At 42.1% G+C, this 72089-nt stretch overlaps 4 protein-coding genes and 1 long non-coding RNA gene across 6 annotated transcripts in view; 3 read left to right on the top strand and 2 right to left on the bottom strand.

Moving 5' to 3' along the window:
- wnt7aa (wingless-type MMTV integration site family, member 7Aa) overlaps positions 1 to 2982 on the bottom strand; it is a 13997-nt gene extending 11015 nt beyond the window's left edge. The window contains exons 1-2 of the mRNA XM_062394624.1: positions 2443 to 2982; positions 1990 to 2216 (exon numbers count right to left, since the gene is read on the bottom strand). Of these exons, the coding sequence (XP_062250608.1) occupies positions 1990 to 2216; positions 2443 to 2513 (298 nt within the window). The 5' untranslated portion in view covers positions 2514 to 2982. The remainder of the gene's footprint in view (positions 1 to 1989; positions 2217 to 2442) is intronic.
- Positions 2983 to 21847: 18865 nt separating this feature from the next.
- On the top strand, positions 21848 to 22531 carry LOC133974441 (gastrula zinc finger protein XlCGF8.2DB-like). The gene is given in 1 exon segment (XM_062412154.1): positions 21848 to 22531. A coding segment is annotated over 1 exon segment (684 nt).
- Positions 22532 to 27641: 5110 nt separating this feature from the next.
- Positions 27642 to 53500, bottom strand: ptpdc1a (protein tyrosine phosphatase domain containing 1a). 2 transcript variants are annotated; one of them, XM_062394622.1, is made up of 10 exons: positions 53323 to 53500; positions 39710 to 39805; positions 38094 to 38265; positions 37742 to 37822; positions 37445 to 37563; positions 35455 to 35592; positions 31001 to 32115; positions 29953 to 30138; positions 28373 to 28483; positions 27642 to 28049 (listed from the first exon to the last, which is right to left on the bottom strand). In XM_062394622.1, exons 2-10 carry the CDS (start codon positions 39792 to 39794, stop codon positions 27939 to 27941), a joined length of 2118 nt encoding a protein of 705 aa, XP_062250606.1. In that variant the 5' UTR covers positions 39795 to 39805; positions 53323 to 53500; the 3' UTR covers positions 27642 to 27938. The 2 variants fall into 2 exon arrangements, with proteins under 2 accessions (XP_062250606.1, XP_062250605.1); XM_062394621.1 differs by lacking the exons at positions 39710 to 39805; positions 53323 to 53500 and adding an exon at positions 38409 to 38865.
- On the top strand, positions 53136 to 63020 carry LOC133959795 (uncharacterized). Its single transcript, XR_009921903.1, has 2 exons — positions 53136 to 53358; positions 61838 to 63020. It is a non-coding gene; the product is annotated as an uncharacterized LOC133959795 (long non-coding RNA).
- Positions 63021 to 64110: 1090 nt separating this feature from the next.
- barx1 (BARX homeobox 1) lies at positions 64111 to 68049 on the top strand. Its single transcript, XM_062411933.1, has 4 exons — positions 64111 to 64860; positions 65950 to 66241; positions 67022 to 67106; positions 67589 to 68049. The coding sequence occupies exons 1-4, from the start codon at positions 64659 to 64661 to the stop codon at positions 67754 to 67756; spliced, it is 747 nt and encodes a 248-aa protein (XP_062267917.1). The 5' UTR covers positions 64111 to 64658; the 3' UTR covers positions 67757 to 68049.
- Positions 68050 to 72089: the final 4040 nt, after the last annotated feature.

Genomic DNA, 72089 nt, shown 5'->3' with positions numbered 1-72089 from the left:
AAAGGCATGGTAGAGAGAATATCAAACACAGCAGCACCTGAGCACAGCCATGAAACAGTTACCTGACGCTTAGTTGTTCAATCTTGAATTGCTTTGATTACCATGGTGAATTGGTTGGTACTGTAACAGCATTAGCTGCTAGTGCTCTGTATAAACCAAGCAACTGCTAGTTCCCACTGTCGTCAAATAGTCCTAATGTCCTCAGACAGTAAACAAAAATTTGCATTAATGAAACCAACAATAATACTGTTAACTAAAATGTTCACACTGTTTCATCTCTACCCGGCCATGACATTTGTAAACCAAATGTATCAACAGTTACATAATTTGCAGGACACACTCCTACAGTAATTAAAGAAGCATCCAGTCCGTGCCCACATGTGAGTAGCCAGCCTGGTGGATGGGGAGGACACTCCATCCTAATGTCCAAAATCTTGCACACTGCTGCAACACTGCCAACAACAGCCACAAATTTCTGTATTCTGTCAGCTATCAGTGTTCCAGTCTGCTGACACAAAACAATGGATTCAGACTGGAGGCTGGATGCGAGGCAGCTGGAGCCGAGCAGCGAACGAGCGAGGTGACCTGCTGCCTCCTAGATATCAACCTGATCTCTGCCGAAAATCTGAGCAGAATAAGGACTCATGCGGCAAGTTTTGTTTCACTCCACTGATGTGCAAGACAAAAGTGTAGTTGCTCCCCTAAAACATCCAGTTAAATATCCCCTGCCAAAGCTGCACGACCTGGAGGTAAATTTGTAAACCAAGAGGAAAGTGCTTGTCTGAACTTGAAGCTTCAAGAAGGGGGGTTGGGGGGTTATGAACACATACATGAAGGTTGTTCAGCTCAGAGTAGATAAAGAGCATGTAGGTCTGCATATTAGTGGCTATGTGTCCGTGATAAAAACACATTGAGATGATCAGACATAAGGTTCCATCCAATCAGAGCAGAGGTCACCTGAAGCTGAAGTTACACATCATTCACACATCAAACTACTTCATCTTGCCGCTTTTTCGTGTGCAGACCTTTACTGCACGCAACATTTGTGTCTGCTAATACCTCCATACCTGAAGATCATACAATATCATAAAAATATCAATGGGCAAAGCAGCTATCTGCATAAATTAAAGGCTTAAACGTGATGTGAGCCTTAATCCCTGATGACACTTCCAGTGAAAAACAACTCCCCAGCTCTGCATGTGTTTCTGCGAGATGACAGGGTGAACTTACAGGACAAGACAGTGGAACACCAGCGTGTTTAAATATGACACTCCACTTATTTCCACTGTCGAGTCTTTGGGAGCAAGCATGGCCTCGAGCCTTATTCCACATCCAGGATCAGATCTGGGGCTTATTTTCCCACCGAGAGCAGAAGCACTGAGCGTCTGAGCTTCCTGACATGGAGGAGGTTCACTAACTTCTCCTGGGGACTGTTTGGAGCAATTTATCTGTTTGGGTTTTAAGTGCACTTTTAGACTCATGTGCAGACGCTTCAAACAGTATTAAACAGACCACCTAGAACATAAACAAATAAATAAAAGCATGTTCTGTTGGCAGTGTGCATGCAACCCACAATTATGAATCAGCTGTTGTAACATTCTGCAGCAATTTAAAACAGCTGAAATACTAAGAAAAAAATAAGGTACTTTGCTAAAAAAAATACTGAACTTCACGTGAAATGTAGGTACATGTATTTATTTCTATTATTATTATTATTATGATCATTATTATTATTATTATTTATGTACTTCCTTGTTTTAACCATTTTTTTTGTTGTGCAGCACTTTACTTTGTGTTGGAAAGTGCACGATATATAAATGTATTTCTCTTATTATTATTATTATTATTATTATTATTACATATACGACAAAACTACTTAAAACACAATATTACAGAATCCCAGAGAATACAGTCCCTTTCTCAGACAGCGTGTTGCACAAAGTATCAATGACCTGAGAGGATGGTGAACAACATCAGGGTGCGACATACCCACTCTGAGCTCTTTGCCGAACACGGTCCTCTCTCCCAGGGCCGAGCAGTTCCATCGCCCGTGTCTGAACTGGAACTGACACTCGTTGATGCCCATCTGAACCCCCTCTCCGATCACGATGATGGCGTCGGGCCGGCTCTGACAGATAGTCCGCTGACGAGGGGCCAGGCCCGGGATCTTATTACAGATGATGCTCGCTCCCAGCGCCACCACCGAGGACAGACCCCTGCAGGCGGGGAAGGCGACAGGTTAACATGTGGCAGCAGGTGGAGCTCCTCCAGATGAGGGGACATGTGAGGGAAGAGACTCGGGCGCATGTGGAAACATCTGCACGCACTCTGAGGACATCTCTGCTTCCCTTCACGGGGAGCCACTCTAAACTCCCCTTCTCTAAACTCCTGCGTGTGTGTGTGTGAGTTTGAAAACAACCTGTGGAACACCCAATAACTCACCCGATCTTCAGGTACACTACTCCGAGGCACAGGAAAAAATTTAGGATCCAGCGCCGCGTCTTCCTGCTCATGGTGCCCGGGACCAGGCGCCGGATCGACGCTGTGAACCGCTGCAGGAAGCCGCCTTATCTTCGTGCGGAGCCCCGCAGGACCTCCAGGTGATCCGAGCAGCAGGCGCGGGTTGAAACGCTCCCGGGGAGGAGAAGACGTGTGCGGGGGGAAAGTCCTGGTCTCATTGGGTAGGTGTCCGGTGGAGCTGCGGGCCCGCGGAGGAGCATCGGGGCAGCGCTTGTTCTCTGCAGGTAAAGTGTGTGCGTCCACCTTCTCCTCTGGCAGGGCGTGTTCTGCTGCTCGAGCTGTGGCTGCAGCCTGCAGGTACACGCTCAGCTCATCTGTCCAGACACACACACACACACACACTGACACACACACGCACCGGGCTCCACACCTGCCTGGGCACAGCTGAGCACTTAAAGCCGCCAGGTCATGGCAGCTCACACGGACACTGGGTTTAAGTCCTGCCCGGGACACTGGATCAACCACACACTTCACCACTGCAGCCTCTGACACAGCAGCTCTCATACATCAGGTTTTATCTATTTGAGACCAGTAAGCGCCCCTCCCACTGACCACACACACAGACACACAAAAACACACGCACACAAACACACACCGACACACAGTCGTGTCTCCATGACTTCAGAGGACATGAAATTCATTCCTTGAAACTAACATTAACCATAGTTTCTACTTGCCTAACTCTAGCTCTTAACTTAACCATAAACTAAACCTGACCTTAAAACGTGTCTTCAGCTTTAAATCTAATGATTAAGACTATGGAAACCTGCTTTTTATCCCCATAAGAGATAACATAAGATGAGATGAGATGAGATGAGATGAGATGAGATCAGATGAGATCAGATGAGATCAGATCAGATCAGATCAGATCAGATCAGATCAGATAAGATAAGATAAGATAAGATAAGATAAGATAAGATAAGATAAGATAAGATAAGATAAGATAAGATAAGATAAGATAAGATAGCATAGGGTACCTCTGTAACTCGGTATATTGGTCGTACATGAATAATACCTGGAACACTTCATCTCCATCACAAAATACGGCAGCTGTACTACCGAGTATTCCGCCACTTACACATATATCTACCTCACTACACCATGTGACAAGTAAAATAAAATCTTTTTATTGATACACATGTTTTTGAATGCAGACATTTTATGTATGTTTCAACAGGCTGGTGTGAGGCTATCTGCCCAGCATTACCAGCTTCAGGAATTTAATGCACAACAGTTTTCTTCTAATGAAAGACAAAAATAAGAAGCAGTTTCAAATGTAAACACGTGAATAATATATCAGAGAAGTTAAACACAAGCATAACTTGAATCTGAGCCAATGTGTCTATTGTCGAGGTCTTTTAAATGCACACCAGTTAAGATATAACCTGTTGAAAAATGATTGCTTTATTTCCTCATTGTTTCTGACTAGTAACTTAGCAGTGATTCACATACTCCAGTGATGTCTCCTGTGTAGGACAAGATACGTTGTCAAAGGACTATAACACCATCTGCTGTCACATCTGTGGAACTACTATCATCAAGTGCAGAAGAACAGAGTCTCAAAAAAAATCTCTCACTGACTTGTACAGAGACCCATTAGGAACCAAGCAGCCCTTGTTTGCATGGATAGTATACTATAAAGTCGTTGGATTTTACTACAGTTAACAAGAACTATGATGGTGTTTTGACTCTGGGCCACAAGAAGAATACATAACACTTCATCGTGTCTGATGCCAAACTCTAATTTAAGAAGCAGCTGACATTATTTTGTTGATATGCTCTGCTACACATCACATGAACCGCACCTCTGTCCAGGGACCTATGAGGCTTGTGAGTATGGGCTACACAAATAACCTTTCTGAACTGTCTTTGTACTTTGTAGATTGAGACAAATTACACTTACAAATTATTCAATACCAATTTAAAGTGCTGGGTTACTTATTCCTTCCACACCGCACACACTCTGGTAGTGATCATGGTAAAAAACAGGCCATTTTCTTGAGAAAAGCTCAATTTGAGTAAACTCTAGTTACCTTTATTAATGTTTTAATATAATGCTTTTCATTGGTTAATTTGTTTATCTGCTGGGTTAAGCAAAAGCTACAGAACAATTTTCCAATAAACTTACTGGAGGGATGCGATTTAGAATCAGAATCAGAATCAGAATCCTTTTTATTGCTGTGTATATTTGCACATACAGGAAATTGCCTTGGTGTGGTTGGTGCACTTTACAAACAACAATATAAAAACAACAATATATACAGTAAAAGAGTTACGTGCAGTTTTAAGGTACAGAGATTGGTGATAGTGCCAGTAATATAGAGTTATAAATTATGTGTGAGGGTGGGTGGGGTTGGGGGGGGGGGTGTCAGCAGAGTCAGTTTGATGCAGAGTCAGTGTGATGCAGGGGGCTTGTTTGTGAGCCCCACTGCCATGGGGAAAAAACTGTTCAGGTGACGCAAGGTTTTAGTCCTGATGGCCCGGAACCTTTTTCCGGACGGGAGTCTCTGGAACAGGTGGTGAGCGGGATGGAAAGGATCAGCAATGATCTTGCCTGCTCTCTTACTGGTCCTTGAGTGGAACAGGTCTAGGACAGCCGGCAGGTCACAGCTGATGACCTTCTCAGCTGACCGGATGATCCGCTGCAGTCTGCCATTGTCCTTGGCAGTGGAGGCAGCGAACAAGATGGTGTTTGATGAGGTGAGGATGGACTCAATGATGGCTGTGTAGAACTCAACCATCACTTTCCGCGGCATGTTGAATTTCCTCAGTTGCCGCAGGAAGAACATCCTCTGCTGGGCCTTCTTGATGGTGGAGATGATGTTCTCCGTCCACCTCAGGCCCTGTGCAATGATCGTCCCCAGGAATCTGAAAGACTCCTCTGTTTTAACTGGGGATTTACTGACTTCCCAGGGAATAATTCATGGAGGCTTTTGGACCTTGACTGATTAATGTTCTCTATGGAGTCCCATTGTAACTGATTACTTTATTCATGACACATACTACCTGTGTTCTGGACACACTATTGTTTGCCTGAAGGCAATACTGACACATCTGTGACGCATCATTAAAACTCCAGGTTACACTGTAAAGTTAGTACTCTATTTCCATCATGATTAATACATTACATTGAACCTTCTAGGAATTTACAATGACCACCACTCAAGTTTCATAGTTACTTTGAAGATTTCACTGACAATTGTTCCACCTTAACTTCAAAATCCTGCTTTTAGATTATTGCATCAGTAACCTTATACTAAAAACAAACTTTGAATGCAGTTGTAATCGTGTAGTAAAACTATAAACTTTAAACTGGTAACTGTACTACAGTGTAAAGCTTGAAATGGACGTTAACATGGTGGTATTACTTGTAGTTTAAGAATTGAAACACTCATTTTCACATTCCTGGACATTTGTGATTCAGTATCAATCAGCCCACAACTGTTTTTCATGTGTCATGTTTTATAATAAACCTGCAGACAATACAAAAGGTTTATTGTGGGAACTATTGTTTCTCTAATTTTGTAAGATCTAGATCTTACCATGTAAAGTGCCTTGAGATAATGTATAATAGGCTTTGGATTTTTAATGTATAAATACAATTTTATTGAGTTTAAATGAATGTTTGAGGATTTTTTTTTTTCAGAAATACATTCATATGACTGCAAATCCCATATATTTAACACAATATATAACCTTAACTGTAAAATATTAAACATTGACACATTTAAACATAAAAGTTTAGATATATTGTACAGTACAGATGGCTCTGCAAGTCTGTGTGAAATAAATCAGGCATTAAAATAGTTTATAAGATTATAGGATACACATTTCATAAACCAGGAGAGATGCCACTCCTCAGGGAAGGCAATAAAATGTATAGTTATCTTCCAATAAGGGCAAAATCACTACCCTACAACTATACAATCTACTACCTCACACTGTGTGAGCAGCTGGAACAAACAAGCAAGTTCTGTTGTCCAAGAACTAGGGAGTCATATTCCATGCAGTGAAAACTGAGATGTGGGATTGTCACTTTGAGAAAGACAGTAGGTTGAATAGTTATCTCCCAGTGTGGGTGTGACCCTAAAACTATACAACCTACTACCTCAGCCCATAGTGAAACGATTCTGTGAGCTGCACAGGCCATGTGACGGTGAATCCAAACGCCCTGACGCAGATCATCAGCTGAGTCTGTGAACAGAGACAAACAGAGTGAGTGGATCATGGTTCTACATCAATAATATTCAATGTGTGAACAAAGAAGGATGACACATTTACTTCAGTCAGCTCCAATGCACCATAATGGACCTACTTTATGACTGCCAACGCATGTGGCCTTGAGTGAACAGATTAGTTTAAGAGATTTTGTTAGAAAAAAATATTTTCTCATTATAAAATCAGCTTTGGTCTGTAAGGGCTGATATAAACAGAGTTATCTTGTTTCTTGAAAAGATCTCCAATGGTTGATGAATTGTACTTGGTTAAATATAAGATTACAGATGGACACATATTGATCACTACTACCCCCACATTCAAAACCAGGGGGATAAAGAGGTTGATGTCCAAGTAGCTTTTGATGACAATGAATTAGATAAAAAGGATTCTGAAGCTAGAGCAGTAGGAACAACACTAAGTGCTTTGTTCCCCATGTTGGATGTGATGTGGTCGTCCTTTGAGCAGCTCTCCACACGACAGAGGGTGGACTGCAGTCTGCTTCATGGCACTTTCAGACACACACAGCATGACGGAGGCCAATCGGAAAAACAGTACAGCTCATGTGAAGATCAGTACCATGGACAGCAGCTGGTGACGTGGCGCTCCAGTGCTTCTCCTCGGCTGTCTGCACTGATTGTGACAAATACTAATTAAAACATGCAGCCACAGTTAAAGTTGTCAGTGGGTGGAGGCTGATGGATGTATAGTATTCTTACTAATAAAACTTTAAGGTTTGGCTGTTAGTGTTCTCAGACTGAAGCAGAGCAGTTTCAGCAGTATACTGGTGTTGCCCAAAGTAAATTCTACAGTTTTAAACATTCAGTGACAGGGAAAAAACACACAGTGCAAGCACATCAGAGTAATGGCGACAGGCTACATTAAACCTCTTTGACACCTAAATCAACAGGTATACACGGGTTACTTAGACACAGGGCAAAAAGGGCGATTGACTCTTTTTCTCGTTGCCAGTAGAGGAGTTTGTCGTCCTGTTTTCCCCCCGTTGCGTAATGTTCAATGTCGCATATACGCCGGAATCTGAGAAGCTCCTTCACCCTGTTGTCTTGATGAATTACCGCACCCCCCCCCCAGTTTCTTGTTCCATCCCTCCCATTAAGAGCCAAACCAATAAAATCCTGGGTCTACTGCAGTCATTAGACCTTGGGAATGAAAGATGAATGAATCCATTCCCATTGCAGACAAGGGCCAGATGTTACTGGATTTTTAGGGACTTTAGTGAGGTCATGGCTGTCCACCGAGATCTCATTGAGGACTACTGACATTCAGGTATCTACAACCAAGTCTACAGGCACTTTTTTCCACTCTTGTCTGATATTGGTGAAGTTAACCTTCATTTCCTCATTAAACTCCACCATCTGTCCAATTCATTGTTTTATTTCATGTATTGTTCACAGTTAATAAAAGGGGAATGAACTATGAAGTATATTTTGTAACATCATTTCTCAGATTTGTTAGTTTGCTGTTTTATCTGAGCACTATTTATCTGATCAGCTTATTTATGTAAGTGATTTACAGACAAGAAACATCCTGTCCCAACAAGATGGAATCAGAAATTTCAGAATCAAACATTCTGTTTTAGCTTATTGGTCTAGCTTCATGTAGTTAATCATTTAATATATCAAATGTCAGAAAATAGAGGACAAATATCCACCACTGCATCGAAAGGGCCACAGTGACACATTTAAATTGTTCAGACCCACAGTCCAACCACCCAGAGATATTCCATTTATAATGCCAACAGAAGGAGCAGGCAATATGTGTGTTTCATGGGCTCAACATAACACAACAAGCTTCACAGATAGATCACTTCTTAATTAGGGGGGAAAAGGAAAGATCAAACTCCTGTGCAGGCAATACTGAGCCAGAAAATATGAATCATATCATTCATACGGGGCTGCTGTTATGTTCCTAGTGTGATTGGACTATTTAGGTGCGTTAGACAGAAACCTCCCCTGTGTCTCCTACTACGACCTGAACCGGCTGCTGTAACATACAGTGGGAGCTAACATGCTAGCTGGTTCCAACATCAGCCAACGTGACTTAGCATTTAAGCAGCGCCGCATCTCATATCTACACTTTCAACATTGGCTGAGTCTCGCTTAATGTAGCAGGTCGACTCGTAACCAGAGGCTCAGCCCGGAGCGCCTCTCCCTGCCCGGGAAGCCAGAGAACCACTCCTTACTACATGCTAGCTAACCATACCGAGCTAGCATCTAGCTAGCAGCACGTTCCAGCATGGTTGAGCTGAAAAGCAAACATCGGTTCAAAGTGCAGCAGCCGCTTCTTCTTCTTCTACACAATAGCAGCCGATGTCATTGTAAACTCTTTTAAACTAATATACGTCCAAACATAAAGTTCTAATGTTTAAGAAACGTGTGATTAATCCAGGCTACCCACCTGTCAGCCATGTCAAAATGCTTCTCCACCCTCTGACTGCTGCTTCTTCATGGATAGTGGGCGTAGCGAGAGGCGCAGTACAGCCCCCTGCTGTTCGGGAGGATTCACTACAGCAGTCTCTGTCACCTACACACCGCAGTGATGACTACACGCTGTTCAAATGACTCCCACCTTTGACTCTGGTTTAACTTACATATATATTTATTCGTAACACTTACTTATCACATACACCTTATACTTTAAGTCAGTAAAGCCTTGTGTATATATTGAATATTTGTTTAATACATTGTTTAGTATTTCTATTTTCATTATTATGCTGCTCGGTCAATTGTGAATTTCCACTATTGAGGATCAATAAAGGTACATGTGAACATATCTTAACAGATCACAGGAGTAGAGGCTAGACATCCAGCCTGTGGTTTAGAGTCACCTGTACACAGTCTGTACACTGTCTGTATTTATATAGCACTTTTCTAATCTAGACCAACTCTCAGAGCTAATAACCCTTGTGTTGTTCTTAGGTCAAATTGACCCAGAGTGTGTGTGTGTGTGTGTGTGTGTGTGTGTGTGTTTGTGTGTGTGTGTGTGTGTGTGTGTCTGTCTGTGTACATGCGTGTGATCATCCGCAAGCCCTGGCTGTTCAGGTAGAGCAGTGGCGGTACTACATGTAATTGCACCCCGGGTGAGACTCCTTCCGAGCGATCAATTGCACAAATCCTTTAATATAACTTTTGAATAACACACTTATAGAATCAATGCACACAATTCTGCACAACACAGTATAAGTTGCAACATAAAAGTGGCGAAAATATATACAATCAGATATAGAAAAAAGTTAACAAGAGCAGAGCTATAGTACTATAAAAGATTAAGAATAATATACAAATACGAGCAGAGATACCATAATAAAAAAATATTAAGAATAATATACAAATACAATATAAAATAAACAAACACATGTAAAAACACACTAAAAAAAATCTAATTATTACACTATTGCACTAAGAACAGAAAACACAAACTAAAACTAAAACTAAAACTTAACCTCTCTGGCCTTCCATGATGCAAAATTATCAATAATGTCATCATATGAAATCTGCTCCCCTATTGAGTGATTGATACTGATGACGGCAAGGCCATTCAGCCGTTTCTGAGACATGGTTGGCCTAAGGTACGTCATGATCAACTTTAGTTTTGAAAAGCTCCTCTCTGCTTGAGCATCAGTACCTGGACCAGTAAGTGCAATCCTGAGAGCAGCTCATGGTTTTTGACGGCAGGTCAGGGAAGTTCAAAAACAAAAAAAAAGAGTCTTCTTAATTTGTTGGGTCTCATAGAGTTTTCAGACATAAATTCCACACTGGTCTCTCCTCATGTCCTACCACATTGACTGTGAACCCAAGCCACACACAGTTTGAGAACCATTGCTCAATGCAGTGGATCCCCCATTCCCCCCCTTGTCCGTTCCATTTGGGAGACCCAGATGTGAACTGTCACCCTGCAATGTGGGGTCAATCAGACCCACGACTGATTCCAATTGTAATCAAGAGGGGTATAAAATTTAGCCGGTGTCACATTCACCATGTGCCACCCTCCCTGACCATGCCACGATATCACGTCGTTATTCCGTTAAGAAGTCAACGACCGCCCGGATGGGAAACCGGTCATCGTCCTGGACTACAACCGCAGCAAAGATGGCGTGGACAGCCTAAACAAGGTGATCGGAACATACAGCTGCAGGAGGATGACAAGGAGCTGGCCCCTGGTTGTCTTTCACAACATTATCTGTGTCTCTCCCTACAACGCCTTCGTGATATGGAGAGAGATCAACCCAGACTGGAGGCTGGGCAAGATGAACAAGTGGAGGGTGTTGCTAAAGCAGCTGGGAAAGGCTCTTGTTTCTCCGTTCATCGAACAAAGGGAGCGTATACCCCGCAAGGAAGCGTCCGCTGCGGTTGTGAAAGCAGTAAAAGTCGCAGCGGCATCGGGAGCTGTTGAAAATATTTGATAATATGTGTAGCAATGCCATGTTAAATAGCCCATGCAGTGATGTCCCATTAGAACATGTTGTACCTGCGTGCACTGGGATGCTGTTGTGCGCATGCACAGAATAAACAGTCACTTGAGTTCACAGACCAAAGCGACGAAGGTGTGCTGTCCTTTTTCACCTGTAAATATGACTTACTAGCTAACCACTATGGTGACTGTCTAACGATAGACTGCTGCAGAGATGTCTAACGCTACAGGTTATGGGCCCAGTCAGTCAGGCCAGAGGTGGTTCCGACATAGAGAAAAGTTACGAGCTCTGGGAGACGAGGTTCCTCACGCATATGGAGCAACGTCGCCTCAGAGAAGTTATTCTTGAGGACCCGCGGATAGATGAGGATGACAAAGACGCTCTCCCGGAAGATGAGGCAAAGAACGGTAAGGCATATGCAGAGCTGGTGCAATGTCTAGAGCTTATCATTGGTAATGAGGGACACAAAACGTGATGTGCCACTACGCCGGAGAGGTCAAACCCCAGGTTGTGAGTTTGCATTGTGAACTTTCCTCGCTCCATAAGGCCAGCAATGAAAGGGTCACTGACTATATTATTCAAGCAGAGACTATATTCACGTCATTGAGAAGAGCAGACGCGCATATAAGCGACAGGCTTCAGATAGCTATGGTGGTAAAGGGGCTGCCTGATTCTTGCAAGCCATTCGTCGTGAGCATCACCTAGACAAAGAACGCTGTAACGTTCTGCGAGATTGAAACAAAACTACGGAGTTACAGGAGTACTGAAAAATATGGGAAGAGTGACGTGAATGTTGAAGATGACAACGTGATGAAGATTAGCGGGGCAACGAGGACACGAGGAAGAGGAAAGAAAATGGACCTGGCTGATGTTGAGTGTTACACGTCCGGTAAAAAGGGACACACGGCCAGGACACGTCCTGACAAATACCAGATGAGAAGAGAGGAATGAAAATGGGACGCACCGCAGCGAGGAAGGGGACACGACCGAGCACGAGGCTGTGACCATGTGAAGAAAGCTGATTGAGAGATGGAGGCAGAGCCTACATCTTTCTGTTTCTTCAGGATGTCCAACACAAGAGGAAACAAGAAGGGTCTCATAAATAGATAGATAGACAGATGGATACTTTATTAATTCGGTGGGAAGTTCAGATCATCCAGTGGCTCGTACACTTAAAACATCACTGACAGACATACATAAATCACATAAATCACATACGGAGAACCTATTTACAGATACAGGAATGGAATACAATGATGTGATTGTGTCAGTGTCCAGTAGGACAGTGTTTTTGTGCTGCTGGAGTGGATAGTACAATAACATATAAAATGTACTATATATATATAAAAACAGCAGAAAAATATATATATATATAAATATCTTAATATATTTTGAATATGTAGTGTTAAGTCTGTGCATGGGGTTAGTATAGCCAGTAAAGGGATGGGCAGTGGGTTGGTATATAATAATGAGATGAGATGAGAAGAGTAGAGAAGGGGAGGGCAGACTGAGGTAGACTCGTGCAGGAAAGATCACTCCACCCCCCATCTCCCTCTACTGCGTGGCGTTATGTAGCTGAATGGCCCTGGGGACAAAGGACCTCCTCAGCCTGTCGGATGAGCATGACAGTGACAGGAGTTTGCCACTGAATAAGCTCCTCTGTCCGATGAGAGTTCTGTGTAGTTGGTGGTGCTCATTGTCAAAGATAGTGAGCAACCTACTCAGGGTCCTACTCTCTGCCACTGTTGTGAGGCAGTCCAGTTCAGAGCCAACAAAAGCTTCCGCCTTCCTCACCAGCCTTACCAGTCGCCCCGGATCCCTCGTCTTTATGCTGCCTCCCCAGCACACAACACCATAGAAAAGGACGCTGGCAACAACAGACTGGTAGAACATGCGCAGGAGTTTGTTGCAGATGTTGAACGACCTCAACCTCCTCAGGAAGTAGAGCCGGCTCTGCCCCTTTTTGTAGATTGCATCCACTTTGGCTGACCAGTCAAGTTTATTGTTCATATGGACAATAAAGTCCACCACCATCTCCTTGGTCTTAGTGGTGATCAGCTGCAGGTTGTTATGAGTACACCAATGCACAAAGTTATCCACCTGGCTTCTGTACTCCCCCTCCTGGCCATCCCTGATGCATCCCACAATAGCAGAGTCGTCAGAGAACTTCTGGATGTGGCATGACTCCGAGTTGTAGTTGAAGTCAGATGTGTACGTCCGCAAGCGCGGAGATATCCGAGCTAGGCTAGCGGCTAGCCCAACTCGCCCAGCCATGCCATCCATCATCATTGCTAATGTACGATCCTTGGACAATAAAATGGATCATATACGACTGCTGAGGTCAGCGAATCGGACAGTGAGTAACTGCTGTGTGCTTGTTTTCACTGAAACATGGCTTAATGATAGCATCCCCGACTCCGCTGTACATCTGGAGCAGCTAACATGCTATCGAGCGGACAGAGCCCTCGTCAACGGAGGTAAACAACGCGGCGGAAGAGTTTGTGTTTACACACGTGATGCGTGGTGCCAGGACGCTGTGGTAGTATGCAGACACTGTTCACCACTGGCGGAGTTTATGATCATAAAGTGCCGTCCTTTCTATCTGCAGAGGGAATTCACTGCGGTTTTAATAATCGCGGTATATATCCCTCCAACCTCCAGCTGCAGTGACAGGGATGCTGCACTTTGTGAACTTTATCAGGCTATCAGCGAACAACAGACAGCACACCCAGATGGATTTACAATCATCGCTGGAGATTTTAATCATGCTGATCTTAAAACTGTCTTACCAAAACTTCATCAGCATGTCAATTTTCCAACAAGGGAGAAAAACACCTTGGACCTGGTTTATACCGCACACAAAGGAGCATACAAGGCTTCCCCCCTCCCCCACATCGGACTTTCCGACCACATCACTGTCATGCTAATGCCAGCATATATGCCCAGAGTGAAAGTGGAAAGACCGGTCCGGAAAGAGATTACAGTGTGGCCGGATGAATCAAGGTGTGCTCGCCAGGACTGTCTTGCGACAACAGACTGGGATTTGTTCAAGCAAGCAGCTACATACAACAACCACATAGACAATGAGGAGCTTACAGACACTGTTCTCTCCTACATCCGCAAATGCACAGATGATGTGACCCACACAAAGACCATCATCACTCGGGCTAATAAGAAACCATGGCTGACATGAGCTGTCCATCGGCTGCTGAGGGCCAGAGACAAAGCCTTCAGAGCCGGGGATAGAATTGGCCTGAGAACAGCGAGAGCCAGCCTGTCCCGTGGCATCGGAAGAGCAAAACAGGACTACTCCAAAAAAATAATCAGCCACTTCAAGGACAGCAGAGACACGCGCAGCCTGTGGCAGGGCACCCAGACCATCGCAGATTACAAACCTGCATCACAGACCTGCGACGACAACATCTCTCTGCTCTTCGACCTCAACAGCTTCTTTGCACGGTTCGAAGCAACAAACAACACAAGCCCACAGAAAACTCCACCCCCCCCCCCCCCCCCCCCCCCCACGACCAGGTTCTGTGCCTGTCTGCCGAAAGTGTGAAGAGGGCACTCTCCACTATCAACCCCAGGAAAGCAACAGGCCCAGACAACATTCCAGGCTGTGTACTGAGGGACTGCGCAGAGGAGCTTAAAGACATCTTCACGGATATCTTCAACACTTCTCTGAGTCAGGCTGCTGTTCCATCAAATCACAAGACCTCCATCATCATACCTGTGCCAAAGAAACCGGCTCCATCCTGCTTCAATGACTATTGCCCTGTGGCACTGACCCCCATCGTTATGAAGTGCTTTGAACGGCTAGTCATGTCTCACATCAAGTCCATCCTCCCCCCCACCCTGGACCCCTTTCAGTTCGCATATCGGGCTAAACTTTCCACAGAGGACGCAATCTGCTCTGCTCTCCACCCAGCCCTCACCCAACTGGAAAATGCAGACTCACATGTGAGAATGCTTTTCATAGACTTTAGTTCAGCGTTTAACAACATAATCCCACAACAACTCATCTTTAAACTGGACCAGCTGGGGCTCAACACCTCCCTTTGCAATTGTATACTGGACTTCCTCAGTGAGAGGCCACAAGCAGTACGGGTGTGCAACAACACTTCGAGCAGCATCACAATCAGCACAGGGGCCCCACAAGGCTGTGTGCTCAGTCCCCTGCTCTTCACCCTGCTGATTCATGACTGCACATCAACCTACAGCACAAATCACATGGTGAAGTTTGCGGACGACACAACTCTGGTGGGTCTCATCACCAAGAACGATGAGACACACTACAGGAAGGAGGTCAACCTCTTGACCACCTGGTGCAGAGATACAACCTCCTGCTGAATGTCTGCAAGACAAAGGAGATGGTGGTCGACCTCAGGAAAAGCCTCACTGAGCACCCCCCACCATCGATGGTGCTGCTGTGGAGCGAGTGAGCAGCACCAAATTCCTGGGGGTGCACATCAGCGAGGACCTCTCCTGGGCCACCAACTCTGCATCACTGGTGAAGAAAGCCCAGTGGCGCCTCTACTTCCTCCGCAAACTCAAGAAAGCGAGAGCTCCCATACCCATCCTGAAAACATTCTACCGGGGCACCATTGAAAGCCTCCTGTCCAGCTGCATCACTGTGAGGGGCAGTAGCTGCACTGCACACAGCAGGAAACGACTCCAACGCATAGTCAACACAGCTGGTAAGATCATTGGTGCCCCACTCCCTTCCATTCAAGACACTTACACCACCCGCCTCACCCGGAAAGCCACCTCGATCGTGAGTGACACCAGCCACCCCGCACACGGTCTGTTCAGCCTCCTACCCTCTGGAAGAAGGTACAGGAGCCTCCGTTGCCGCACCACGAGACTCGGAAATAGTTTCATACACCAAGCTGTCAGGAAGCTAAATTCTCCCCCCCCCCCCCCCCACTCCCCCCAGCCATATCCTCTAGTCTGACTGGAGGCTGAAATCCCCCCCCCCCCAAAAAAAAACTAAAAACACTCAGGACTCTGCAACAAACTGTCTCTTGTACTTCTTGTATTGTTGAACTTTATCACTTAATCACTATGTTTAAACGTTAGAGAACCTTATGCTGCTGTTCTAAAAAATCTGTATGTTAACTTCTGCAACAAACTGTCTCTTGTACTGTTTGCACTTTATCACTTTAATCACTACGTTTACACTTTTAGAGAAACTTATGCTGCTGTACTACAAAATTCTGTATGTTTACTTAGTATTAGGAAATGTCTTGTGTTATCTGTTGTGCCTGTGCACTTTATATGTTTCACTGTGGGAGAGTGGGAAACGTTGTATCGATTCCTTGTATGTTCTGAACATGTTAAGAAAATGACAATAAAGCTACTTTATCTTTATTTATCTACAGGGTGAACAGGACTGGTGAGAGCACAGTCCCCTGTGGAGCGCCGGTGCTGCACAACACAGTCTCGGGGACACAGTCTTTCAGCCTGACGAACTGTGGTCCCCTTTCCGTCACGTATTCAGTGATCCAGGATACCAGGTGGACGTTCACACCCATCTGCAGGACCTTGTCACTCAGTCGAAGGGGCTGGATGGTGTTAAAGGCACTGGAAAAATCTAAGAACATGATTCTCACAGCACATTTCCCGTTGTCCAAATACGAGTGTGCCCTGTGCATAAGGTAGATGATGGCATCTTCCACGACCACCTTCTCCTGGTAGGCAAACTGCAGCGGGTCGATTGCATGGCGTACCTGGGGTCTGACGATGTGAAGAAGTCGTTCCATGGTCTTTGAGATGTGTGATGTTAAGGCCACTGGCCTGAAGTCATTCAGCACACTGGGGTGTGGCTTCTTTGGAACAGGGATTAGGCAGGATGTTTTCCACAGTGCAGGGACCTTCCCCAGTTGGAGGCTCAGCTTGAATATTGTCAGGCGTGTTGGTTTATAAGAGATGAGAGATGAGAGATGAATAAGATGATCTGGACTGGTCCAATTTAAGTATTTATTGAGATGCAATGAAAGTTGAACAACATAGCTATGGACAATTATCACAGCCTAGGCTAATTCAGTTAGCAATAGGTAGTTAATGATGGCCCAGAACAAAAGGGGTTTGATATAATTATAACAATAGATTGAATATTATTGGTTATGAAAGATTGAAGGGGAGTCACAGCAAATCAATTTGGTTCTCCCTTATTGGTCCATAGCTGTAGTCCCCCGCCTCTTGTCAAGGAATCCAGGAAGTGACACGAAGCCGCTCTCCGTGACGCTACTACTACTCTGATAGTTGCTAAGCAAAATGTTCTCTTCATGAAAGGCCTTGACACAGCTGATGCCATGTGGGCCATTGGAGAAAGGGGCTAGCCCGCTAGCCCCGTTATGAAAGTTCGTTATAGCCTAATGTGACCATACACACATGCCGTAAGTGCTATAACCAGCCACCGTCAGCCGGACAACGCCGCTGGCTTAAACCACTTGTCACATTAATCATAGAGTCGTAGTTGCGTCACTTAGGATTTAGGCGGACCAATCACAGCCAAGGGCTATCCGTGGGCTCGCCGCCATGTCGACGTGTAGTTAGAAAAATGAGAGCTGCACGAAAAGCTCTCCGAAGAGGCGCGGAGAGGCACGGAGAGGGCGTTCAACGTTGGAGAAGGCGGTCCTATCTGTCCGTGTCTGTCAAAACGGAGAAGCATACATTGGCCTTTAAGCATAGCAGCGAGTAACAACACCTTACTCATTGATGTAAAAGAAAAGGTGAAGAGAAGATCAAGATAAAGAAGGTTTAAGATGAAAGATATGGTTTCACTTAAACACTTCCTGGGTGTTGATTTCAGACAGAGTGAGGGATAGATCAAATGACTCAAAAGAGACACATAGAGAAGATATTAGCGAAATTTGGAATGTCCAAATGCAATCCGAGATCCACCCCATGTGAGCAAAAGTTAAACTTTTGACAGTGAGGGTGAAGTTATTGATTCAACTGGATATAGAGAGATAATAGATAGCTTGAAATACATTATGACATGTACCAAACCTGACCTGAGCTGGGTTGCTAGTAGTTATACCTCAATACCTAAGCAACAGCATTGGGCTACAGCAAAACACCTACTGAGGTACTTAAAGGGTACTATAGATCAAGAACTACACTACCAGAAATGTGAGGAAAGCCTACTGAAGCTGGAGGGATATAGTGATGCTGATTGGGCAGCCGACAGGGATAATAGGAAGAGCACAAGTGGATACTGTTTCAGCTTAACTGAAACTAGTCCAGTTATATCGTGGAAGAGTAGGAAACAGCCAACAGTGGCATTATCCACCTGTGAAGCTGAGTATATGGCACTGGCAGCCACTACTCAAGAGAGCATTTACCTTGTACAAATACTTAGAGGAATAGATGGCAGTAACCAGCATGTACCAGTCAAGATATATGAGGACAACCAGGGGGCGATAGCTTTATCTACGAACCAAGTATGCAGACAGAGAAGCAAACACATAGATATAAAGTATAACTTTGTACAGTCTGCACATGCACAAGGGAAAATATATATAGAATACTGTCCTACTGCAAACATGGTAGAAAAACTCATTAGACTTTTCTCTCATCAAGCTGCTGTTTCTGCAAATTCCTATTAAAGAGGTAATGAATAATGTATGTCTGGTTAAGTGTGTGTGTGCGTGTCTGTGCAGCTGGCATCAGAAGCAGGAAAACACGTTGAAAACATACGTTCATATTTATTTGCGTAACACTCTTACATATACATTACTGAGCATTGTTAATAAGTTCCTTTATCCTTGACGCAGTGCGCAAAATGCATGCATGCCTCAAAATGCATGTGCTCAGGCCCACTCAGTGCTGCTTTGCAGTCCTAGAAATTGTTGTTTATTTTTGGTTTTACTGTCGGGGGAATCTTAAATTAAATTATTGAGTATTTCTACTTCATTGTCTTTGTACTTTTACTTTGTTTAACAAGTAGTTGTAACAGAGTATTTCTACTGTGCAGTATAAAGCCTGAAACATGCTTCTGCGTTTTCACGGGCCCGTAAGCGCAAGAGCCCTTCCGGGTCCCTTACGTGCTTATGTATCCCTCCTTACGTGCTGACGGGTGTCGACCCCCTTTTGTAAAATTTACGGCAAAGCTCCGCAAGCTCACTCAGCCCGCAAGGCTGTGATTGGTCTGCTCTACATCCCTTCTGGAGCTGCATTTCCGGTTTCATGCCCCATAATACCGGCAGAAATCACGGAAGATTTAGAAGAACGAAAATGGACCAAATAGAAGAGCACTTGGCAGAAGATATCCAATAGTATGATCACTTGTATAACCTGTCACTGACTGGCGGATTTGTCCGCCAGAAAAAGGCTACGAGGAGCCGCAGTGGCTATGTAAATAAACAATCAACGAAGAAGAAAGAAGGCGTCTCTAAGGTTGTCTCGACAAAAAGCATTACTCCGCCTAGTGTTCTGGCGCGGAATTGCTTTGTAAGACGCGCAACGGTTTGGAAAGCATGAATGAAAACGAGTCTTGCGCCACAGCGGCGTGAAAAGACGCAGACGCAGTCGCAGAAGCATGTTTCAGGCTTAAGAACTCTCGTTTCCTCTTCGTAATCCAGTCCAACAGGGGTTGCTGCTGGCTCGGAGCTCGGAGACTCTGTTTCCTGCCGCTTGCTCTCTTTGTTCGCTCAGAGCCTCGATGTGCGCAGAGAGGAGGAACATGTCCGCCGTGCAGCTGCTGCGAGTGTTGGTACATGAGCAGATCAGCGATGCCGCTGAAGACTTCCTGCTGCAGGTGGAGGAAGGAGGAGGAAAGGCTCGAGTCCCAGAGCTGAGAGCGATGCTCACCGAGCAGTTCGCGGCGGCGGGGGAGCAGATCCTTGCGGGGCTTGAGGAAGCCTTGTCAGAGTGCGAGGAGCGAGTAGAGCGGACAGAGCGGGACCAGCGGGAGTTCTGCCGCCATATTGCGCTGCTCAAGGCCGCGATGCAGCCCGTAGTCCGGCTGCACAGAGCAGGTCAGTCCCGGGAGAAACAATAGATATGGGAGAAACCGCTCACATGCTAACGTTAGCTGGCATCCGCTCGAGCAGCAGAGTTAATGCGTCACTTCCTGTCTCTGTCTGCTGCGGTAAAATTAGCCCTCATATGGGAAGCCAGCCGCCACTCAGGTTTTTGTTGCTCGTCTACTCGTGCTTTATACGGTAAAGCGGTATAGATAGTCGGGACGCCAAAAAGTACGAAAACACAACTATATTTAACTATAGTCTCTCATTTGATTATTTATTTTGTTATCTTCATGACGTATCTGTTCATGTAAGTTATATATTTTTTTTATATTGGGCCACTTCCACAGATTTGCCCTTTAATTTTCTTGGTTATTCTGCGGTAAAAACACACAAAACGTTTTCTGAGCATAGTCAGGGACACTACAAACAGGTATCCACTCGAAATCACCTACAACCGATTAAGGTATATTTTTAATCAGCTTCCAAGTATGGTTACATTATGTATACATTGTTTGTTTTTTACAGGCCTGTCATTTGATTTGCAGTAAAAATACATGATAATTGACATGAGCAGATACGCCATGAATATTTTAAATAAAAATCCAGTAAAATGTAGTTGTGTTTTTTGTAATTTTTGGCCGTTTCAACAAACCATGCTGTTTTACCGTAAAGCCACAGGTAGATGGGCAACAAAAACAAACCCGAGGGGCGGCTGGCTTCACACATGACAGCTCACTTTTCTGCAGTCGGCTGCTCTACCTCTCACCTGAATAACGAGGAGGTTTTTGATTTATGTTGCGAACAAGTCTGTGCAGACAACCTGCTGCTGTGTTGCTCATGTCTGAAACAGAAAGTCTGGACACATTTCTCTGAGTTTTACCAACAGGTCTTGTCTGAAAGACCTGTATAGTTTTTACACCAGCTAGCTAACGCCCCCTCGCCCTGTTTAGTGGTTTATTTGGCCTCAGAAAAGAAAAACGCATTTACCAGAAACCCTTTGTTTTATGCTGCTTCCTTTAGTAGCTGCGTTGTAACACCAACTGTAAACGACATATCTACTTCCTGAATGTTATCGTTCAAAAATCACATCAGTAGACATTAAACGACACAACACAAGTTTTTCAAAACACTTGAGGAAACTCTGAAATGATAAACGTGTGTATTTTTGATTCAGTATGCCCTGCAGATGTCCAGCAGCTGATGGTGAATAAAGAAGAGATTCTCCCTGAGCAGCAGCAGTGGAGCCCCCTTGTGGACCAGGAGGACCCAGAGCCCACCCACATTATAGAGGAACGGGAGGCAGCGTGGACCAATCAGGATGGACAGCAACTTCAAGGACTGGAGGATATCAAGTTCACATTGACTCCTGTCGCAGTGCAGAGTGAAGAAAATGAAGAGAAACTTGAATCATCAAAGCTTCATCCGAGTGAGAGGAAGGAGAACAGAGCGGACTGTGGAGGACCAGAACCAGCCAGGAAGTCAGGACATGATCGACGTTTACAACCAGGTCCTGAGGACAAGACTTTAGACTCTTCTGAGATTGAGGACAGTGACGATGATTGGATGGAGACCAGGGAACCTCAGACTGTTTTAAATACAAGAAATAACAAACTAAGTGACATGGAATGTAAGACGGGGAAAAAAATCGTTAAGTTGCTCTGAGTGTCGTAAAAGATTTAACCATAGGGGCCATCTAAATACACATATGAGGATTCATACAGAGGAGAAACTGTTTAGTTGCTCTGAGTGTGGTAAAACATTTAACCAAAGGGGCCATCTAAATACACATATGAGGATTCATACAGAGGAGAAACCGTTTAGTTGCTCTGAGTGTGGTAAAACATTTAACCGAAGGGGCCATCTAAATACACATATGAGGATTCATACAGGTAAGAAACCGTTTGGTTGCTCCGAGTGTGGTAAAAGATTTGCAGAGAAGGGCCAGCTAAATACACATATAAGGATTCATACAGGAGAGAAACCGTTTGGTTGCTCTGAGTGTGGTCAAAGATTTATCCAAAGGTGCGATCTAACTGTACATATGAAGATTCATACAGGAGAGAAACCGTTTAGGTGCCGTGAGTGTGGTAAAAGATTTAGCCGAAGGAGCAGTCTAAATATACATATGAGGTGTCATACAGGAGAGAAACCGTTTAGGTGCCGTGAGTGTGGTAAAAGATTTAGCCAAAGGATCAGTCTAGATATACATAGCAGGATTCATACAGGAGAGAAACCGTTTTTTTGCTCTGAATGTGGTAAAAGTTTTACCCAAAGGAGCCATCTAAATACACATATGATGAGTCATACAGGAGAAAAACTGTTAAGTTGATCTGAGTGTGGTAAAAGATTTACGATTCAGTCCTATTGTACAAGATATGAGGATTCGTAAAGGAGAGAAGTGATTCAGTTGCAACCTTTGCAACAAAAGTTATATTAGGATTTATCAGCATATATTCACATTATTCATATTCATTGTTCACTGTTTTAAATAGACTATTGACAGTTTTTATGTTCCTAGAAAATATAACTCATCGGAAAAAAACAAAAGATTTGTGTTTATAAATCTTGTTTCTACTGATTTATACATTATCTATTTTCATAATGTCCTTTGTGTCATTTCAAGGTTAAAGTGTGTTCCTAGCACAGAATGAATGTGTGTTCTTAACTAGTTCATATGATTTATATATGTTGGTATCTTGTTTTGTGAGATTCAATGACAGTGTGTGTTCTTCTTTATGTATTGAATGTGTTTCCAAGAATAAAAGTCTAGAAAAAAGATAATGGCGTCGTCACGCTCCTCTTTGTTTCTGTACGAACGGAGGCTGCACTGGCTACAGTTGAATTGTCTCATCGAGGGCCAAATTAATCAGCTTCTCCCAGTCAGACATGTTTGTTTACGTTGGACGTGAAGTCGGAACTTGGCAATTTCAGGTCAGAATATCTGACATACGTGTCGTCTGGAACGCAGCACTACACTCACACACAAGGACAGTGAAGCAGCAATGACGGAGGGTAAATGTTTAACAGCAGGATTGTTAAATTCAGAGACAGCTGTGATGTCCCCAATCTATAAAATTTGAAGATAATTATTTGTGTATGTTTGTGCTGGGATGGTTTGGTTCCGTCGGCCAATCTGTGTGATACTGGACTCAGTAGATCACAGATCTATATAAAACAACATAGATCATAGGGCAGTGATTAAAAACAAACATATTTAATCTAATGAGAAATTAGTAGGCAAGGATTGACGGACATCTTCAACACCTCACTTGCTGAATGTGTTGTATCCGCCTGCCTCAAAACATCCACCATCATCCCCATTCCCAAGAAGTAGAGGATCACAGGCTTTAATGACTACAGACCAATCGCCCTGACCTCCGTAGTTATGAAGACCTTGGAGCGCTTCGTGCTGACCAACCTCAAGAACATGACAAACCACCTACTCGACCCACTGCAGTTTGCCTACAGAGCCAACAGGCTCCGTAGACGACGCAGTCAACATGGGACTCCACTTCATCCTCCGGCACCTATGCCAGGATTCTGTTTGTGGACTTCAGCTCCACATTCAACACCATCTCCCCAGCTCTTCTCCGAGACAAGCTGACACAGCTGAGCCTGCCTGAGCCCACCTGCAGGTGGATCACTAACTTCCTGACCGACAGGAAGCAGGGCGTGAGGCTGGGCAAGCTTGTCTCTGAGACCCGGACCATCAGCACTGGAGCCCCACAAGGTTGTGTGCTCTCCCCTCTACTCTTCTCCCTCTACACCAACAACTGCACCTCCAGCCATCCCTCTGTAAAACTTCTGAAGTCTGCTGACGACACAACCCTTATTAGATTAATCTCCAATGGGGACGATGCTGACTAAGTGAGGAAGTTGACAGCCTTTCTTCCTGGTGCAGCCAGAACCACCTGGAGCTGAATGTTTAAAAAACTGTAGAGATGGTAGCAGACTTCAGGAGGAGCCCAGCCCAAACAGCCCCCCTCACTCTGTGTGAATCCCCAGTTAAAACAGTGGAGTCTTTCAGATTCCTGGGGACGATCATCGCCCAGGACCTGAGATGGGCGGAGAACATCACCTCCATCATCAAGAAGGCCCAGTCTTCTTTTTTCACCACCTGGGCTGCCCATCACAAAAGTGAAAAATCAAATGTTAATTGTTTGAAATTAAGAAGTGCTGCAAGCTACCTGGTACCTCAATCTATGCTCCAGTGTGCCATAATCATGCATTTCCCCCTGCCCTCTTAGATGCAACTTTTTATAGTTGGAGACAAAAAGGCATCGTATTTCTAAAAGATTTGTACATTGACAAACATTTTGCCTCATATACTCAACAAAAAGACAGGTTTTCCCTTCCGCCAACACACTTCTTTAGATACCTTCAGGTTAGAAACTATGTCCGCCAAAGCCTAACTAAATTTGAATCTCTCCCTGACAAAAGTAGGATTTACAGTTTCTGGATGGCCCGCCGGATTCAAAAGGTTTGATTTCAAACTTTGTCAGGGTATTCTCTGAACAAGTGAACTGTGCCACCCACTCTTTGAAAAGGGCTTGGGAGGAGGAACTGGGTCTCCAGATTGATGACATTGTTTGGCAGGAGAGTCTCAGCAGAATCCAATATTGTTCTATTAATGCCGGTTTAAGGTTATGCACAGACTCCATTATTCGAAAACCAAACTACATAGAATATATCCCACTGTGTCTCCTTTGTGTGACCGATGTAAATCTGATGACGGATCCTTAACCCACCTTTTCTGGACATCTTCAAAGCTGTACGATTTCTGGTGTGGAATATTTAAGTGGTTTTCTGAAATGTACAACTGTGTGTTCAAGCCTGAGCCAGAGGTGGATATTGTTAAGCTTCTCCCTGTCTCTTTTGCCTTGACGTTTCCCAGTACAGCACACCATCAGGTATGGAATGTTAATTGCAAAGAGACTGATTAAGTTGTACACAGCCATCTTTGAGTCCATCCTCACCTCATCAAACACCATCTTGTTCGCTGCCTCCACTGCCAAGGACAATGGCAGACTGCAGCGGATCATCCGGTCAGCTGAGAAGGTCATCAGCTGTGACCTGCCGACTGTCCTAGACCTGTTCCACTCCAGGACCAGTAAGAGAGCAGGCAAGATCATTGCTGATCCTTCCCATCCCGGTCACCACCTATTCCAGAGACTCCAATCCGGAAAAAGGTTCCGGGCCATCAGGAATAAAACCTTGAAACCACCTGAACAGTTTCTTCCCCATGGCAGTGGGGCTCACGAACAAGTGCCCTGCATCACACTGACTCTGCATCACACTGACTCTGCTGACCCCCCCCCCCCCCCCACACACACACATAATTTATAACTATATATTATTGGCACAATCAGCAATCTCTGCACCTTAGAACCACACGTGCCCATAACTCTCTAACTGTATATATTGTTATATATTGTTGTTTTTAGATTGTTTTATGTTCAGTGCACCCACCACACCACGGCAATTTCCTGTATGTGCAAATATACATGGCGATAAAAATAATTTTAGTTTTTTCTGGTCATGATAGATCGGTCAAGTTTGAAATAAGTATTTCCTTGGTGCCGTCTAGTGTTTTGTTAGGCACAGCTTCAAGAAGAGTAAAGCTCAGCACAGTGTTCCTTTTCCAGTGCCTTTGTTGATAAAACAATTTGTTCCCTTAATTTTTAGTTGCAACTCTAGCAGAATGATAATAATGATGAAATATCTTATTTTCAAGACATCTAAAAAAAGAATCTGAGCAGTGGTGGTGTCTGTTTAACGTGTGATTATGTATCCGTGTTCACATCAGGTTTGATTGTCTTATTTATTTCAATATTTTTCTTTTTCTGGGATTAATAAAAAAACCTTCTTTTAATATGTTCTCAGAGTAAATGGAAAGTCAATGAGCTTTCCATTTACTCAACAGCCCCATAGTGCTAATTGCCCTTCTCCCTTATCTTGTTTATTAAAGTACAGTGTTGCCTTTCCTCCACTCACACAGAAAATCATACAGTGCAACTATGTGCAGCACTTTCTCTATCACACATTATTTACACACTGCAATGCAAAGTCTTAAGAGGCTATTTGGAGTACACTGTCTTGCCAAAAGACACTTTAGCACATGGAATAGAGGCGCCAGGGATCGAACCACAACCCGCTAGTTCGTGACTTCCTCAGCCACAGCCATCCAAGTGGTCATGGTCAATGAACCTATTGTCCAGATCAAACACAGAGCAGGGAAGACATGTGGTCCACAGTGATGTTTACTGTGAGTTAAGAAATCCTGGCACATTGCTCTGGTCAGTCTCAGCTCTGAGGCCTCAGACACTCTGGTGTGGAACAGAGCAAGATCTCTCAACCCCGAATTCTGAGGGCGGCTTCCATGGTTAGTTGCGATCCATCCTACATTTTTATGTGTAATGGACACTTGGAAGGGAGATTAAAAAGTTATATAAATGTGGCTTGTTACATTCAAACAATCTATCTAGTTTAAAAACTCATTACAGATTATACCCTCATTATTATCATCCATCATTAAAGTGTTCATTTCTGAACTGTCAGAGTTTTTATTGTCAGTTGTTTCATCAAGTTTTGATCGCTGGTGACTTTAACAACAATTGCATCAAAAAATATACATGAAAGCTTTACAGAACTATTAAATACTAAGGACTACTTTAGAAAACGTATTAAGGTTCAAATTGTCCACATCCTTGGCTGGAAATCAAGCAATTCACACAAACTTTCTAGGTTTAGCTTTTCGTCCTCATTTGCTTGTCCAAGTTACGATGTTGAGAAACAAGATGTTTTCCTCTTAGTCCTCTCACTGAATACTTTCTCTCTGAGTTTTAAGCTGAACCATTGAGTCAGAGTGAAGACCACAAATACACAGTTGTGCAGTAAGTTGTGTTTAATTGTGTAAGAAGTATGTACTGTAACAATGATAAATAGTGCTTGTTGAAAAGTCCCCAAAGTGTGTCTCATGTGCTTCATAATAATATTATGTTTATCATTATAATAGTAATTAGTGTTCCACGTTCAGCGTGTGTCAGCAGATTTACATTACACTGAAACCATAAATGAGATGAGTGAGGAAAGAGGCAGCCCACACACGCATGAATGCACTAACACACACACACACACACACACACTGAGGCAGACATTTTGCTAAATGCAGCAGTGGAGGCAGATTGATGTTTTACAAATGCATGTACAATAGAACAGTGAGAGGTTTTTCGGTGCACACAGTATTAAGGACATATGATTGCTTTGGAGAGCAGATGCAGTGTGGCTGGGCGGTTTGCATTGCCATAACAATAGCCACAGTTTGCATCAGACTAAAAAAAGCTTGCAGCTACATTCTACAGGATTAAAGCAGCCTTGCAGCTTGTCATCAGGTTACTAGTCTCTGCATTTCAAAAATGATCTGAATAAATAAGACACCTGGCAGCATCTGCACAGTGTAAAAACATGTTTTGGTTTAAAGAAGACCCCCCCCCCCCCCCCCCCAGCAGCTGAGTTACACATTTAAATAACATTTACATTAATATCGCGAGAATACCTCGGTCATTTCCTATCCACTAACAGGTACACAAATTACAGGAGAATAGACGACAAACAGATGCTTTCAAACGCTGCACAGTGGCACATTTACACAGAGGATGGCAGTGCTTTGAGTCTAATAAGCGCTTCAAAGAACAACAAAATCAGCAGAAACTGATGCAAGGAACTGGCTTCAAATACAATAATGCCCGAAGATGAGGAACTCTCCCTCTTGTCTGACCCGTCGCGCTGAGGCTCTATCAGGCTTCGTTCACTTCCACAGCTTTGTCCCGCAGCTCGTGAAGAATGGGAGTGAGGATTGCTTTAAGTGTCGTGTATAAAGACTTGTTCTTCTCTGAGGCAGGGTCAATCTGGAGATCATTAAATAAATGGATTCATGCAATACAAAATATGCATCTTAAGATATTCAATAAACAGCATCTAATCAATCAATCAAATTTTATTTGTATAGCCCATATTCGCAAATTACAATTTGTCTCATAGGGCTTTAACATGGTGTGACATACTCTGTCCTTAAGCCTCAAGAGTAAGGAAAAACTACTAAAAACCCTTTTAACAGGGTAAAAATACGTAGAAATCTCAGAGAGAGACACATGTGAGGGATCCCTCTACCAGGACGGACAGAAGTGCAATAGATGCCACGTGTAGGAAAACATCATCTAATGAAACTCACCTTGGTAAACACTTTGATTGTTTGCTTGAGGAAACTGGTCTCCACCTCCTCAGGCATTGGCAGGAGATGAGCAGCACAGTTGAGGATGCAGAGTAAAGTTAGCCGGTGACCCTGTCAGTGAAGCATGTTTGAGATAAACAGATCACATGGAAACATTTCACTTTAACATTTTACAAGCAATAACAGTATCACACAAACTATATGAATAACAGACCAGAACTCATAGTTCATTATAAATGATGGCAGCATTATTCAGCATATTATATTTCCTTTCTTGGTATATGTAAGAGCTGACTATCAGACCATATTAAATATTTTAAAATACTTTTGACAGTAAAATGTAAAAAAAAAAATGGACCTGTGCAATCTTATTTCTCCACACAACTGAAACGCAAAGCGAAAAACACTTTGTATTTTGTATCACTGGCTGAAATATGTTCAGAAGCTCAAGGCGGTTTCCTGTGCGATTATCTGAATTGCAGTAGATTCATGTGGTTGTGGAGTATGGTGGGATTCCAGAGAACACAGCTGTATCTCATCTGTGGTTACACAACAAAATCAATTTGGTTAAGATTATAGACAGAAGGTGGTTTCGGTTAATAGAAATATTAAAGCTTTTCTCATGAACATGTTTTGTACATGTAGATTTCAGGACAAGCATGGGGGGGAATAACCGATATTCGCTCTACATTCCCGTTTCCCGTCATTTTTCTGTAGCAGCTATAAACTTCAGCAGATTACTTTTCATTATTTTGCAGTTTTATACAATAATGCAGATGAAAATATATTCCAAGCCCCACAAATAGACTGTTCTGAAGACTCATTCATATAAAGATAACACTAGTATATTATATTATCTATTGTATCGTCAAATACTTGTTATATTATATACTATATATACTGTACTATTTTTTATATACTGTGTAACAATAACATTACCATCATATCATCAGTACTATTACCATCATCTGCCACTGCACCTTATCTACCTATTTATCTTGTTTTTCTGTTTTTTATTCTTTCTACCTCAATATAAATATATTTTTTTTATTCTATTTTATTGTATTTTATTGTATTCAAATGTACCGGCTGCTATGATGGCTTAATTTCCCTTCGGGGAGGAATAAAGTTATCTATCTATCTATTTATCTATGCTGCTACATGACAAAATACACTAGAAATATCTTTGACATCCTTGTGTTGTATTTGCATTCTTGCCCATGTCAGCGGATTTTAGCCCTTTTCCATTCTCCTCCTCTCTGTGCTCATACATACAGTCAGTATTTTATATATATATTTATTTCCCAACAGAGCTGTTCTCATGGACGTGGTCTTGTGTGGGAAAAGTGGCTGAAACATTGTCTGTTATGACTTTTACAAAACCTTCTACAGCTTTGTTAGCTGTGTTCTTAACTGTTGTCTCGTTGATTACATCATTGTTCTGTCAGTATAAAAGTAATCAGGATCATAATTTTTTTTTACCATGATGAGGTTTTGCAACAGTGAGTTATCCAGCTGGCTGAAGCTTCAGTGTGTCAGGTGAGTGTTGTCAGTGTTTGCTTGTGACAGTGATGCTGTACCTTTTCCAGAGAGTCAAGGGCGTTCTGTGGGTTTAACGTCTTCCAACTTAGAGCTGTTATATCCTCGCTGCTGATGACTGGATCCTTGAGCTGCTCCAGCCACGACCACATCAAACCGGAGAGGACCAGAGGCTCTGTCTCCATGCACAGCCTCTCCCATGCCCCCTCTCTGGAGTTCAGCTCTCTCTGCAGGTCACAGGAGAGAGCAGTGTGACAATGGGCGCAATTATATCACTGATAAGCTTCAATTAAATTACATTGTACTATATTATAGTTCTGAGAAGGGCTGGGCAATTAACCAAAAATGTATTGAAACCGACATTTATAACTTTGAACCGACTTAATTTGCTCATGTACTTAATAATATCAGTTGGAACTTAAACATTCCCACTGATATTATTAATCAATCTCACGGACCAGATAAGTTTCAGGAAATGAATAGTTAAATTGATATTTTATCTTTAAATTTAACTGAAATTAAGACTTAACAATCATGAGTTGCTACTGGAGCCAGCAGATAGTGACAGTGGATTCCAAAGGATTTGACTGGAATTTTCTGCTCAACCAGACTCCATTGTTATGTCTCACCATCCTACAACCAATGCTGTAAATACTCCTATCTTTCTGATGATCTCCGTTACACGTGGCATCTATCACTCCTGTCCGTCCAGGGAGAGGAATCCCTCACATGTGGCTCTCTCTGAGGTTTCTAAGTTCTGAATGAAATCAAGTCTCAGCTTCTAAGAGTCTTTAATGTATTTTTTGATTGATGTGAATTCAGTGCTTTTTTGACGACTGTAAGACCTACCTATATCATCTATCATCACATATCTCATGAGCACTGACTAGTTTACTGAGTGAGATGGAGTCTTCTCAGTGCCTCAATATTGTGCAGCAATCAATGCAGGACTAATATTGTGGTCATATCCTCAAACTGCAGACAGGTAGATTGGCATCATGCCACTAAATAACACAATCCAGTCAAACAGTACAGTTAAGTGCTCTACTGCTTGATATTACTGTGTTTGCATGTTAAGGAGGAGCCTACCTGCCACTGTGAGACTTTGGAGGTAAGATCTTTGTCCATTACATGCATGGCCAGGACTTTGGCCACCAGCAGGCGTCTGCTCTCTGGAGCCAGCTCAGACTGGAGGGTGATGAAGGGACCCTCTGTGACAATCGCTCTCTCTGCTCCGCCTTCCAATGTGTCCAAATCTGGCTCCTCCTCACTGGTTCCACCTCTGTTTTGGGTTGATAAGGCTGGCAGTGTGGCAGAACACTGGGATTTTCTTCCCTGCTCTATAAGATCTAAAGACAAACTCTGAAGCCCCTTATGTAACTGCTTATTTAAAAAGGGAGACCAAGTGTCTTGCCTTGCGTCCGTATTTGGGTCCTGAAAGCTGATAATATCCTGAGGATAGAGTTTACACAGTCTAGAATGTTTTAAGACTGCAAGGTTGCTGTGAGACAAGGAATGTTTGAGCAGGTAGTTGAATGGACTTATGTTCTTCAGATTTCCTAAATAGTGCTGCCGTTGTGCGAGTTTGTGAAGGACACTATCGCTGTAGCTGAGGCTCCTGCTGTCAAACAATGATCTTACAGGGCTTCCTAATTTCTGCTGCCGCCACAGAGGGTCCAGGTCATTATCACTGGTGAGGGGCTGATCATGTGAGGATCTGGACACCAGAGCTGGTGAGTTTAGAGGATGAGATAAACACGGTGGGACAGGAATCCCCTTCCCTCTCATCTCCTTCCCCAGCTGTTGAAGGGCCTGATGGGACACAGTCTTCTCCACCTCTGCTGTGAGGTCGGGGATCTCCAGCCACCGCTGCTCGATCACTGTTTGTCTGTTGGCTGCAATGTCGAGAAGGAGCCTGCACACCACCTGGACAATTTTTGGCACGTTCTTCATCTGCCGAGCCTCATAGCCGTGCAGCAGGTGGCTCTGCCTGGTGAGGTACTGGGACAAGGTGACGGCACTGGCTGTGGGTTCTGCACAGGAGAAGATGCTTCTGAGGGGAACCAGGAACTGGGCAAACTCCCTGACACACAGCAGCTGCCCTCTGGTCTGGATGGAGTTGGGTCTCTTGGCTCGCATAAACAGGATGGCTTGGTCAGCACTCATCCGAGATGTGAAGACCAGGTAACACGCCAACAGCACACCTATACAAGAACAAATAAACTAGAATTACAACCCCACCAACCAGTTAAGTTGCAGTTTCTGTCCACACTCATATAATGTAGGGAATAAAAGACATTAAGTGTATTGAATTCTTCAATTACAACCAAAAACATGAGTAGTGAGGTCACATTGACCTTTGACCCCCTAATTCTAGTCTCTTCATATTCCTATATGCCTATAATTCATTATAATTGATTATATTATCAGCATTTCCCACATAATTCATTAATCTATGTAGCAGGGGTGCAAGTGCACTAACATTCCTCTCACACGCAGTAGATTCCCACTGACAGGTAAACAGACCAAAGAGTGAAAGAGAAACTATTGTGTAAGAGAGCTGCATTACATGCCACTTCTGTGCTCAACTGCAGCTGACACTGAGTTCTGCCTGTCTGCGTGGACGGTAAAAGCTTTATGTAGCATGTGGCAAATAGCGCTGCCCACACCTACACAATCCAGCAAAGGAGCAAGACAACAACTTAGACATCTCTGAGATCTGTCTGTTATTATGAGAAGTGTTAAACACACATAATTGTGGGGTGTGTTGAGGGCGGGAGGGAGGCTGAGTACAGGGACCTGGTTGACTGCTTTGTGAAGTGGTGTGGGGAGAACCGCATGCAGCTCAACCTGGCGAAGACGAGGGAGATGGTGGTGGATTTCAGGAGGAACAAGCCCCTGCCCTCTCCTGTCTGCATCGGTGGGACGGCTGTGGAGGTGGTCCCTGCATACAAGTACCTGGGTGTCACACTGGACATTAAACTGGACTGGTCCACCAACACAGAGGCCGTCTACAAGAAGGGCCTGAGCCGGCTTTACTTCCTGAGGAGGCTCAGGTCCTTCAATGTCTGCAACAAGATGCTGCAGATGTTCTTTAAGTCTGTTGTGGCGAGCACCATCTTCTTTGCTGTGGTGTCCTGGGGTGCGGGCATCAAGGCTAAGGATGCCAACAGACTGAAAAAACTCATCAGGAAGGCAGAGCCTGTGGTTGGCTCTAAGTTTGTCACCCTGGAGGAGGTGGTGGAGGACAGGATGCTGGCAAAACTGCTGGCAATCATGGACAATCCCACTCACCCCCTCCACAAAACACTGGACCAGCTAAGGAGCAGCTTCAGCCACAGACTCATTCAACCCCGCTGCTCTAAGGAACGATACAGGAAGTCGTTCCTCCCAACCGCAATAAGACTGTACAACTCATCTACCCCGGCAGAGCCACCATCACAGAACTGCACTAAATATACCTGTCTCCTTGCACTGTGTACCCTGTACAACACTCCGCTCCATATACTGGATCACTTACTTCACATCATATGTGATATGCGTTAATATAAACCATATTGATACTATATATCACTTTATACAATAATACTGTCTTTTGCACACTCTGTCTACATATACTTACACTCATAGTATATTATATTATCTATTGCAGTGATTCTCAAATGGGGTACGCGTACCCCTGGGGGTACTTGAAGGTACTCCAGGGGGTACTTGAGATTTGTTTTAAATATATTTAAAATTAGCATCCATTCAAAAATCCTTGAAAAATTGTTATTTAACAAATATTCAATAAAATATAAGTGTAAGTTCATGAACTAAATTTTATATTCAGTAGGCTTTTCAATTTAATTATCCTAAAAAAACAGAGTCTCCCCCATACCGATGGTTTGACCCAACCTGGCACACGCCACCTGTCATCACCTGCCTTGAAAACTTCAACAATGGAGTCGAGCTGAAGTGCAGCAGCAATGCTGCTAAAACACGGAGGGACAAGTACCAAAGATGGCGAAACCAGAGCAGAGAGCCTTCCCTAAACAACACCGTGAGAGCTAGTGCCTCTTCGGAGGGGCGCTAAAATGGAAAAGTTTTCCGTTGTGAAGTTAATGATTCATAACAATAAGTCTGCGTCTCTACCGGTACCCTTTCAAAATAAAAGCATGTAATACAAAAGCGGAAATGAAATTGTATGACCCTAAAGCGAGCAAATATTTCACAATAAAAATAACAGAAAGACACTTCAATAATATTAACAATAACATAGATTGGGTTATTTACACTTTATGTTTTTTCTGTGGGGAGAGATTAGCCAGCAGTGGCATTAAGCCACCACATCTTCACAAAACATGAAAGTCATGTTGGTAAGCCACCTGAGTTTTTTAAGAGGAAACTTTCTGAATTCAGGTCATCTCAAGACACGATGCGAAAAGCCTCCCCAAAGCAAACGGAAACAAGCTACCTGTCAGTATTCTTTTCGATCCTTAAAGAAGATATTTTAAGATGATGAATATTAAAAAAATATGTTTTGAGCTAATCTTTTATTTAAAACTAAGTTAATGATTTATTTTTTGGGAAGAAGTGTTTAGCTATAATTAAGTTCATGAGTTCAGTTTGAGAACATATCTTTATTATGATCCCAAAAGAGGTCACTTTAAGTTGATAATTATTTTGAGGTGCACAAATCTTTATTTATATTGAGATAATAATAAAAGTCTTTAGTCATTTTATATCTTTTTATTTCGTAATAGTTCAAGAGAGACCACTACAAATGAGCAATGTTATGGACATTGATGGAGTTTTAAATTTGAATGTGTCAAGGCTTAATAAATCACATTACATCTTTCTTTCAACCAAAAATGCTTTGCGCTGGTTAGGGGGTACTCGGCAGAATTTTTTCTTCGAAGGGGGTACTTCACTGAAAAAAGGTTGAGAACCACTGATCTATTGTATCGTCAAATACTTATATTTATACCCGTACTATATATCATATATTATATAATACTCTTTGTATAGTCTTTGTTTATGTAAGTCTATATACACATATTTATACATGTGTACATGTTATTATTATTATTATATTTACTATTATTATTATATATACTGTTGCTGCCATTATTACTACATACTGCTATTATATTGGTTTAATTACTATCATATATAAATATATATTATGTTATATTATATACTATATATACTGTACTATTTTGTATATACTGTCTAACAATAACATTACCATCATATCATCAGTACTATTGCCATCATCTGCCACTGCACCTTATCTACCTATTTATCTTGTGTTTCTGTTTTTATTCTTTCTACCTCAATATTTTATATCTTATTCTATTGTATTGAATTTTATTGTATTCAAATGTACCGGCTGCTATGAAGACTTAATTTCCCTTCGGGGATGAATAAAGTAATCTATCTATCTATCTACTGTATCTATAATGCTCAGGCCACAGCTGTCACCTGCACAGACGCATTCAAAATACAAAACTGATATTTGAATCAGCATACATGCGGATTTGACTGTTGGTGCTACGAACCTGTTCTTCCAAGACCAGCATGGCAGTGAACTGCCATTTTCCCTTCTTGTACGGCAAATGACATGACTTTCACCATGTCAAGGATCGTAGTCAGAGACGCCACGCCATAGTCCTTCCAGCCAAAGTTGTAGTAGTAGACTGAAATACACAACAAAGAATTTAGTTTAGAGCTGTTCGATGTCTTCGCCATGGAACACAAAGCATTGCTGTATCTGTTAAAATGAAAGCCTTTTGTCCTTCAGATATAAAATATTTTACATTAAAGATGACTCATTGAAGCATTGCAATCATACACTGTAGGACTCCTGATGGACAGTTCAAAATTAGTATTATTATTGAAGCAGCAGGAACCGAGATCAACTATTTAATTCCGTAAATTCTCATTTTAGGGCGTTTGTAAGATTTCACACAGCTCATTCAAGGGAGAACAAAGGCTTCATCCACCTCGTTCCACTTATATGAACGTATATACAGTAGATCTGATAGGAGAATTAAAGAGGCTCTTTTGAAGTTTTTCCTGATTTATTAAATTAATTTTAACTTCTTTGATTAGGTGGTCTCTGAGGTAATACATGTTAAACTGAATTAAACCTGTGCTGCTGCAGCCTTTAAGTTCATCCGATAGCATTCAGTTCAGATTTATGTGACTTTCACATAAAATGACTTTCACATAAAATTATATTTGTTTGTTCATAGAACTGAAGAGTGAACAATTGTGTGTGATGATACAACAACTCAGTGTTTATAGTGCAGTCCTGTCTGTTTGTGTCAAAGAAAAGACAACACCGTCCAAAAATCAGCTGATGAGTTGGAAAAAATCTCCAGAGAGCTTGTTAGGAAGGAATTTAGATTGCAGCCCTCCACAGACCTCACAGAGGGGCAATCTGTCAGTAATTACTTTGTTACTAGAGACCACATCATGTTCTGGATGAAGGCAAAACACAATACTGATTGTAATGAGGAAAAAAAAAAAAACCTTAGCCTCTTGTCTATCAACTACTTTTGCTATTCAACCTCTTGTCAAATGCTAAGATGCAGATTAAATGTTTTCCATAGAAACTCATTCATAATCTACCACTATTCTTAAGTCCTCTCTAGAAATATTGAGAGCACTACTTCATATTCTTTCAATATATTATTGAGGTCTCAGATAAGTAATAAAAGTCCTCACTAATAAGATCATCTGTTGCTAGGAAACCTCTCCAGCAGCATCCAGCCCGATGACAGTGTAAACACAGAATCCACTGCAGTAATAAGACACTGTGACAGTCCTTGTTATACAAGATGAGAACTCTGTTTCAATCAGAAATATTCAGTTTAGAGCGAGAAGGAAATATTGAATGGTAGTCTACCAGTCAAAGGACACAATCAGACATGAAGATAGCTTGTTAGTTGAGCCTTATTATTGTGTTCCTGTCTGTAATAATCTGCAATAAACCAATACTTGAGATGAAATGTATGCAGTTTTTAACCATATTTCTGGGGCTTGTTGTGATGGTTTAACATCTTTACTTATCTTTTTATAATTTTTACATTAATTTACTTTATTATTTGAACTATTCATTACTAATTTACTTTGTTATTAACAATGTTTGCTCAACCTCATAATCATATGACTGAAAACCAATGTACTCTACTTTATTTTTTAAGTTTATTTAACTGGGCCCAAAAATAACAAAGTCAGGTACAATAGATAAAAAGACGAAGTACCACAGGTTGGAGCAGGATGTAGCCACCATAGAAGGACTGGGAAGAGTAAAGAAAGTTCTAGAAACTTGGTTTAGATCATGTTGACCTCCCCTAACATTCCATTGTGATTTTACAATATTAAATAAGAAGCAATCCAATAAATCCTAAGAAAAAGAGGAATGGAGACTCAACGAGAATCTCACATAAAAGTGGGTGTGTTTGCAGAATCAGGTTTATTTTGGTCTCTGAACCTAATAATCTCTATTGGGGAACATAATCATAGTGTGTTGGTGAGACTCACTTCCTGCCTCCATGAAAGTCTCGGGTCGATAAGTGAAACCGCTCTCCTGCTCCAATGGATTCCCACAGCTGGCGTGTTCTCCGGGCCGCTGCAGGTTGATGACCGTCTTCAAACCACACCTGGGTACAGCAACAAGTCAGAGTCAGTGAACAGTTATAAACACAACAGGACAGAACTCCACAAGTCAACACATATATTCACAACAACATGTGACAGCAAGTCCAAGAAAAAAATGTAATCCTAGTGAAGTTTTAAATGATAACAATGTGTTAATGAAGAAGAAGAACACAGCTGTACCTTTGAAACTGTTCAATGACATTATATTTCTCTATGATTTCAGTTGAAGGCCTTGCCATGGCTAGCAAGTTGTCAGTTATCCTACAAATGGAGAAAAGAATGAGTTAAACCACCACCACCAATTTATGACCAAAATAAACATCATAACTTTCAAGAGCTCAGGTTGACAATTAAGACCTGTCATGTTCAATTATTCCAATGTAGCATGATAACGGTGCATAGCAACAACCAGGACAAATGTATTGACTTTTCCTGTAACTATCGATGTTGAGGTTAGTGACTAACCGAGTGCAGCCCTAACAGCAGGAGAAACCTGAAGTGTGAAACTTGGTGGTGAGTGAGACCAACGTACCAGGACGAGTAGAGCCCTTTGATCGCCTGCTCCTCATTACTCCAGCGAGAGGGGTTTTCATATTTACAGGCTTTTCCTCCACAGGCCATGGAGCACTGCATGTGGCCAGGGATCACGTGCCTCAGGGTCTCCCCCATCTTGGTGTACTTTGCAGTGGGTACCCTCACATTGGCTGGAGAAAGAAAATACAACAGAAAAACCAAAATAAGAACAACTTGACAGTATTTATCAGTACGTTTTTGAGCTTTCCTTCCAGCTTAAGGCGTAAACAAAACTCCTGACTGATAAAACACAGGTTAATTATTTTGCGGTTACATCTCCTGGTCTTGCGTTCAGTGGGAGGCTGAGGCTGGTTCACGCTGACGGCCACCAGGACTCTGTGGGAGGAGGAGAGGACCTCCAGGACAGAACTGCATCTGCGTTGCAGGACCTTCAGCAGGATGTCTGCGGCAGAGTGCCTGCGCTCATGCCTCCTCATGCTCGCCATCATCTCGCCAGCAAGAGAGAGCCGTCCTCGGTGCTGCTGCATTTTACGGCTGTGAGCAGCTCTGAATGAACAAAGCCTCCTGACTCAACAGCACTATGCTCATGGTGAATCATCGCACAACAATCACCCGGTGGCAAAGAGAGGCAAATACATCAAATCGGTTCATCAGCAGCATTTGAAGTGTCACCATGACAACCATCTCCAATGCCGTCAGTGGGAGGTGCGTAGATGGGGACGAATGCTGTGCGCGCTCTCACACAAACATCCTCACACTCACTCTCACACACACTCTCACAAACAAGCACCAAGCACGCACGCACACACAGAGAGACGGTTTGTTACTGAAAGGGGAAAATTACAGATTTGTTTAAAAGGCCAAACATCTGGTGGTTCACAGCCCTGATAACACAACATCAACCAGTGTTTACAATAAAACACCTTTCTCTGCTTTTAAATGGACCAGCAACAACCAAGTGGTTGTCATAAAACAATATGTAATATGTGGAGATGTAACATTTAAATGAATAACCCATCAAAACTGTTGATATGAAACATGTTTGGTTCCATCTGCCAATTATCTTTTATCCTATAGACTAGAAAATATTGGCAGCGGAGGAACACTGATCCTTTGCTTATATGAACAAGCTTGATTTGTTTTACATTGCATACATTCTTCAAATATCACTTCAATTGGTTGCTTCTACGACCAATATCTTGTATCCACTAAGACACAACTATATAACTGTAACACAGACATTGTGCTTGAAGCCCACAGCGTTTTTCCTCAAGTTGTAAAGACAATCAGGAAATTGAACAACCATCAGGAGGGCCACACCAAACCCATTCTAATCTTCCTGATGGCATATGTATAACGTTCCATTACTTTCCAATAACAGTTTTAGCACATTCTCTTTCCACATGAAAATATGACACTAAGGATAACAATTTGTTTAAATCACTGTAATTTCTTGCAGCTTAATTATTTGTTTTCTCGCAAATTACATTTATTTAGATTTTGTATAAATTGAGATATTTCTGTTTCAAAAGTACAGTCACAAATCCTTTCAAGTCTACAGTCGTCAGCATGAAAACACCCAGTTTCCCTCGTGTTGTTTGTGCGTTGTCTTACCTGTCTCCATCTCTGTGCTGATCGCTCTACTCGCTCCAATCATGGAGTAAGGCAGGTCGCTCAGGACGCTGACACCAGCTGCCATGGCAGGGGGGGCTGAAAGGTGTGAATAAACATGATGTCAAAGGCAATTGAAAAACAAAACAAAAAGGAAAAACAAGTGATGTCCCAAGCAGAAGCTTTGGTTGTGCTGATAACGCAAACAAGGTGCGCACACAAATGAGATACGAGGAGCATGAGCCGCGTTGCCTGGCAGGGCGACCCAGGGGAGAAAGGGAAACGTGCAAACCGAGCCACCGAGTCAGGAGCTCTTGTGTCAGTCTGACCACTGCACCTCTGGGAGCAGGTGGGCGTGCTCCGGGGCTGACAGCGGGAGCCGGGAAAACATCTGAGATCCACGCACGGCAAGTGGAGATGCCTCATGATGAGCACACACCCAAGAGTCCTCATCACACCCAGTACAACTCAGCATTGAGCTCACTGAGCCAATTTGTCCTTTTCTCAAAAGGCTGCAGCCACACTTATCAATTATTCAGGCCAACATATCCACCAGCGATTTAGAGCATTACGCCATTATAACATGTGATTTATGTAGTCTGATATCACAGTTGTGTCAGGTAGATATCCCAGAGTGTCAGTTTAACTCCAGGGACCAACTACTTCTCATGTTACACCCAGAGCAACAAAGGTCTGCAGCACTTGTGCTAACTGGTGTTGAAGGAAGGAAACTGTGCACCTTCACAGCTCTCTGCCTCACTGAGGACCATTAACAATTGAGCAGGGACTGTGTTCCCAACCTTCTAACTTTTTGATGGCCAAACGATTCCCTGACCTTTGCTTTTTTCCTTCCTCTTTGATAAAGTCAATCAGGAAGTTTTCTGAGTCTCTGTAAGAATATTCTTAACAATGTCACTGCTTTTTAAACTAGAAACAACCGGAAAATGCTGAACAGATATTTAGATTTCAAACCCTCTGATTTCCCTCTAATTAATATAAGGACATGCAATACATGCAACACATTCAAATATGTAACAACCAGCACTCTGTAGCAGTCAGCTTGGAGGGGCAGTGAGCCTTCAGCCTGCTGACTGAGTTGGACCTGCCTTCTTCTACGGCCTCTGATAAACTATAGTGGTGAGCAACTGGTTCTAAGTGCCGGTCAAAATCGGCACCAGACCATTTTGATAATTTAATTATTTTCATTTCACCATATTATCAAATGACACAGACATTCACGAAGGTGCTCATCGCTGTCATGGCAACAACATTCAGGTTTGAAAAACTGTTTTTTAACTTCACTGTGCAAGATAGACTGATAGCTGCTCTCTTGTCCTGTGTCCATGCTCCGCAACTCTTTAAGAACTATTCCTTGACGTAATTGAGCCCTCCTCAAACAGCTACAATTTGAACTAGGGCTACGTTGTAGCACTGGCGGGCCCGAGCACCCGCACGTTGAAGCCTGTTGCGGTCGGTGGAGAGAGCGATCGATGACTAAGCGCATGTCTACGCGTTGCATTCATTTTGCGCTCTGCGGCAGTAGGTTTGCCAGTAGGTGGCGCCATCACTATTATTACACACAGACATATAGATCTGTTCAAGTAGCCGCTCTGATATAGCGTGAGCAATTTTTTGTCAATTGGACAATTTTACCACAACGCAATTTTCACACTGATTAGTAGGTGGCGCTATGACCCTGAACTAATATTTATATGTGGAGCTGTTCAGATCAGTATTGTGATTATAGGTCAGTAGTTTGGAGCCGGTTGGATAATGCAGAGTGGATTAACAAAGTACTTCCTGTTTCCTGGCGAATCAGTAGGTGGCACTATTACACTGAGGAAATATTGACACAGAGCTGTTCAGGCTTGTACTATTATCATGTGACAGAAGTGTGATAGTAATAGGACAATGCACAGTGGACTTATGAAAACATCGCCTCGTCTGGCGAAGGATGATCCTTCGCCAAACATCAATGTTTACATGGTTTGAGGAAATGTCACAATTCTGACCTTGATCCAATGACTTGACTGAGGTCATTTGAGCTGTATATTGTAAAGCAGCCAGGAGCAGTTCATCAAAATATAAAACATGTCACTTCCTGTAGCCACCAGGGGGCGCTGTGATTTCAAATCATGATTTCTGTGTAGATGTCATCAGGCCGGGACTCTTGTCTTACATGTGTAGTTTGGACTCGATTGGACAATGTATGTTCGAGATACAGATGGTTGTGTTTTGATGGCGTTTAATCAAACTTTGTCGCCACACCACGGTCACACGGTGTGATGGAAAAAAAATCCCTTAGTCACTTTTTTTCTTAATCTTGTTTTGATGACACTCATCTGAATTTGAAGTTGATCAGATGAAAGCTCTACGACAAGTACATCAAAGAAAAAATGTGGAATATGGCTAAAATGGCCACTAAATTCAAAATGGCGGGCTTCCTGTTTGGTCTAGCATATCTATCCAAGAGACTTATTTGTTGTTATGAAAAGACACATGCCCAAAACGATTTTTGTACATGTCGGCCAATCGTAGTGCCGGGGCTGCCCATTAGGGGGCGCTAGTCAATTGTTATGCCACACCCATTCCTTAAAACCATTTGAATATCTTCAGGGGGGGGATTTTGCTAAACACATGTAGTTTGAGTGAGATAGAACCATTAACACTGAAGTTACAGCAATTTCGTGTTTCACGGCGAGTTGATGAACTTTGATGCCACACCATTAATATGGCGTTTGACGAAAAGTTACAGTTATCTTATGCCTTCATTATCAATGTCTTGAGACCCATTTGATACAGTTTGACATGGTTGAGGTCAATGGATGAGGAGAAATACATCCAACTGTAAGACATGCGAGAAAAAAAAGACATTTCTTGTTGCCACCAGGGGGCGCTGTGATTTCAATTCATGATGTCTGTGTAGATGTCATCAGGCCGGGACTCTTGACTTACATGTGTAGTTTGGACTTGATTGGACCATGTATGTCCGCGATACAGATGCCCGTGTTTTGATGGCGTTTAGTCAAACTTTAACGCCATGCCACGGTCACATGGTGTAACGAAAAAGAAACCCTTAATCGTTTTTTTTGTCAATCTTGTTGTGATGACACTCATCTGAATTTGAAGTTGATCAGCTGAAAGCTCTACGACAAGTACATCAAAGAAAAAATGTGGAATATGGCCAAAATGGCCACTAAATTCAAAATGGGGGTCTTCCTGTTGTGTTTTTCACAATGCCCTCTGAGAGTTTTTTGTGCGTCTGGTCATGATACACGTAGGCCACGATTTTTGTGAAGATCGGACAGGGCGAAACCTAGGGGCTGTGTTCCAGGGGGCGCTGTTGAGCCATTTTGCCACGCCCAATTCTTTTTGAGCATGTCTAGACCCTCAAAAAGTCCCCTAAAGGGAAATAATAATAAGAAATATATATAACTTTATAACCTGTGTTATCAAATATGTTGTGCGGCATCAGACAGCTTTAAATTGGGGGAAGAGTGGAGGAAATAGTAAAGGTTGCCTACCCCTGCCTTAGGTGACACAATTTGTGCCTTGGTCAAACCATGATCCTACACTGCCCTCTAGTGACTTAATATTGCGGTACAAGTAGGTGCGCCGGCGATATAAAGCCACTAGAGGTCAGTATAAGACCATGAAACACAGACATGGTTGAAATGAAAACAAGTCTTTTCATTTTGCACATCAAGCTTTTAAGCCTCACCACGGTCACACGGATTGATGAAAAGTTAAAAATTTTGATAACTTAAAATCTTCATCTTGTTTTGTAGAGTCTCATCTAATTTTTAAGTTGATCTGATGAAAGCTCTCTGAGTAGTACATAAAAACATAACACGTACAAAAAAAACACATTTCCTGTTGCCACCAGGGGGCGCTGTGACTGTAAGTCACAATTTCTGCACCGATGTCTTCTGGTGGCGACTCTTGTCGTATGTGTCTAGTTTGGACTCGATTGGACAAAATATGTCTGAGATACAGAAGCTCATGTTTTGATGGCGTTTTCATCACACTTTGCCGCATATTGTTCCATATTGTTATGATGACAGTCATTTACATTTTAAGCTGATCTGATGAAAGCTGTACGACAAGTACATCAAAGGAAAAATATGGAATATGACCAAAATGGCCACTAAAGTCAAACTGGCGGGCTGCCTGTTGCGTTTTTCATAATGCACTGATGGACTTTTTTGTGCATCTAGTCATGATACACAATAGTCTTTGTTTTTTTTGAGGATCGGTGAATGCTAAATGAGGGGCTTTTCCGTAGGTGGCGCTCTTGAGCCATTTTGCCACTTTTTATCAAAATGCTCCAGAATATGAAATTGTCGCCGCCTTTGAATTTACTGCAAACTCCTACAACTTTTTGAGCACATTAAAGCCCTCAAAAAGCCAATTCATTTACGCAAGAGAAAAATAATAATAATAATAATAATAATCATTTCAATTTCAATAGGGCCTACCACCGATTTCGGTGCTCGGGCCCTAATAATCCTTTCAATTTCAATAGGGCCTCTCACCATTCGGTGCTCGGGCCCTAATAATAATAATCATTTAAATTTCAATAGGGCCTCCCACCGATTTCGGTTCTCGGGCCCTAAAAATCTTTACAGATTCAATAGGGCCTCTCACCATTCGGTGCTCGGGCCCTAATAATAATAATCATTTAAATTTCAATAGGGCCTCCCACCGATTTCGGTGTTCAGGCCCTAATAATATTAATAATCATTTCAATTTCAATAGGGCCTCCCACCGATTTCGGTGCTCGGGCCCAAATAATAATAATCATTTCAATTTCAATAGGGCCTCCCACAGATTTCGGTGCTCGGGCCCTAAATAGAAAACCAGTATATATTTACTCACTGTATACTTCTTATTTACTCACTTTTTTCCAATATTTATACAAAGTAGCATTTATTTGACATAAACATTTCTGAATAAAATATATGAAAGAGAAAAGATATAAAAAGTGAAGTAAAAAGTAAAATGTAAAACAGTATACAGTGTCCGATTGCAATATGCAATGTAATACAGTATAATATAATATGAGATAATGTGTTAATTTATTAATTTAACACATCCTTGAGGTGTGGGGGTGGAATAAAAGTCTGAGTCAGGTGGGGGTCCCGGGCCTTGTTGATGAGGCCAACGGCAGCTGGGAAGAAGCTGGTCTTGTGGCGGGCGGTTTTGGTCCTGATGGACCGCAGCCTCCTGCCCGAGGGAAGAACCTCAAAGAGTTTGTGACCCGGGTGGGAAGGATCAGCCACAATTTTGCCTGCACGCCTCAGGGACCTCGAGGCAAACAGGTCCTGTAGAGATGGCAGATTGCAGCCGATTACCTTCTCAGCAGAATGGATGATACACTGCAGCCTCCTTTTGTCGTTAGCGGTGGCAGCAGCGAACCAGATGGTGATGGAGGAGGTGAGGATGGACTCGATGATGCAGGTGTAGAAGTGCACCATCATTGACTTCGGCAGGTTGAATTTCTTCAGCTGCCGCAGGAAGAACATCCTCTGTTGCCCTCTTTTGGTGATGGAGCTGATGTTCAGCTCCCATTTGAGGTCCTGGGAGATGATCGTGCCCAGGAAGCGGAAGGACTCCGCCGTGACAACTTGGGCGTCTCTCAGGGTGATGGGGGTGGGTGGGGCTGGGTTCCTTCTGAAGTCCACAACCATCGCCACTGTTTTCAGCGCGTTCAGCTCCAGGTTGTTCTGGTCACACCAGGTCACCAGATGGTCAATCTCCCACCTGTAGGCGGACTCGTCCCCATCAGAGATGAGCCCAATGAGGGTGGTGTCATCCGCGAACTTCAGGAGTTTGACGGACTGGTGACGGGAGGTGCAGCTGTTGGTGTACAGGGAGAAGAGAAGAGGTGAAAGAACACAGCCTTGAGGGGAACCGGTGCTAATAGATCTGAATTCAGAGACATACTTACCCAGCCTCACGCGTTGCCTCCTGTCAGACAGGAAGTCTGTGATCCACCTGCAGGTGGAGTCTGGCACACTCAGCTGGGAGAGCTTCTCCTGCAGCAGATTCAGGATTATAGTGTTGAAGGCAGAGCTGAAGTCCACAAACAGGATCCTGGCGTAGGTTCCCGAGGAGTCCAGGTGCTGGAGGATGAAGTGAAGGGCCATGTTGACTGCATCGTCTACAGACCTGTTGGCTCTGTAGGCAAACTGCAGGGGGTCCAGGAGAGGGTCAGTGATGGCTTTGAGGTGGAACAGCACGAGGCGCTCAAATGCCTTCATCACCACAGAGGTCAGGGCGACGGGTCTGTAATCGTTGAGTCCAGCGATCTTGGTTTTTTTGGGGACAGGGATGAGGGTGGAGGTCTTGAAGCAGGCTGGTACGTGACATGTCTCCAGTGAGGTGTTAAAAATGTCAGTAAACACCGGAGACAGCTGATCAGCACAGTGCTTCAGGATTGATGGAGAGACAGAGTCTGGCCCGGCTGCTTTGCGTGGGATCTGTCTCTTGAAGAGTCTGTTGACGTCCCTCTCCAGGATGGAGAGAGTCGTCACTATGGTTGGAAGTTGTGTAGAGGTGCAGGCCCTTGCTTTGGTGGGGGAGCTGCGGCTGATGGGCTGGAGTGTGGTGTCATGGGGGATGTTTTCAGGACTTTCCCATTGTCTATCAAAGCGACAGTAAAACTCGTTCAAGTCGTTGGCCAGGCGTGAGTCGTTGGCCAACGACTCAATAGAAATAAAACTAGTTAGGGCCCGAGCACCGAATGGTGAGAGGCCCTATTGAATCTGTAAAGATTTTTAGGGCCCGAGAACCGAAATCGGTGGGAGGCCCTATTGAAATTTAAATGATTATTATTATTAGGGCCCGAGCACCGAAATCGGTGGGAGGCCCTATTGAAATTGAAATGATTATTATTATTATTATTATTATTATTATTATTTTTCTCCGCTTAAACTAATTGGCTTTTTGAGGGCTTTAATGTGCTCAAAAGGTTGTAGGAGTTTGCAGTAAATTCGAAGGCGGCGCAAATTTACGTATTATGGTGTATTTTGAAAAGGGCGTGGCAAAATGCCTCAAGAGCGCCACCTACAGAAAAGCCCCTCATTTAGCATTCACCGATCCTCAAAAAAAACAAAGATTATTGTGTATCATGACTAGATGCACAAAAAAGTCCATCAGTGCATTATGAATAACGCAACAGGAAGCCCGCCAGTTTGACTTTAGTGGCCATTTTGGTCATATTCCATATTTTTTCTTTGATGTACTTGTCGTACAGCTTTCATCAGATCAACTTCAAATTTAGACGATCGTCATCACAACAAATTGGAGATCTAAAGTTATTGAAGGATTACGTTTTAGCAAAACCGTCTGACCGTGGTGTGGCGTTAAAGTTTGATGAAACGCCATCAAAACACAAGCTTCCATATTTCAGACATATTTTGTCCAATTGAGTCCAAACTAGACACATACGACAAGAGTCGCGACCAGAAGACATCGGTGCAGAAATTGTGACTTACAATCACAGCACCCCCTGGTGGCAACAGGAAATGTCTTGTTTTTGGTACGTGTTATGTTTTTATGTACTACTCGGAGAGCTTTCATCAGATCAACTTAAAAATTAGATGAGACTCTACAAAACAAGATGAAGATCTAAAGTTATCAATATTTAAACTTTTCATCATACCGTGTGACCGTGGTGAGGTCTCAAAGTTCGACTAAACGCCAATATAAGCGAACTTCTGTAACTTAGACATATTTTGTCCAATCGACTCCAAACTACACATATAAGACAAGAGTCACGACCGGAAGACATCTACCTAGAAATCATGACTTAAAAGGAAAGCGCCCCCTGGTGGCATCAGGAAATGTCTTGTTTTTGTACATCGTGCGCTTTGATTTATTTGTCGGAGAGCTTTCATCACATCAATTTAAAATTTAGACGGGTGGCATCACAACAAGATGGAGATCTAAAGTTATCAAAGAAACAACTTTTCGACACACCGTCTGACTGTGGCGGGGCGTCAAATCAGCTCACCATGACACACGAAAACGCTTTAAAGGGGACATATTCGCTTTAAAGGGGACATATTATTTCCATTTCACCACAGTTGATATGGTTCCTTGGGGTCTTAATGAAATGTCTGTAAAACATTTTGGTAAAAATACCCCAAGGATAATTTAAAACAGCACCTTTTTACTCTGTCTAAAACAGACCTCCTCAGATCAACCTGTTTTGAAGGCCCCGCCCCCCTCTCACCCCGCCCCCATCTTACCCCACCCCCTTTCACCCCTCTCATCCCTCCCCCTTCTCACCCCTCCCCCCTCTCATGGAGGTGTAGGACATGTGCTTGAATGTGTTCTCAATACAGAATGCATTCAACATCTATAGGGCAGATTATGGGCCTCGTGAAAATGTACGTATTCTGGGGTATTTGGAAATGGGTGTGGCAAAATGGCTCAACAGCGCCACCAACGGTGCTTTCCCTCATTTACGGAGAAACACCTCACTTAGCATTCACTGATCCGCACGAAATTGAAGACAGTTGTGTATCATCACCAGATGCACAAAAAACGCGCTGGAGCAATATGAAAAACGCAACAGGAAGCACACCATTTTCGATTTCGTGGCCATTTTGGTCATATTCCATAATCTTTTACTTTGATATACTTCTCGTACAGCTTTCATCACATCAACTGAAAATTTAGACGAGTGTCATCACAACAAGATGGAGATCTAAAGTTATCAAAGAAACAACTTTTCGTCACACTGTCTGACTGTGGCGGGCGTCACATCAGCTCGCCATGACACACGAAAACGCTTTAACTTCCGTGTTCATGAGTCCATCTCCCTCAAACTACATGTGTGTATCATCAGCCCCCCTCCCTTGAAGATATTCAGATGGTTTTAAAGAATGGGCGTGGCAAAATGGCTCAACAGCGCCACCAACGGAGCTTCCCCTCATTTATGGAGAAACACCTAATTTAGAATTCACTGATCCTCACGAAATTGAAGACAGTTGTGTATCATCACCAGATGCACCAAAAACGCGCTCGGAGCAATTTGAAAAACGCAACAGGAACCCCGCCATTTTCGATTTGGACCATATTCCATGTTTTTTATTTTCAAGTACTTCTTGGAGAGCTTTCATCAGATCAACTGAAAATTTAGACGAGTGTCATCACAACAAGATGGAGATCTAAAGTTACTGAAAGATCAATTTTTCGCCACACCGTGTGACCGTGGCGAGGCGTCAAAATGTGACTAAACGCCATCAAAACACTGTATCTTGGACATATTTGGTCCAATCGAGTTCAAACTACACATGTAAGACAAGAAGCGCGACCTGATGACATCAACAAAGACACCATGACTTAAAATCATAGCGCCACCTGCTGGCTACAGGAAGTGAAGCGTTTATCTTGCAGCAGTGCGCAAATGCATGCAACGCTGAGACGAGTGCTTGGTCATCGAACGTTCTCTCTTCCCCGACCGCAACAGACTTGGAATTGCCTGTGCTCGGGCCCGTTAGTGCTACAACGTAGCCCTAGTTTTTATTGCTTTTCCTATGTATGTTGTATTTATTGTGTTTTATGTCTCTATGTTCATTGTAAGCACCAACAACCAGAGCAAATTCCTTGTAGGTGTAAACCTACTTGGCAATAAAATACTTCTGATTCTGATTCTGCATTCGAAACAATCTCCTGACTGAAGAACAGAAATCCATAAAAGCTGTATGATTCTACAAAAATAAACCATTTGTAGGGGATAAAACAAACATTGTGTGCCAAACAAGTGATTGTGTGAATGTTGCTACCATGATGAAAATCAGCACCCATCACGGTTCAGTCAGTTATGTCCGTGGTTTGACCCAGGTGCCGACCACTGCTTTAGTTCAGAACACATGTTCAAATCGGTCAACAGACTGTGAGTTGGCATCCTGCCCTGCCCCCACTGATTGATCACGGGTCACCTGTTTATTTGACTTTTATTAATATTGAACCTATCACATGACCAAATTGCACGGAACTTGGCACTGCACTTCCCTGGGCCATTTATGAAAGACATACCAATTGTGAAGCTAATAAGAAGAACTGTTTGCGAGACATATATTCCACATCGAGACAGACAGACATTTGTCTATTTAGTAGGTTGATACTATGAATATAAAATAAATAAAATAAATAAATTAGCAAACAAATCTTTACAATGAAATCAAACGAATTTGTGATCAATTGCATTTTATATTTAGGATACAATACTACAAATAGTAAGGACAAGGATATATTATACGTAAATACAAGAATTTCTCATTAAGTAGGTAATTTAGCTTTTTTTCCTATGTTGAACACGTTTTATGAATATGGAATGAAAACTGATCTCAGACTGCTACTTCTGCCAAAGTAGAGACAAGCACTCAATGTCTGTTGCTGTCATTTAACAGTATGTGGACAATTTCTTGAATAAGAGACATTAGAGAAAGAAGTTTTAATTCCGATAGACATCATAGACTCTCCTTGTGTTCTGGAAAATAAACAACAAACAGATTGATTAATTAACTGTAAGCTCTTGTGTGGATCATTAATCGGACTTTCCAGTGATTGATTGGTCAGTAGTCTGGCTGTTGTAAGGTTTTTTGATCTGTCATAGGAACTTAACCTTCAAGTGCATGTTAGGTGTGCAGTTACCATGGTGATGTAGCCAAGAAGTGAAGCCCGATTGTAGCCCTAAAAACCCCAGGGTCAAACCTGAAGTGCCCTCACCACCCACAAACCCTGCTTCGTACTACAGGCCACTGATGTCTGTGAATAATGGATGTTGTGAAGTTAGAGCCTGACTTTTTCCATCCACACAGTTTTGGGACTTCTACACTGTAATCCACACTTCTGGTTACAAACTGATATGGCCCCACACACTAGTATGACACTGGTTGAAGCCTGTCCAACATTACAGTCGGAATGAAGGCCATCCAATCAATTCAGCAGTCTGTGCGCCTGGAGCCTGACACCACTTGGCATTGTTTATAGGAAGCTCCTGATAACAAGCTCAATTAAATCTCTCCACTCAACCACTAATCAAAATATTCACAACACTTCTCACATTGTGGTGGATCCATACGCTTGTGTCCACTGGGGAGCCAGTGTGTTGGTCATGAGATGACGGTGTGAAGGCTGAGAGATGCTTTCAGACATGCTGCTAATGAGTGTGGGATGTGAGAGTCATTTCCACTGAGTGCGCTAATAAAGCAATACGGCTGACAAGATGGTGCACCGTCTCAACACCATGTTTAATTTGTGATAATGTGTGTGTGAAGGGAGCCTCATCACACAACAGACCGACACAGCCTTCACAAGACTACAGCAGAGCCATCTGTCTCAGATGAATCAGCAGAATCGAACTCCAAACAGTGCTGCTGTGGGTTCAATGAGCTACTTAATGTTTTCTCACCTGGCTTCATGGCTGGTTATCAACCACTACTTAGAAATCTAGTAGTTTGGTGTGATGCTGCCTTAAAATATGGTCATGTGTTCATGAGACGAGTGGGGTTCATGAACACTTCCTTCTAGTTACATTCACAAAGCTCTCTTAGAGTTCACAAGTTGCGATGTGTTTGCTGACCTGTTTTAGATCTGGAGGTGGTCATGGAGGTTCATTCTTTTGTTGAATTTTATGTTAACATATAGTCACTTTGGTAGAATACAGTTTTTCATATGTCAGAGGGAAGTGTTGATTTTAAGTCTAATCTCTTCATGTGGCTTATACGTTCTGTAATGAACATTTAATTGTCAACATTAAGAATAGTTGAAAACCACAACTCTCACTCAGGAGCAACAATCAGTCTTTAAACTTTACTATTAATGTGACATTTATCGTGATAACTACAAATATCATCTGATGTGAAAATGTTCTGTCTTTAAATCATGTTAGCTCATATCATGCAGCCCTAAGGCACCATATTAATATATTGACGTCCATGTTACTGTTTTCTCAGTGGTTTTCTCATGACTTATCCACGTGGACGCTAAGCACCCTGTACATGACTTTCCACATTGTAACCATAAGCTCCTGAATCCCATTAGAAGGCTGTGTGTTTTACTAATTCTTAACCTAACGCAGCTTCGAGCAAGTCTCATGATTGAAGCCTGATCAATGACTGGGCTTTATCTGCTAATCATCATTTCTCCATAAGATATTTCAGAAAGCAGCCCTACAGCCATGCCTTCAAACAATGTGTATAAATGTTTCTAAAACCAAGATATGCTGGTCTATCCAAAGGTCAAAATGAGCAAGAATTAAAAACGGAACTATTTATGATACTTATAACTAGATGTGCTACTAATGATTAGTTTTTAATGAAAATAATTTTAATGTTGGAAAATGCTCAATTAACTTTAAAGGTGTTGCCAATATTCCCAAACCTAAATAATACTCCACTCAAAATGATTTAGGACTATGAAATTTGTTAATCCTTACCTTGGTGAAACGTCAACCAGAGAACAACACTTTGTCAACATTTTTCCTTTAAGAATTGCAGAAACAATCAATTGCTTATTAAAACAGAAACAGCTCTTTCACCCTGATGATTCACGATTAACTGATTCAGCTCTGTTACAGAGGAAGTAGCCTTTCAAAAAGTACATAATTTAGACATATACACTACTGTTTACATAAGACCTCCATCCTATGAACATTCATTCTGTCTCTCCATCACTACTTCTTCTTTATACTGATAAATATAGCCATGTGTTTCCTGTATTTTCCTCATTACTTATAAACATTGATGCAGTACCAGATTATAAAGTGCAGCATCACACATTAATCCACCATTTACAATATCTGGTCACTCTGATTGATATATGTTAGTTCTCTTGCAACATCAGACCAGTAAGCTGCTCTAATGTTAACAAGCAACCAGTAAGATTCCCAGTATTTCTAGAATCTAGCTGGGGCGGCTGTGGCTGAGGGGGTAGAGCGGTCGATCCAGGTCTTCCCCATCTGCATGGCGAAGTGTCCTTGGGCAAGATACTGAACCCCGAATTGCCCCTCATAGAAAAAGTGCTGCCCATAGATGCACTGTATGAATGTTCGTGTGAATGTCAATAACCTGTACTGAGTCTGAGTGGTCATCAAGACTAGAATAATATAAATAGCTATAGAAATACAGTGCATTTACCATTTAGAATGCATAGGGATTCAGTTGTAAGACTTTACTATCTCATAACCCCTGGTGCGAGTTTACACTCCCAGTGAGGATGAGGATGAAGAATATTAGAGTCGCAGCACAGATCACGTTTCCAAGCTGCAGGTGTAGACGTGATGATGAGGAGGAGGAGGAGTACACACCCAACTATGTGGCAGTGTGAGGAGGAGGAGAGGCAGTGACAGGCAGCGTGGCTCTCACTCGTCATGTGTCAGCCGATCACATTTTAAAAGTGAAACATCATCAGCTGCTGTTGTGTAACAGCTGAAAGTCACAAGGCTTCCACACAAACCCGCTCACACCATATTAAGTGTTATGTGAGTTATGAAACGTTGGGTGTTGATGCTGCTGCATCACGACTTAGCAGCGCTAGCTAGCGGATACTACACAGCATAAACCACAGCTAGCATCGATGCTACATGAGAGATAACTTACCGTTTCCTGTCGTCGGGGTCGGGCGCTGTCTGTCAGGTTTATGACACAGTCAATTCATCTCTATGGAGCCACGGTTTATTTTGTCGCTGGTACGTACCAGGCGGGGGGTTTCCACTAGCCACATCATTAGGTTAGCTAAGTACAGCTAGCTTACGAGCTAACTTAGCAACCTGACATGTTGTCATGTGGGACAGAAGCTTGTCACGTGACCACAGTAACAGTAAAGATCTTCATTTTTAATTCTGGTATTTTCACACTTTGGAAACTGGAGATGTTGAGGATCGAATCATTTAAACTGGATTTATATTTGTCTGTTATTCAGTCCTGCAACAACTCTGCATCTGTATATTTGTAAATTTATTTTTTCGTTTCTCATTCATTTTCTATTCCTTTGTGAGTTTTTATTTAATAATATATTTAATCCTAGCACTCCATAATTTGAGAATATTCTTATATTAACTTTTTTTAAATAATTTAAGTGTCTGGCAGCGGGTTTTACACTGAATTACGTTTTGTTCTTCTGATCCAAATGTAGAGTTGTCCAAATAACATCCTAACACATCAAGGGATATATAAACATATGAGGTTATCATTTATTTATGAGTCCACACCCCAGAGGAAAATTGTGCTGCCCACAATTGTTTTTTATTTCTCTGATTACAATAAATCATCTTCTTATTTGAAGATCACTTGTGAATTAATTAGGAACAAGAGAATATTGGTTCCATGACAGATGATCCTGACCAGCTCCTCTGCTGTGCTAATTGGCCTTGACGTTTTCTTTACACTTGACATTAAACACAGACCATTTAGGCTCACGTGTAAGCCTATCAAGTTTACTTTTTCAGTACATTTTCTTTTGAAATAAAGATCAGTGGAGGGAGACAGAAATATTAACATTTTAAGATATTAAATAATAACCAGGCTGAGACAGGAGGAAGGCTACCATGCAGAGGACACATGAGAAACTCAACTGCAGTGAGGTCATTATCATTGTCAGTCTTCTCACTACAATCTTTTCACCTGGACAGTCCAAAGACAAAGGTTGCCACATGCCTCATGAGTTATTATAAAAGCAAATGCAACAACTGAGTAGTTTAACATTTCAATTAATCCACAACTGAGAACTAATTCAGATTTGTATGTATAATTGACCTATCTCCTGAGGTATAAGACTTTATTCCCAAACACGAAAATAAGCAGTCTACCACCATAGTGTCTTTGTTACACCTTGTTGACAAAATGAGGATCCCTGAGAAAAACATGAGTTGATGAGAGTGTATCTTTTATGACGCTCTCTGGTGTAGCCTAGTGGCAGTTCATTAAAAGGATGCAGTTGCTGTGGCGTTCCTCTTGCGGTGTCTGCTTTTGTTAGGGCCGGAGCAATGAATGGTGCAAGGATCCTATTGTTCCCTTGAGTTTTTCAATCAAATCAAAAACTTCAGAGTCCCATGCCTCTCCCAGGACGGACAGAAGTGCAAGAGATGTCACATGTAACAGCGAACATCAACACAATAACAATATACAACATTAATGAGAAAAGACCATGTTGAAGATAAATTAATTCATGTTTTGAGTATTGACAGAAAGGTTGAAAAAAAGATATGTTCGTAGCCAGAAGGTGATTTGTATTTAAAGTTTACAGTATTTACTGATGTGTGCCTCTGACCACGTCTCAGCTCTGAATTCCTCCTGTATTGCTGTGGTTCCTGACAACACAAATCTTGCAGTAATAAGTGGTTCAAACTTTGAAAATGGAAACTGTGGATCCTGTGATGTAGTCATCAATGAATGAGGGATCAATAGTTGGAAAATGTTGCTGCTAAAAGAGCACATCAACAAAATAACAAAACAGACAGTGTCTTCTTAGACGTATAGCAGTATAACTAAGAGCTGGTCCGAGACCGAGCTGAGCCAGCTATAACTATAAGCTCTATCAAAAAGGAAGGTTTTAAGCCGAAAGGAAGGTTTTAAGCCGAACTGAGATGATGCCACAGGATAGGAGCTTGATAGCTGAAGGCCCGGACTCTCGAGAGCCTGATTCACCAACGATACAACTGGACTCAGTCAGGCTGAGCTGAAGAGAAATGCACTTGCGCACACACACATGCATAAATGCATGCACATGCACAAACACACACAAATAAGGCTGATGAAGTTGAGAACTTCTTGTTGCAGGTGTCAGCTCAATAACATAAGAGTCTTACAGGTGACTTATCCTTTCTCCAGACACAATCTAAGAAATATCAAGTACTTTTTGCCGCAATGATAAATGCCTAGAAGTGTCCCACATATTGTACTTCCCTAAAACCAAGGGTGCGACATTTCTAGGCATTTTGCCTCAATGATAAGTGCCTGGAAGTGTCCGGCTCATTCTGATTGGTTGGGACATTTCTAGGCATTGTTGCCAAAATGTAAAAGTGTTCCACATATTGTACATCCCTAACCACAAGTTTGGGAAAATTCAAGGCATTTTGCTATAATGATAAGTTCCTACAGGTTTCCCAAGTGTGACGACTCAATACAAGGCAGGAACTCAGGTGCAGAAGGAAGCGCAGGACACAAAAAGATTACTGAACAGATTGTTACACCAAGTATTGCAGACCCCTAACCACAAGAGTGGGACATTTCTAGGCATTTTTCCTCAATGATAAGTGCCTAGAAGTGTCCAGCTCATTCTGATTGGTTGGGAAATTTCTAGGCATTTGCTACTATTACAAGTGCCTACAATTGTCCCAAGTATTGCACTAACATCGGTGTGTGCTTTTGCTAAAACGATGTCGGACACAGTAGTTTTCTCTGGCCCGCTCCCTAACACAACAGGTGATGACATGTTTAGCCGCATGTTGTCTTTTAACCGCTGGCTGTCGAGGTGGTGTCCTGTAAACGGCGTGGGCTTTATAGATAATTGGCTAACTTTTTTGAGAAAACCTGGTCTTGTTAGGAGAGACGGCGTTCATCCCACTTGGGATGGAGCAGCTCTCTTATCTAGGAATATTACTAAGTCTATAACATGACAACCCATAGTTGGGACCAGGAAGCAGAGCTGCAGTGCTAAACACTTCTCTGCGCTCCCTCTGGATCAGTCACAAAACCCCATAGAGATTGTGTCTGTTCACCGTCCGATTAAATTATTGAAATTAAACAATAATAGAACGAGAACTCCACACAAAAATTTAATACAAATTAAAACAACCTCTGAAACAATACAGGAAACCCAGACTTTTAAATGTGGTCTTTTAAACATTAGATCACTGGAAAAAAAGGCTCTTTTAGTTAATGAAATAGTCTCTGATTACAACATAGATTTATTGTCCCTCACTGAGACGTGGCTGCATCCTGATGATTATGTCAGTCTAAATGAATCTACTCCCCCCAGTCATATCAATTCACAGGTTCCTAGAGAAATTGGGCGAGGAGGTGGAGTTGCTGCTATTTTTAACTCCAGTCTATCAATTAATCCTAAACCTAAACTCAGCTACAAGTCATTTGAATGTCTGGTTCTTAGTCTTCCACGCCAATCAAGGAACCACCAACAGCCAATCATATTTGCCGTAGTTTACCGTGCTCCCAGGGCTTATACTGAATTTTTAAAGGAATTCCCTGAGTTTTTATCAAACTTAGTCCTAAAGACCGATAAAATTATTATTGTTGGTGACTTTAATATTCATGTTGATAATAATAAAGATTGCCTTAGCGTAGCATTTATTTCAATACTAGACTCTATTGGTTTCAGTCAGTGTGTGCACAAACCTACTCATTGTGGTAACCACACACTTGACCTTGTATTATCGTACGGTGTCGCAATTGAAAATTTAACAGTACTTCCGCGCAATCCAGTTCTATCAGACCATAATTTAATAACCTTTGATTTTTCAATAACTGAATATATGCCACTAATAAAAAATTCATTTTCTAGATGTCTACCTGATAGTGCTGTAGCTAAATTTAAGGAAATAATCCCAATTACATTTAAACCCGTATTAGCAGTAGATATAAACAACAAATTCTTTAAAACCCTGAGCTCCATTGAGATCGACCACCTCGTCGATAGCTCTGCAGACTCATTACGATTAACATTAGACTCAATAGCGCCTCTAAAAAAGAAAAATGTCAAACATAGTAAATTAGCTCCGTGGTATAATTCCCAGACAAATGAGTTAAAACAATTATCAAGAAAACTAGAAAGGAAGTGGCGCTCCAGCAACAATGTTGAAAACCTCATAGACTGGAAGAATAGTGTTAAAGAATATAAAAAGGCTCTCCACAAAGTAAGAGCCGCCTACTATTCAAAACTAATAGAAGAGAATAAAAATAACCCCAGGTTTCTCTTCTGCACTGTAGCCAGGCTGACAGAGAGTCACACCTCCACCGAACCCAGTATTCCTCCATCCCTAAATAGCAATATCTTTATGACCTTTTTTAATGATAAAATTCAAACTATTAGAAATAAAATCAACCATCTCCTGCCCTCAATTGGCACTAATACCCTCCCAACAACAGAGATCTCAGAAACGGCTGAGAATCCTACCCATTACTTAGACAGCTTCTCTCTGATCACCCGTGATCAGTTTACCAAATTAATCTCAGGTTCTAAACCAACAACCTGTATCTTAGATCCCATTCCTACCAACTTACTTAAAGACATTCTGCCCCTAATTGATGGTTCGTTACTTAACATTATCAATCTGTCATTATCATCAGGTTATGTACCACAGTCTTTTAAAATAGCTGTCATCAAACCCCTACTCAAAAAACCCACCCTAGACCCAGAGGTTTTAGCCAATTACAGACCAATATCTAACCTCTCCTTCATTTCTAAAATCTTAGAAAAAGTGGTAGCCAATCAGCTGTGTGAGTTTCTCCAGGAAAATAATATATATGAAGACTTTCAATCGGGGTTTAGAGCCAATCACAGTACAGAGACAGCCTTGGCAAAAGTCACTAATGACCTTTTAATAGCCTCAGATCAGGGACTTGTGTCTGTCCTCGTTCTGTTAGATCTCAGTGCAGCATTCGACACAATTGACCATCAAATTTTATTACAAAGACTAAAACAGTTAATTAACATTAATGGAACCGCCCTTAACTGGTTTAAATCGTATTTTTCTGATCGCTCCCAATTTGTGCAAATTAATGATGAGTCATCTGTGCGCACCAAAGTTAATCATGGTGTTCCACAGGGCTCTGTGCTCGGCCCAATTTTATTCTCATTATATATGCTTCCACTAGGAAACATTATCAGGACACACTCGGTAAATTTCCACTGCTATGCGGATGACACCCAGTTATATTTGTCAATAAAACCTGAACAAAGTAATCAATTAACTAAACTTCGAACATGTCTCAAGGACATAAAAACCTGGATGACCCGCAATTTTCTCTTATTAAACTCAGACAAAACAGAGGTTATAATACTTGGCCCCAAACACCTTAGAGATGCATTATCTAATGATATAGCTGCGCTAGACGACATTGCCCTTGCTTCCAATGAAACAGTCAGGAACTTGGGAGTGATCTTCGATCCTGATTTATCCTTTAATAGTCACTTAAAACAAATTTCTAGGACTGCTTTTTTCCACTTGCGTAATATTTCAAAAATTAGACATGTCCTTTCACAAAAAGATGCAGAAAAACTAGTCCACGCCTTTGTTACATCGAGACTGGACTATTGTAATTCATTATTATCAGGCTCCAGCAGGAAGTCGTTAAAGACTCTACAGCTTGTCCAAAATGCTGCAGCACGTGTCCTGACGAGAACAAAGAGAAGAGAGCACATTTCTCCAATATTAGCATCGCTACACTGGCTTCCAGTTAAATCTAGAATAGAATTTAAAATTCTCCTCCTCACCTTCAAGGCCCTTAATAATATAGCGCCTTTATACCTTAAAGAGCTGTTAATACCTTATAAACCCACTAGAGCACTCCGCTCCCAGAATTCAAGCCTACTTGTCGTCCCTAAATTCTCTAAAAGTAGAGTAGGAGCCAGAGCTTTTAGCCATCAAGCCCCTCGGCTGTGGAATAATCTACCACTTTCAGTTCGGGAGGCAGTCACCATCTGTTCGTTTAAAAGTAGGCTCAAAACCTTTCTTTTTGATAAAGCTTATAGTTAGAGCTAATTAGTGCGCCAGAACGTTACTTGTTCTATTTTATGACACATGACACACGGAGCTTCTCTTTCCAGCTTCTCCTTCCTCTTCTCCATCCCTATCCCCCTTCCCCGGAATCCCTTTGCTTTATCACCCGCAGATCCAGGGCCTCTGTGGCCGCACCATGGATTACGGTTTGTGGATCGCGCACCGGGGGTCGCGGTGTTGGATCCAGTGTGGCGGATTCTGAGTCATGTGGGCTGATCGTGGTGCTGGTGGCGGACCCTGTGTCGCGTTGGCATTGGGCACGGGCGGTGGACCAGGACCGCAGTGGTGGCTTGTGATGGGTCCTCCTGGTGGGCGGCGGTGGACGGTGACTGAGGACTGAAGTGGCGTCTGGTCTGGATGGTGGATCGTGGTCTAGATGGTTGCTGAGCATGGACTGTGCTTCATCAATGCTGCTAGAGACTTTGATTATTGATGATGTTCTCCTGCACGTGGCATCTATTGCACTTCTGTCCGTCCTGGGAGAGGGATCCCTCACATGTGGCTCTCTCTGAGGTTTCTACATATTTTTACCCTGTTAAAAGGGTTTTTTGTAGTTTTTCCTTACTCTTGCTGAGGGTTAAGGACAGAGGATGTCACACCCTGTTAAAGCCCTATGAGATGAATTGTAATTTGTGAATATGGGCTATACAAATAAAATTTGATTGATTGATTGATAACATAACCACTATTGTGGGACATTTCTAGGATTTGCTTTGATATAAAGTACCTATAAGGGTCCCATGTATTGTATTTCCCTAACCAAAAGTGTGGGACATTTCTAGGCATTTTGCTACTTTGATAAGGGACTGGAAGTGTCCCAAGTAGTGATGCACCGATGTATCAGCCGAACATCGGTAGCGGTGCGCCTCGGCTGGCGCCTAGCAGCTGACTTAGAACTGGTGCGGACCAGGGGAATCCGACTGTTTAATTAAAACAAGCATCGCGAAGGCCCACAGTGGGTGTTGACGGGATGTGATTTCTGCCAGACATTTAAAACAGGTAAAACTGAGGAGGGCTGTTTTAGAAAGGGTAAAAAGGTTCTGTTCTAAATTATCCTTGTGGTATTTTGACCAAAATATGTTACAGACATTTCATTAAGACCCCAAGGAACCATTTCAACTTGCGGTAAAATGAGATTATATCTCAACACTGGCCTGGGAACGCCTCGGGATCCCCCCGTCAGAGCTGGTCAATGTGGCCCGGGAAAGGGAAGTCTGGGGCCCCCTGCTTGAGCTGCTCCCCCCGCGACCCGACCCCGGATAAGCGGATGACGATGAGAGCATAATATGTCTCTGTTAAATAAAGTTTAGTTAAATGAAAGATTGTTTCATAAATCTGATTCAATTTGTGCTCATTAAAAGATAAGAGTGATAAAGGGCTGAACATTTTTTAATTAGTGCTTTTTAAATAATGATTTAATTATTTTTCTGGCACAAAAGAGTGAATGACTAACACCAAAAAGAAAATAAACAAATATCGGTATCGGCTATCGGCCAGATTGTTGTTTTAAATATCGGTATCGGCCAAGAATTTCCATATCGGTGCATCCCTAGTCCCAAGTATTGCACTTCCGTAACCACTAGTGTGGGACATTTCTAAGCATTTTGCTTTAATCTGAAGTGCCTACAAGTGTCCCACGTATTGTACTTCTCTAACACCAAAGTGGGACATTTCTAGGCATTTTGCCTCGAAAATAAGTGCCTAGACGTGTCCGGCTCATTCTGATTGGTCGGGACATTTTTAGGCATTTTTGCTATAATGTAAAGTGCCTATACGTGTCCCATGTATTGTTTTCCCCTAACAAAAAATGTGGAACATTTCTAGGCATTTTTGCTATAATGTAAAGAGTCTGCAAGTGTCTCACGTATTGTACATCCCTAACCACAAGTGTGGGACAATTCAAGGCATTTTGCTATAATGATACGTTTCTACAAGTGTACCACGTTTTGCAGATCCCTAACCACTAGTGTGGGACATTTATTTTGAATAATTAATTTGTTTTTAAAATATTTGTATTCCTTGAAAATTCCTAAAATGTATATATGCTCCTTCTAACTATTCCTAAAAAAAAGATCTATGTAATTATATTTTAATATCTTGACACAAGACATCCCCTGCTTTGCTGGTAAGTCCAGTCCCACTGAATGTGCACTGTTTTTAAGGTTTCACATAAAACCTTTCCAAATTAAATAAGGGACAATTGTCTTATAAACAATCATCACACAACGTCCTAGCACGTGTTTTGAACTGAGATTTAGAGGTCAAGTGTTTAGGATTTAGGAAAATCTATAATTTTAAAAAATTTAATATAATATTTATAATATATATAATATTATTATCACCTGACGGTAAGAATTGTTGTGTTTTCGTTATCTTAGAATGGGCTACACAAGGAGAAGATCCTCCCTACCTGGAGTCCACCCTGTTGCACCACCATGTATCGACAAACCAAGACCACCATAGCTTCTCCTACACACTGGGAAGGGAGGTTAAGGGAAGGAGTACTCAGTTTGTTGTAATTTGCAGCATCACCACTAGATGTCAGTATATCCTACACACTGAGACTGTAAAGTGATAACAAAGGAACCCTCCTCATTCGGCAGATGAACGTGAAAACAGCTAACCGTAAAATATGTACAGTGACATTTACAAAAGCACATTTGAGGAGAGGGACATTAAGGTAAAAACTGACAAAAAATGTACAAATACATTATAACAAATACCCTCAGTTAGTCAGCCTTGTAAAAAAGTGTTGTAGAAGAAACCATTTAAAACAGGATTCCACTATATGCTCAAACACCTTACAGTGTGATGTGCCACAATTCAACAGAACCACAAACTGTAGCCTCCAAAATTATCATGGATGTGAGTCATCACCTCTGTGAGAGAGTTTAAAGGAAAAACTTGCTGCATGACTGATGTAGTCTGCATTAGTTTTGCATTAGCTCATACACAACAGAAGTTTTAAACAGTTGTACATAAGCAAAGACATCAGCAATGTTCAGCACTTTGCCATCAGTGGTTGCCATTAAATATGCTTAGAGTGCAAAGACACAGATTGTTGTGTGTGTGCAGAGGTATTTACAGATACACAGAGGTGATCATTCTCCTGCAGTTTCAGAGGTGGCCACTAGAGGAAGACATGTTCCAACAATGGAGTTTATAAAAGGCTGAAGGCAACATCAGCAAATTCATGAAATACCAATGAATCAAAGCATCATCAGCTGGCCATCTATTGTGAAGGATAACTCATTTCAATATTGTAAGAGGACGTTTTGAGTAATTGAAGAAACTATACTTTGTTCAGCACATTTCTACATAACACACAGTCTTTTGAAGGATGTAGTGTTGTCATCATGAGATTTGTTCTTTTTTAAAGCCTGTTGTTTCCTATGCACCTAAATCTGCTATATTCTTGTCATTTGCAAATGATGTATCAGGAAACCCTCCCTGTCGTTATGCAGTGAATTATATTGTATTGTTTCAGAGGTATATATTTGATTTTAGACAATTCAGATATACACCGTCACCAGGATGTTAAATAAAGACCAACAGGTTTTGTGTGGTGTGTCGCTCTGAATTGTGTTAACATGTTGAGTATATTTGTCACGTCCGCTCTGCAGGCCCATGGGTTTTTTACTGCATCATTATTAAAGAAAGGTTTAGAAAAAAACATGATATTCAAAGTTTCCTAAAAAGTCTGAGTACTGTTCAAACAAACAGCTCTGAACCATTCAAAGGTTCTTCTGAAGCGGTTTCCAGCTGCAGAGTTGACTTTAGGAGGCCGGAGCTTTTCTCAAAGCGGCACTGAGACATGCTAAAAATATGCCGTGGGAGATATTTCACAAAATCTGGCCAAATAACCGCAAAGGAAAAAATCCCAGAGGTGCTCTGAAGTGGATTTTAAAACCAGAATGATATATTGCTTTTTGAGCTTCCTCAGTGGTTCACTCTGACACATGATGGGCTTTGATCAGCTGAGGTTTGATCAGTCTCTGATGATGTAGCTTCATATCCAAACGGTTTAGGCAAAAACACCATAATTACGTCATTACTAGATTTAAATAAATGAATAGGCTACTAACTTTGAACTGAACTGAACTGAACTGAACTGAACTGAACTGGGCTGGACTGAACTAAAATTGAATTGAATTGAATTGAACTGAACTGAACTGAATTGAACTGAACTGAACTGAACTGAACTGAATTGAACTGAACTGAATTAATAAAAAGGAATTAAATGAACTGAATTCAATAGAGGAGAACGCCACAACAGAAAAAAAACATGATATTGAATTTCTGATAACTTTCTTGGTAAAACATATATATATTGTTAAAACTGCAAACTTGTGTGTGTGTATAGAGCCTATATATATTAAGCATGAATTGCTGATGATATATTTATATGATAAATTATTCAAATTAAATCTCTCTCACGCAATAATAAAACTTCATGAATTACTTATTAGTTTATAGAAAAGTATTAGCTTATTTTCCTGTGTTGCACTGTATCATTATTATTATTATCATCATCCTCATCATCATCAGTCTAATGGCCTATATTGAAGGGCATGTGAGAATGCCCTGATTTCCTTGCCTTTGCATATAGATCCCTGCAGCAGGGACGGCAGCAGTTTGCATGTGACCGGAGCTGTGCAGTGAGACAGAAGCAGACGGACCCTGAGAAGAGGTGGAGCCACCACCGCACTCATAAAACCCAAAAGCGTTTTCCTCAACTCACTGTCAAGGTGACGCGCTCCGCAGCTGACAGATGAGCTCCGACCTCCGCGGCTCTTCTCTCATACACACAGAGACACACGTGCAAACAGAGAGAGCGAGAGAGAGACACGCGTACACACACGCGCACGCACCAAGCCACTGGGCATGAGCGCAGCCGGGCTAACGGGAGCTTTTGGTCACAGGCTTGTTCTCCGCTCCAGATTTCCTCTCCCGAAATAAGTGTCGTCTGAAGTGACGCGTAAAAACCCGCTGAGGACGCACGGAGGCGCGGGGACTACAGCCACCTGCGGGCCGCTGGTTCTGTTTTATTTGTTGACCTGCTCCAGCACCTGAGGATAACTTGGCTCTCCATCCGGACTATAAAAAACAGGGAATATGACAGCTGGCCTGGGCCATTGAGGGAGCGCTACTCGGCGTGCAGCACTTGCGTGTCTTGTTGAGGCCACGCGCAGCCACAATATGCAGCATCATTTGGACATGGGGGCGCACTACTATCCTCCGGACCTTCACGCCGACCACAGGACTCATCGCTACAGGAGTTTCATGATAGAGGAGATCCTGACCGATCACCCCGAGCACAAAGTGTCGGCTCCGGCCGGGGAGTTCCTCAAGTTCGGGGTCCATGCTCTGCTGTCCGCCCGGCCTTTCCACAACCAGCTAGGTAAGAGGCGGCCCTGACGGTCACTGTGACCGGATTCGTGTAAAAGTGCCTGGAATCAAAATGTAGAACAGATCCCTCTTACTGATGATATTCATTTTAAATCAGAAAATAAATCACCAGGTTGTGAATTTAATGTTTGTCACATGCGGGCTTGTTTTTGAGACACACTGATTTGTGTTAATAAAGCAAAAACAAGGACACAGCGGACATTTTATCGAACAAGACTATATCTCAGGTAAAAGCAGTTGCATTAAGTATTAATAGTTTGAAAAAAAATACCCAGAAGCTAAAAACATTTTTAATTAGCGACTTAGTTTTAATACGGCCGAGTTTGTAATGTGCGTGCTAAAAGTCTGGACTCTGTTGGTCTCCCGAATAAACCTGCATATTTCCTCTGATTTAAAATAATGAAAATTGGAGATGTTATAATATTTACTATTATTATTTCAGTGTAGAATTTGTTTTACCTTAAGTGTGTTTATATACCTTCAATCTAAAGCCATGACCTTGTTCACGGAAGAAAACCACCGCCAAGTGTGTGTGTGTGTGTGTGGGTGGGTGGGGGGGGGGGGGGGCATTATCAACTCCTAATTACAGGAGTTACATGGAGATGAGTTTGGACATGAGCTCCAGTGTGAAACAGGCCTGATTATTGAAGGTTAAACCAGGCTCTGATTTGTTAAATGATGATCATTAATGATCAGGACATGAGTCCAGTCCAGCTGCACACTAACCCATTTGGATGAATGTCCCATGGATCAGATGTTTAATTTTTACTTGATATTAAACGCAAATAACATAAATACTATAGTGACATCAGGATAAGAAGGGGGTATCTTCTGAAGTTTTAGACCCAAGTATTGTTATTGTGTGACGTCAGTGTATTCTCAGATTCATGATAAATGCATCATATTCTAACAGCTGACCTGATCAGTCTGTGTTTGATGCCATGCAGGGTTGGTACAGTAAAATAGCTTCACTTGGGAGCCCAGAGATTAAGGTGAATTCCACCTACAGCAACACAATGACTGGTGCCTATAACACAACCCTCTCTCCGTGTGTGTCCGTGTTGCCTCTCCCGACCTGCAGTGCTGAAAGCCGAGCAGACGAGCCTGCTCAAGTTCCCCATGTCCCCGCTGTCCTGCTCGCTGGGCTCGGCGCTCGGGCCCCCGCTGCTGTCCGTGTCTCCGGGCCTGCAGCTCGGCGCGGCGTCCCACCACCTGCCGCTGGACCTGCACCTCCGCGGGAAGCTGGAGCACGGAGTCGACGGAGGCAGCAAAGCCAAGAAGGGCCGCCGGAGCCGCACCGTGTTCACCGAGCTGCAGCTCATGGGCCTGGAGAAGCGCTTCGAGAAGCAGAAGTATCTGTCCACCCCAGATAGGTGCGTGTACACTGTGTTTCTATAATACGTGTGAGGATCAGGGCTGTAGAAAAAAATTGTAATCATTATTGTTGTTATTCTTATTATTTAAGTTGTATTATAATTTATTCAGACAATTTGACGTGTGTCGATGTCATACATTCAAAATAAAATAAATAAAAAGAAAGCACAAAATGTATGGAATTAATCACCACACTTTATAAGAGATTATACAGACTTCTGTTCCATTGTTTCCAAAAACAAGATGAGTATCACTCATTGTTAAAATTAAACAATAAATCCCTCAGCAGAGCCTGAAAGGACATGTTAGTCACAAACATGTGGCTCTGTACACTTGATAATAAAACAATGGCCAAAATAAGCATTATTAAATTCATTATTTAATGTAATGTTTTAATATGTTAATGTCATATATGTTATGAAGTATATTAAGATATTTAATTATATTTTAAGTTGTGTTTTTTTGCTATGACATGTCAATTTTCACCATGTTGCTACACTCACAGTCACAGACACACACAGGTTAAAATAAACCCCCCAGCAGGACATGGGCTCATAGTTTTCAGTGGGAGCTCTGGCCCTGATGCCTGTACCTGTTAATACCTAGCAGTGGCCCTCTATGATTAAATACTGTGCTGAATAAAATGTGACATAATTATTAGAAACAACTGACAGAATTCGATTATTTGCCCAACCAGGATAAAAGCCCATGAGGTCTTTAAGTTAAAACATACAAGCGATTGGATGGCGTATCAATGCTTTGGATTGTGTTCTCTACAGAATAGACCTTGCCGAGTCACTGGGTCTCAGTCAGCTGCAGGTGAAAACATGGTACCAGAACAGACGCATGAAGTGGAAGAAAATTGTAAGTCACTCTTCATTTTCCATGTTATTATGATGATGGTGATGATGATGATGATGATGATGATGATGATGAGTGTAGTTGTCAACAACAAACAATAGTAATTATTTGCGTGGTGTATTATGTCAGCAGATGTTGGTAAAAGATGTAGTTCAGTTACATGACCCTGGTGCATGAGAGACAAAGCAGATCCGCTTTTGTGTTACCTGTGTTACTCACTTCACTATAAGATATTTTGTTGGGTTATGTAATATATGCTTAAATCAAATCAACAAAAGCTCAGTATTAATACATTTAACCTTGATACCACTCCCCATTTGTATTAGACACTGTCATTTGTTGCTGTGCTACATCTATTGCACTTCTGTCCATCCTGGTAGAGGATCCCTCACATGTGACTCTCTGACATTGCTTTGGTATTTCGGTTGTTTGGTTGTTTGGTCAGTTAGTTGTTGAACCTTAACCTAAGTTTACGGCTCATGCAGGTGCTGCAGGGAGGAGGCCTGGAGTCGCCGACCAAACCGAAGGGCCGTCCGAAGAAGAACTCCATCCCCAGCAGCGAGCAGCTCTCCGAGCAAGAGCGGTCTGCGGCTGACGCTGAGCATCAGTCTGAAGGTTCAAGTTCCCACTTAGACAGCACTCAGGAGGAGTGACGGTGCCTCCGAGCCTGCAGACACTCTTGACTATGCAAAACCCTGCGACCTACACTATGCACATTCTGGATGGGACCAGGTTCTATGATGGCATGGAGACGATTTTTGTGGATGCCCAAAAGACTTTGGCAAGGCAACACTGACCAGCAGCCATGTGTTTTTGTTATAGCCCGACCATGCATTCCCTCATGATGAACTTGCTGCTGTAGAGGAGGGAGCTCAAACCGCTGCAGTAGGTCAACCCTTTTTATTCTAAGGATCCACACTCACTCATCTGTTTTGCATTCCTTTTATGTAACTGTGCTATGTTTAATTATTAAATATATTTTCACTAATGCTCTTCTCTGTTTATTATAAAAGACATATAGAGGTTTAATACGCTTTTAGTGTGGTGTGTATAGTGCACAGAGGGATGATGATGATAGCTTACAGGCTCATCAGTTACATGCTGACATGTTGACGTGCTTCAGGGCCTAATATGGTTACATACCTTCTTAATAAGTAAATGTCTTGTTGATTCCTGACATCATTTACTGGGTATGAGGTCACAGGCTATACACGTGCAAAAACCGAAAGAAACTCACACATTCAAGTACCGGACATGTTTCTGGTGTATGAGGAAAATGAGGCAGACTCTGTGACAAACGTTTGTAAGTGGTTTCCTAATTCAATGTTGTCATTATTTGATGTAACCAGGGCCACGCGTCTCCTGTTAAGTTGTGGATTCACACTGGCAACACCGCTCATTGTGTTCTTGTATAAAAGAGAGGAAGTGATGCTGGCTCCCCTGAGGACCTAATGAAAAACAGAGCAAAGAAATTCACACACTTATTTTACATTTCCCTTAGTTTCACTTTCTTCCATCTCTTCATTTCAAATTTCAAAAACTGAATAAACACTCGATGTGAGGAGTTGTACTAATTTGTTTAAGTTTTCAAAAATGAACGAAGACAAATATAATTTGGATGCAAGCAAATGTTATTATGAAATTTAATATCCATCAGATATTCTGTTTTAATTTTACCTTAATAGATTTCTTCCTTTGATTCATATCAACAACTTATTAAAGGTGCCACTTCATTGTTTTATAAAATAAGAGTTGGTAGTTTGATATTAGAACAGAATATTATTTATTTGTATTTATTTATCTATTCTTTTTATAGAAAGATTTCCTCAGGCACTGCTGAGATATTAACAGCAAATTGTAGTCCATTGCCGACATTGTATTTTGCTCCATTTACAGTGGACACTTTTATTTTATGTTATTTTGAAAACATTTAACGTTACCTGACCGAGATGAATATCTGAGAGGCCGACACATAGCCTATTATTTACCAGCCCTCATTCATTATTAATCAGAACGTACATCCAGTCCATGACCGGAGAGTATTCATGAGAAACCTGCGGGAAACACAATGTGCGCCTGTCTGCTGTTTGTCGCTGTTTGCGGACAGTTTGAACATCAGGCTCTATTCTGGTGTAATTAACTATTTTATTATAAGCACGTCGGGATCTTCATCGATGCTGATAGTCAAATTAAAGTTTACTTGTCATTGCTATTGACGTTACAATTTAAATATGTTGTATTTAATTTCTACAGCAAATCACAGCTGACTTTATCTAAATCCCTTTACATAATAAGGTCGAGACTATAGTACATTATAGAGAAACACAGCGGTTCCCACAGATATAGATATCTTTTTTAGCCGACATCTGTGTCACTACGAGCACAAGCGTGTAAACATCAGTTTGCACGCGCAGCCTCAGATAGCAGCCTGTAAAACAGCCTGTGAGACAAAGCGCCGAGGCCTCCATCATCACCTCTTATTACAGTTCAGTGAGCGTGAGCGCGTGAGGTGACACTCGGTCCTGGACGGCAACGTATAACATATTAATGACAACAATATAGAGGCGTCTGAGATGTACCATATTTTTACTTATCCACGAAGATAATCTTTGATTTCCGACTGTAGGAGTACTTATTTCAACATTGTTTTATTTTCTTCAGATAGTATTTTGATAGCATGTGATTGGACATCCCGTTGTGGCTCTTGTCTTTAAAACACGTAACTACCGTGCAAATAAAGTCATTACAGACCTCCTGACTGCTGCTGGAATATTACACTTACAATTAGACTGAAAGCGTATTAATATGAATGAATACATGATAAATATAATGTAGCACTCGTCACTGCAGCTTAATAACATGTTGGTTTCACAGTTTGGATATTATAACTATAAACGCATGATGAGTTAACACTGTGTCTCTGTCTACAGGCTCCTACAGCTTCTTTAGAAGATTCTGTTTCTACAAATACTTTATTACATGCAGTCTACAAAAACGGGCCAGATGAAATAACAACAGTGATCATTCATTAATGATCTTATATTTGAGGCAGGTCAGCAGCTCAGTCAGCTTTAATTTCATTATTGCGCTCTGTATAAAACTATACGCCTCTCAGCTGACGGTGTAAAAATAGAAAATAAAACATATCTGAGGATTTAACTGCTCGTTAACCTCAAGGACAAATCAACGACTCGGTTTAGGGGAACTCAATTGAAGTGAACTGAATTTTTCGCAGGTGATTACTATGATCTCAAGACAAGAGCCACAACCCGTCAAATTATAAATAAATGAAACAAAACAGCAGAGGACCTTTTTATAATTTTTACATGAGTGCTGATGTACAACAATGTAAAACATAAATAATATAAAAAAATGTTAAAAAAACAACTATTTATGTGATGCTTCAAATTATTTAAATTATTAGACTCATATATTTTGACAGGCTTTCGAACCTGAAAGAAATGTATTAATAAAGCAAACCTTTATTTTTATTTTACAAGCAGCCCGTTTTATACAACCTATACAATAATATTCATAATAATCCACTCCCGAGAAGGTTATGGCTGAAATGAAAAATGTAACTGAAGAGTATTGTTTTTAATAACCAAAGAATACATCAGAAATGTGACATTTGAAGTCCAAATTAGAGTGGGTAAAAAGGACTTGCATCAGTAGGTAGACTTAAAATGCGCTTTATCATCTCTGCTGCGTGAAAAGCAGCTGGAAACTTAAACTGTGAAGCTTGTTTCTTTATGTTGTCAACTTGCTCCTGTGTTTGAGTTTTTTCATTACATCTTGACTTTGCGCACCAGCACCGTGGGTATTCAGGTGTGATGTCCCAGAAGCTTGAAGTGACAAACGCCAACGACGCTAAGTGTGTGTGTGTGTGTGTGTGTGTGTGTGTGTGTTTGTGTTTGTGTGTGTGGGGATGTGTGAGGACCAAGCAGATCCTTCACTTCAAACAGAGCGTGTTTAACATTTGACAAATTAAAGATCTCCTTCTCACAGGTTCAAACGAAAAACGCACAATTTGGTTTTGAAACTTCCACAAGTTTTAATCTGCACAGTGCACATTGTAATTAGAGTATTTTTTTCCCCTGGGAGTCTGTTTATTTACTTCTTTCTTTGCTCATAAAGAGGCATCACTTCTTTCTCCTCTAATATAAAGGCAAGAGCTGCTTTCATCAGTGAGGCTCCAAATGTATTTCAATAATCTGAATGGAATTCTTACTATGACATATGGAATATTTATTAGGATGAAAATGCTACATATGCAGAATGATTGCCTGGATGAAATAACCACATAATGCATATGATGACACTTTATTTCATAATATTTATATTAGCTTCATCTATTTGAAGTGTGGTGATGCCTCTGAGGCTTCATAAACTCCAACTATTCATTTGAATGGCTCCTCTCTGTAAATTGTGGAATCCAGATTCTTTAAATTCCTTCTAATTATCTTTTTTTTTTTAATCCCAAAGTGCACCTTTCTTTTACTTGGTGGTCTCAGTTTCACCTAAGGATCCACATGGACATCTGCTAGTCGAAAACAACACACACACTCACACACACACACACACACACACACACACACACACACACACACACACACACAGACACACATACACACACACACCACCACCATCATCTTCTTCCAAGCAAATAGCTAATCAGTCCATGCTCAGGATGTCAAATTGATGTCAAGGCTTAATCATATGCAGATTAATGACAGGTTCACCTAAACAACTAAGCAGAGGCTGCAGAGCTATATGCAAGAAAAGCAGCAGCACATGTTAGAAATGCAGTTATGACTGTTGTTAATTTGTTATAATAAGATAAAAGTGTGGTCCTGCCTTTGCTTCAGAAGGCAGCTAAAAAGCTGTAGCAGGCCTGGATGATTCAGGCTCCATCCACGTGCACGTTCCCTCTCCAGGGCTTTGGAACGGCCTGAGTGTTGGACAGCAATGGCTTCCGACATAAAT

The sequence above is a fragment of the Platichthys flesus genome, chromosome 2 (assembly GCF_949316205.1).
Source record: "Platichthys flesus chromosome 2, fPlaFle2.1, whole genome shotgun sequence".
In the NCBI taxonomy this organism is placed as follows: Eukaryota; Metazoa; Chordata; class Actinopteri; order Pleuronectiformes; family Pleuronectidae; genus Platichthys; species Platichthys flesus.
The sequence above is the reverse complement of the archived record's forward strand: the minus strand, read 5'-3'. Positions and strand labels throughout refer to the sequence as shown.

Coding starts and splice junctions, on each gene's coding strand:
- ptpdc1a (XM_062394621.1), bottom strand. CDS start 38,622: ATGCAGCAGCACCGAGGACGGCTCTCTCTTGCTGGCGAGATGATGGCG. Junction 38,266..38,408: donor TGAACGCAAGACCAGGAGAT/GTAACCGCAAAA, acceptor TTCTTTCTCCAG/CCAATGTGAGGGTACCCACT. Junction 37,823..38,093: donor AAAGGGCTCTACTCGTCCTG/GTACGTTGGTCT, acceptor CTCCATTTGTAG/GATAACTGACAACTTGCTAG.
- barx1 (XM_062411933.1), top strand. CDS start 64,659: ATGCAGCATCATTTGGACATGGGGGCGCACTACTATCCTCCGGACCTT. Junction 64,861..65,949: donor GCCTTTCCACAACCAGCTAG/GTAAGAGGCGGC, acceptor CCCGACCTGCAG/TGCTGAAAGCCGAGCAGACG. Junction 66,242..67,021: donor TATCTGTCCACCCCAGATAG/GTGCGTGTACAC, acceptor TGTTCTCTACAG/AATAGACCTTGCCGAGTCAC.